Here is a 72089-nt window from a genome sequence, read left to right on the forward strand (position 1 = left end):
ATACAGAATAGTATATTGTGTAATACTGTATTTCCCTTAGCAACCAGGTGCTCCATTGAAGGAACTGTTTGGATTCCAAAAGATCTATTTAAAACCTGGAGAGTATACAAGTGTCTTCTTTGGAGCTGGACCTAAAGTCTTCTCAACTGTCGATGAAACTGTATGTAATATTGTGTTTCTTTATAATATTTAATATTGTTTACTTTTATCATAGGGTAAAAGAGATATCAGGGTTGGAAAATTCCTTATCAAAATTGGAGATCTTGATCATACTGTTGTGATTCAGTGATCAATATTTCGTCCATAAACATTAACTCTTTTCCAAGCTTTATAGCTGTTTAATGTCTATTTACTAGCTAATGCTGTCAGTAATTTTAAACTGTGGAAATAGAGTACATTTAGCATGAGAAGAATTATTGACTCCTTAACAACTCAAAATTGAAATATACTTTTTCAGTTAACCCTACTTCTCAGTCAATAGATCTGGCATTCCATGCAAATTTGTAACACAATATCTACTACATGTCCTTTTGTACTTGGCAGTGACTATTTGTTAAACAGGAAGCTCATACATAGTTATGTATGACTGTTATCTAAACTGTATGTAGTGACTACTATGGAATCAGCATGGAAGCCACACCTAGTAAATTGATTTTATTAGCCCCTCCCAAAATGACTACCTTAGCCATCCTATTCACTGTTGTAACTGCTTTTTTGCAGCTTTTCAAGTGCTGCGACCTGTCAAGACCCGCCTTACAATAATTACTTGTATTGGTGAGCACCTCAAACGCACAAATTCCATTTTTTTTCCTATTATTTTACAGTAACTTCAGTGTTCCTATTGATGTTAGAGTTCAAGGTATACTCAAGTATCTAGTCTTGAGATACTTTTTTGTGTTCAATCCACAGATCTGATAAAGCATATGAGTACAAAAGACAAGATATCCCAACTTGGTACAGGAGCAGAAAGTATCGACAATCTTGCTATCCCCAGCTATCAATGGTAGTTCATAGACTTTCTTATAGTTACACTTCTGAACACTCTGTATGTGGGCATATACATTATAGCCTTCTTTAGTACAGTTAATTAAATGATTCATTATTAATATGCTAACTAAAAATATAGGGAATGTCCTTAATTCAGAGTTTTCTATATTACTGTTTGCTTGGCATCATTTTAATATTTAGGTGGTCTGAAGCTCTCCATGGTGTGGCTGCATCTCCTGGTGTTCATTTTGGTGGAGATGTAAGAGAAACACTCAAAATCGTATTATTCATATTATATCATCTCTCTCTTATAACAGCTTCCTTATGCTACTTCTTTTCCTCAAGTTATTGGACTGGGAGCTACCTTCAACATGTATGAAAATTTATGTTGACATGTGTTTTAATTTTTACAGATCTCTCATACGAGCATTGGCTGAAGTAATTTCAACAGAAGCACGAGCATTTGCTAACAAACAACAAGCTGGCTTGACATTTTTTGCTCCTTTTATGAATATTTATAGGTAAGAGTAATTCTAGTTAGTAATCTCCTTGTATTGCTGTTTTTCATGTTTATATAGAGATCCTCGTTGGGGCAGAGGTCAAGAGGTACCAGGAGAAGGTATGCGTTAAGTGACGTGATATATAATGTTATTTGAAAATCATCAGTGTGGATGGTATCATACTATAAATGATCTAGTTTTTGTTAATGTTATGTTGCAGTACTTTTATACTAATAGATCCTTTCTTACCTCGCAATACACTGTTCAATTTGTAAAAGGAATGCAGGAAGGAGAAGACACCAGGTTCAGTTGTGAGCATATCACATACTATGTCTGCTCATTCTCAGAATTTGAAAATAAGTCTGCAATACTTTGAGGATGACAAATACCTAGTTTTCAATAGTCTTTCTTTGAATAGAAATCAACTTGCTCCTTTTCTCCCACATTATGTAGCAGCTGTAACATACACACGATGCACTTTATTATTTTAACTCTCCTCAATACATACATTTCAATTTCATGTACACTGTCCTTTGTCTTAGGTACTTGAAGACTGTTTCTACATGCAAAAAGTTATTGCTGTTTATAGTAATGAAGACTTATAATTTAAGTAATGTTGTTATTATACTCTTAGATATTGAAACTGTTAATGGTACAAATCGTCATGGTTTCAATGCTATTGTTAGTGATCAGGATCTAGTGGAGGTAGGTGGAATTATTGTCGACACATGTTTTTATCCGTTTACCAATCCATACATCTATTCAATAATATCTGTCTATCCATTTATCCAATTCATAATCCATCATTTCCTTGTAGACTTATCTCCCAGCCTTTGAAGCGTGTGTAAGAGATGGTCAAGCTAGTAGTATAATGTGTAGTTACAATGCTGTCAATGGAGTACCTAGTTGTGCTAATGATCTCATTAATAACAAGATTATTAGAAATGAATGGGGTTTTGAAGGATATATTGTATGTTATATATAAGTATGGATGAAATATAGTCTTGTTTACTAAATTTAGAACACTATTTAATGTAGCACAATTTTCCAGTTACTAAATTTAGAACACTATTAATTATAAACACATTTCCAGTTACTACCCTTTAGAACAAGTACTGTAATGGCAGTTACCAACAATTATCCTTAACAACTAAATAACTATTAAGTTTCAAATTATATTGTCTGCAAGCATGCTGTTATAAACAATGCTGTTTGTTTTTATGTGATATTTCTAGGTCAGTGATTGTGGAGCTATTGGTAATATTATGAATGATCACCAGTAAGGTGGAGATCTATACTGTATATTAAAATATTGGTTTTACCCTTTATAAATTATCTTTCAATTAAAATCTAGTGTTCTGCATTTATCTCCATTCTTTAACTCTATAATCTATAATCTATATAATAATTCTTTTATTAACATCACAGCTATACAAATACTACAGGATACTGTGAAAGTGGGTTTAAGAGGTGGTTGTGATCTTAATTGTGGATCTTTTTACCAACATTATGGAATGGTATTGATACTAACAATTATAACAATTACTAAAATAACAAATACAATAATTATTATAATTATCCTCTATATTAGGATGCCTACAATAAAGGTGTTATCACTGACAATGATTTAGATTTAGCATTGACACGATTATTTACATACAGGTAAACAATACTGTTGAGGGCATACAAGATGTGTTTGTTTAGAATGAAATTGGGTATGTTTTGATCCTCCAAGTATGCAACCATATATGTCATATCCCACAAGTGTTGTTAACACTGAATATAATCAGGTAAGTGTATTGTTTAAAGTTTGTGAGAACTCCCTCGGGGGGTCCCCCCTCTCTCTCTCGCTCTCTCTCTCTCAAAACAAAAAAAAGCTCATCTCTTCTGATCTCCCCAAAAAACAAAACCCCCCCCCCCCCTCCCTCTCCTCTCTCTCTCTCTCTCTCTCTCCTCTCTTCTCTCTCTCTCTCTCTCTCTCTCTCTCTCTCTCTCTCTCTCTCTCTCTCTCTCTCTCTCTCTCATCTCTCTTCTCTCTCTCTCTCTCTCTCTCTCTCTCTCTCTCTCTCTCTATTCATCTCTCTCTCTCTCTCTCTCTCCTCTCTAGAAATCTAGCATTACAGGCAGCAGAAGAAAGCATTGTATGCTACTACAAAATGATGGTACATATTATTATATTATATTATATTACCTACACGTTCCACTTATCATGTATATCTCACTCCACACAGGTACTCTACCACTTAGTGTAACTCAACATCATAATATAGCACTCATTGGTCCTAATGCTGATGATGCTACTACAACAATGCAAGGAAAATTATCATGTAAGAGAGAGAGAAGGGCTGATTTTATAATGTCCTAATCAATTGTTACTATGATAATTTTTCTTGTTTATTTCTAAGTATCTGTAATGTGTGATGATAGTATCATCTGTTATTATATATTAGGGTACAGCTCCTTTCTTGATTAGTCCATTAATGGGCTACAAAATCTTAACCTCTCTGTGACATATGTTCAAGGTTGTGATGTCCTTGTACTAGTACTTCTGGTTTTGTGGCTGCTACTGATGCTGCTAAAAAAGCTGATGTCATTTATTATTGTTATTGGACTTGATGGAGGACAAGAAAAGTATGAATAACTATTTATTATTTACATTTTTACTTCCAAATTAATATAATTTTGTTTTTCATAATACAGTGAGGCACATGATCGTACTGAAATCTCTTTACCAGGCAATCAAGAGATGTTATTACAAAATGTTAAAAAAGCTGCTGAAAAACAAACCATTTTATGTTGTACTGATGTCAGGTGGTCCTGTCGATATTTCAAGCGCCAAAGTAAATATGATAATATTAACCCTTTACTAACTCTAATTGTATTCTAAAGTATACAGTCTGATATAATTATTATATGATTCCTAATCTTTTTTCCTGTTGACATGATATCTATACATTGATCTTGTTATCATGTGTAATCTGTATTCAATATGTACAATATAACACAAGTACATGTAATAAAGTACAACATTACATGTCGTTTTCATGTTGTACACATGTCAGATGTCCAAATGCCATTAATAGCATATAACAATAGGACAATACAATGACTCTATTCATGAGAATAGAATGGAATCAATTTAGGTTCTACAATTAAATAGTAATTATTTGATTTCTACAGACAATGGCTAATGGTATCCTGTGGACTGGCTATCCTGGTCAAGCTGGTGGACTGCTTTAGCAAAAATTCTTTATGGACAAGTAATCCTTCAGGAAAAACTTCCAATGACCTTTGTAAGTCACAGTTCATGGAGACGGTAATACCAGTTGAAAGTGGTAAAATCAGTAGTCCATAAATTCACTAGACCTAACTAAAAAGGCTTCTTTTAAGATTTCATGCATTGTATTATTACTTCTATAGTATCCAGCTAATTATGTCAATGAGATATCATATGGAATATGGGTATGCGTACATCACCAGGACGTACTTATAAATTCTATACTGGAACACCAGTGTTTGCATTTGGAGATGGTCTCAGTTACACACAATTTAAAACGGAATGGCTAAATGATACAGTGATTACACACATGATTGTTTTATATAACATTAAAAAATGTTGAAACTAACTTAATTTCTATGATTAATTACAAAGTTAATCTCATCCTATTTTACTACACACATATGTACAGGACTACTGATAAGAAGGACTTGTATATTTCTCATCATCAGTTAACTGATGATACTCCTATCAACTATGAAGTTAAGGTCACTAATACTGGTAATATGGGAGGTGGTCTTGCTTTATTAGCTTTTGTTACTTCTGATGTAAGTATTAATCAGTTAGTATATTATAGTAACTATAATCATTCATGATAATTAGATAATTAACAACACAATCCCAATGATACATTGAATATACAGCACAGGTGCTTAATTGGTAATGTAATCTTAGTTTAACAATCTCTACTTGTGTAATATTAGTAATATAAGGATTATACAGAATAGTATATTGTGTAATACTGTATTTCCCTTAGCAACCAGGTGCTCCATTGAAGGAACTGTTTGGATTCCAAAAGATCTATTTAAAACCTGGAGAGTCTACAAGTGTTTTCTTGGAGCTGGACCTAAAGTATTCTCAACTGTCGATGAAACTGTATGTAATATTGTGTTTCTTTATAATATTAATATTGTTACTTTTATTATAGGGTACAAGAGAAATATCAGGATTGGAAAATTTCATATCAAAATTGGAGATCTTGATCATATCGTTGTGATTCAGTGATTGTATGATAACTTACACTCTACAAAATAAAATGATCACTTGTTAAACTAATCTGCTGTCAACTTTAAAATTAATAGTTTATAGCAAAGTTTATTATCATTTGCTATTAATAACTAGTTTTTCTTACAGAAAAATTAATAAAATAAATAATGGAATGAATAACAATGAGAGAAAATGAGAGTCACACACCATGAAGAATTATAATTGACTTAATCATAAGTCAAATTTTGTAGATGTTCTTAATTTAGGACCCGTTTTTTGATTTGGGTTTCTTCTTAGTCTTTTTTAGACTTGTGAATCTTCCTAAGAGAGAGAGAGAGAGTTATGAACTCACAAATAATATGATATGATGATCACCTGCTTCATTTGTTTTTTACGGAATGGATTAACATAATCTGGGTCCTTCAGGAATGAACCCAATTTCTTGACGAATCTATAGTTAGTAATGTAAAGAAAACATTTTAAGACACTCAATTCTACATATACTTACTAAATGAAGTTGTGTAGCATGATGACCATTAATACAGCTGTAGTGTTTCTGTAGTGTTGCTGAAAAATTCCATGCTCCATTTCAAAAATGGGTTTCCATGATCTTCTGTGTCGCTTATAAACCTAATAGAACAAGACATGTACAGTACATGTATTTGTGTATTCATAACATTCTTTTTGTTTAATGTTTTTTCATGTTTCATGTTTATTATCATGTTTTCATGTTTTTATTGTCATGTTTTCATGTAGCCTGTACATGTATTAATGGTATAACAATTATTGTCTGTAGTCACTTTGAAAACTTGAAATTAAATAGGTGTTAATCAAGGACAATGGTAATAACTGACACATTTTTCTATCATTTCTTACTTCTTTTGTAATGTTTGGAAGTCTCAACAAAACATCCCCAAATAATGGTATCCCTTCTAATATAACACCAATAACTATTGTAATCAATGATAACTGTAAGAGAGAGAACCATAGATAAAGGGGAGATACCTTGACGTAGATCATTGTCTTCTGGGAAAGGTGACAGTCCTGCTACAAATCCTGCAGCAAGTATCTTAGTCATGGATTTGTTCATTTCCTTGAGGAAAAGAGGTGATATATTAAAGGATCAGGAAAATACTTACAGGAAAGAGTGTGTCACACAATATTTCAATCATTTGTGTACTGTTTTGCATAGTCTGGTAAACCTAAGATTTTGTCAGCTGTTTCAATCTGCTCGCGCCTTTTAGCAGCAAATAGGACTTCGATCTGTAAACCAAACATTACCATGTATTAACAACTGATGAACGATATGGCTTCGAAATGCACACATGTAGTTGAAGAATGGACAAACTTACAGGCTTGAAGATCTCTTAAACTGGGATCTATCTTTCCTTTCGTTTTCCCATCAGATGTAGTGATTACATCATCAGGTTCTGCTAGTACTGGGATAGTAGCGATAATAGAACAAATTAACAAAGCTTTCAACGATAGCATGTCTGCAACGTCTCCAATCTACAATATTACTTTGTGTTCGAATTATTTAATCATAATGGACAATTACGGTGTAATGTATAAAAAAAAAGTGGGCGTTGATAGCTGTTGCCTGCAAAAAACAACAAAATGAAAGTGAGTTACTATTAACTACTAACAATTAACTATATATATGTAGTTAATAACTATTACTATATGCATTAAAGAACCTGCAAGTAATTATAGTGTATTGCACGTAACTTTGTTTTAAAAGTGGATCATTTAGTGAACTCTTTTCTGCCACAGTATCCAAGTTTATATCCAGCAAGTCAATGTGGACTAAGGCAAAGGAGAAACAAGCAGCAACTAGACGACACACAACAAACTTCAATTCAGGACATATAGAAATAGACGAGTATCACTTGTCAAGAACTGGACTACGAGGTCGTAAGAGGTGTTCCTTTGGTGTGGAATGATTGGACTATTGGTCGTTGCAATTATTAACCTCATAGTATGTTAAAATACATGTGATAGTCTTATGAGACATGATAAGCCATTGGTAATATCCATAAATATGTTGAAAATCATATTGAAAAGTTATGTCCTAATACTATTATATACTAGTAGTGCTGTGCTATCAGTTATAGCAGAAGAATTTGATATATATAAGGTTTTGATCTGATAATAGTGCTATTTGTTCTATATTCTGATTGTAGCTGAACTGTTGGCTAATAGCAACGCTAGGTTTAATGCCAAATGGACTTCCATATATGTTGTTCTTGCCAAACCAGACGTCCTGTTTACTCAACCCAGTTAATTTATCACAGATTAGAATAAAGGAAGCACTCTCCAGGTACTGGAACAAGTCGTTACACTTTGAAAACAAATGATTCGGTAAGCTCACAAGTATGATAATTAATTTAATTTACTCATTGTGAATCACAACTATTAACACATGCTGTTTATTGATTGTGTATCAAACTTCTGTGAAGAAAAGTTTATAAGAACTGTATATCAAATAAGCCATATAGAGTCTTAATTTTCATACTGTAGTTTTGTAAACAAAGAGATTATCAGCTTTAATAAAATTCATGACAACAACTTAATGAGTTAATGATTTTCATGAGGTGTTAAATGAGCCACCATATCTCAACCTGCAAGTACTACTTGGTGGTTTTGCAATAAAATTGTCAGTAAATACAATAGAGCAGATAACCAAGTCCAGGTCGGGCACTGTTATGGTTGTACACTAAGTAAGAGGCCCCACATGATGAGGTGAGTTGGGGCAGTTGGCTCAACACAACTAAGCCATTTTTTTTTCTATTAATTTTTAAAGCCTATAGAGCTATTAAAATTTTCTAAACAGTAATATCCAATATAATGCAGACTTTAGCAATAATTTATACTGACAAATAACTCAGTACCTACAATATTGAGGTGTACATCAGTAACTACAATATTGAGGTATACATCAGTACCTACAATATTGAGGTATATATCAGTAACTACAATATTGAGGTATATATCAGTAACTACAATATTGAGGTGTACATCAGTAACTACAATATTGAGGTATATATCAGTAACTACAATATTGAGGTATACATCAGTACTACAATATTGAGGTATATATCAGTAACTACAATATTGAGGTATACATCAGTAAACTACAATATTGAGGTATACATCAGTACCTACAATATTGAGGTGTATATCAGTAACTACAATATGAGGTGTACATCAATACCTACAATATTGAGGTATACATCAGTACCTATAATATTGAGGTGTACATCAATACCTACAATATTGAGGTATACATCAGTACCTATAATATTGAGGTGTACATCAATACCTACAATATTGAGGTATACATCAGTACCTATAATATTGAGGTGTACATCAGTACCTACAATATTGAGGTATACATTAGTACCTACAATATTGAGGTGTATATCAGTAACTACAATATTGAGGTGTACATCAATACCTACAATATTGAGGTATACATCAGTACCTATAATATTGAGGGTGTAATCAATACCTACAATATTGAGGCGTACATCAATACCTACAATATTGAGGTGTACATCAATACCTACAATATTGAGGTATACATCATAACTACAATATTGAGGTATACATCAGTAACTACAATATTGAGGTATACATCAGTAACTACAATATTGAGGTATACATCAGTACCTACAATATTGAGGTATACATCAGTACCTACAATATTGAGGTATACATCAGTAACTACAATATTGAGGTATACATCAGTACCTACAATATTGAGGTATACATTCAGTACATCTACCTACAATATTGAGGTATATATCAGTAACTACAATATGAGTATTATCAGTATATTGAGGTCATCAGTACCTACAATATTGAGGTATACATCAGTAACTACAATATATATAATCAGTACCTACATATTGAGGTATATATCAGTACCTACAATATTGAGGTATATATCAGTACCTAATATTGAGGTATATATCATGGAGAACAAAATCATAATACAGACAATTACTACTGTTTATTTTGTTGGTAGATTTTCTCTTCATGCTGGTCCATTACGTTCTACAGAGACAAGAACCTTAAATTCGTCACAGATTTTAATAGATTCGTCAGGAGTTCAGTTCAAACCATTGAGTCGTTTTTAGTTTTACAGTACAGATGGTGAACCAGTGTTCTTACTCAATGAATCAATAGCCATTTTTGTATAACGTGTCCACCTTGAAACAGTCTTCGCACTCCAAGACTGTTTGCATCAAAGGTTATTATTATTTTAAACTTTATATTCACTAATTATTGCTTTATTTAAATTTGTAGATTGTATCTACTGGAAATTTGACTGTATCAGGTCACAGCAAATCAATGTATTGTCAGGTGGTGGGGATATACAACGTGTAGAGGGTAAGAAGCAACTCAATATTGAAAGTAAAGAAAATATTAGATTCACTTCAGAGATCTAAGAATGTGAGATATGTGCAATTTATTAATAGTTATGAAGATATCTAGTAAATAAATAATAATCCTTTTCTTTCTTAAAGGGTCATTTCATTTTAAATCTGATAGTTTTCAAAATCCCTAATCTTCCAATAAATTCTGGCAATCCCCATAGTATTGGGCATGATTTGGGCATATGTGGAAATGGTAAAGTCTTTCAAGCACGTCAAGGTTGTGCTCAAGCGCTGGGAACATCTTTGTACATTATAAAAACTATATTTTTAGTGACAAATAGACTTTCCATAATATAATTATAAACCAACACTATATTTTATTGTATTAGTAATGACAAATTAAATGTCACATAATTTAGTTAATGATTATGGGATATAAAAAGCACTGTTGTACATAACAATTAAGTGTTGAGATCAAAGGCTCTGCACTGAGTCAGAGCTAAGAGGGAAGCTGAATAAGTGAATGAGTCTGAAGACCAGAAAGGAAATCCTTCAATGACACTTTGTCCTGTGTTGTAACCATGGAAATCAAGTGGAGTGGAATAGCCAAAGTGCTTCTTTCTTCAACATTTCATTATACTGGTCAGGAGGAATTATTCCACTCACTCCACAACACATATCTGAATCTTTCGAAGTAATATTGTAACTAGGAGGAATTAATGTTCCATTAGCATGTTCAATTAAGTTCAATGGATAAAAAAAATGGAAGATCCTACAAAGGAATATTAGGAAAATTAATTATAGACTCAATATATTATTTTTAAAATGGTTGTATTAACAAATTGAAGGTCATTTAGGTTGTATATTAACATATGAAATACATTAAATATAAAATACATTGAAAAGTATCAATAACATATGCTGCTTTGATTACTAATTACTATGGAGTTGAAAGTTTCATAAAGGAAATGTGTGGTATGAAGGTCAATCTTAATATTATTACATTGTTATGACAGACCTTACACACAGAAGCTTAGCATCCATAAAAACTCTTTGATCTAACTAATGGAGTGATAACAGAATCTTTAGAACTTTGAACAATATGAATGTTAATTAATATAAGAATGAAAACAATTTACTATTTCTTAGTATCCTATAAAATGCAATGTAAACAAACATTTATAAAATATATTTATATTTTATTATTATTATTTAATGCTTTATCTGCTCTTTTTCAATGATATACAATGATATATCAATATATATCATTATATATATATATTAGTATATATATATATATACTATTAATAAAATATATATATTAGTATTAGATGATATATTAGTACTTAATGGAAGTAATGAACATAGCTTATATACTGGTATACAACAAATTTAACTAGAGGTACTTAATTTTTCATTGACACTTTCAATACAATTTAATGCTCTAATAAAAATTTCATTTATTTCTTAATAAAAACTTCAAAAGAGCATTTGAAACAAACTGACAACTATGGTACTGAACCCGATATTAAATTTCACTTACAGATGGAGCATTCTTGACTGACCCCGAAAAGATGGCGTTCATATGTTGGTATCGATCACTAAGCACGTTCTCTGATAGCCAGTGACAACTCTTTAATAATACATCTCTAGCTACAATATGAGGTATACATCAGTACCTACAAATTGAGGTATACATCAGTATTGATACATCAGTACTACAATATGAGGTGTACATCAGTACCTACAATATTGACGTATACATCAGTATCTACAATATTGAGGTATACATCAGTAACTACAATATTGAGGTGTACATCAGTAACTACAATATTGAGGTGTACATCAGTAACTACAATATTGAGGTGTACATCGTACCTACAATATTGAAGTATATATCAGTACCTACAATATTGAGGTATACATCAGTAACTACAATATTGAGGTGTACATCAGTACCTACAATATTGAGGTATACATCAGTAACTACAATATTGAGGTATATATCAGTAACTACAATATTGAGGTATACATCAGTAACTACAATATTGAGGTATACATCAGTAACTACAATATTGAGGTATATATCAGTACCTACAATATTGAGGTGTACATCAGTACCTACTATAATGAGGTATATATCAGTACCTACAATATTGAGGTATACATCAGTACCTACAATATTGAGGTTGACATCAGTAACTACAATATTGAGGTATACATCAGTACCTACAATATTGAGGTGTACATCAGTAACTACAATATTGAGGTATACATCAGTACCTACAATATTGAGGTGTACATCAGTAACTACAATATTGAGGTATACATCAGTACCTACAATATTGAGGTGTACATCAGTACCTACTATAATGAGGATATATCAGTACCTACAATATTGAGGTGTACATCAGTACCTACAATATTGAGGTGTACATCAGTACCTACAATATTGAGGTGTACATCAGTACCTACAATATTGAGGTGTACATCAGTACCTATTATAATGAGGTATATATCAGTACCTACAATATTGAGGTGTACATCAGTACCTACAATATTGAGGTGTACATCAGTACCTACAATATTGAGGTGTACATCAGTACCTACAATATTGAGTGTGTACATCAGTACCTATTATAATGAGGTATATATCAGTACCTACAATATTGAGGTGTACATCAGTACCTACAATATTGAGGTGTACATCAGTACCTACAATATTGAGGTGTACATCAGTACCTACAATATTGAGGTGTACATCAGTACCTATTATAATGAGGTATATATCAGTACCTACAATATTGAGGTATACATCAGTACCTACAATATTGAGGTATACATCAGTACCTACAATATTAAGGTATATATCAGTAACTACAATATTGAGGTATACATCAGTACCTACAACATTGAGGTATACATCAGTACCTACAATATTGAGGTATACATCAGTAACTACAATATTGAGGTGTACATCAGTACTTAAAATATTGAGGTATATATCAATACCTACAATATTGAGGTATACATCAGTACCTACAATATTGAGGTATACATCAGTATTGATACATCAGTACCTACAATATTGAGGTATACATCAGTAACTACAATATTGAGGTGTACATCAGTACTTAAAATATTGAGGTATATATCAATACCTACAATATTGAGGTATACATCAGTACCTACAATATTGAGGTATACATCAGTATTGATACATCAGTAACTACAATATGAGGTGTACATCAGTACCTACAATATGAGGTATACATCAGTAACTACAATATTGAGTGTACATCAGTACCTACAATATTGAGGTGTACATCAGTACCTACAATATTGAGGTGTACATCAGTAACTACAATATTGAGGTATACATCAGTACCTACTATAATGAGGTATATATGTGTACATCAGTACCTACAATATTGAGGTGTACATCAGTAACTACAATATTGAGGTGTACATCAGTACCTACAATATTGAGGTGTACATCAGTACCTACAATATTGAGGTGTACATCAGTACCTATTATAATGAGGTATATATCAGTACCTACAATATTGAGGTGTACATCAGTACCTACAATATTGAGGTGTACATCAGTACCTACAATATTGAGGTGTACATCAGTACCTACAATATTGAGGTGTACATCAGTACCTATTATAATGAGGTATATATCAGTACCTACAATATTGAGGTATACATCAGTACCTACAATATTGAGGTATAACATCAGTACCTACAATATTAAGGTATATATCAGTAACTACAATATTGAGGTATACATCAGTACCTACAACATTGAGGTATACATCAGTACCTACAATATTGAGGTATACATCAGTAACTACAATATTGAGGTGTACATCAGTACTTAAAATATTGAGGTATATATCAATACCTACAATATTGAGGTATACATCAGTACCTACAATATTGAGGTATACATCAGTATTGATACATCAGTAAACTACAATATTGAGGTGTACATCAGTAACTACAATTTGAGGTGTACATCAGTACCTACAATATTGAGGTGTACATCAGTACCTACAATATTGAGGTGTACATCAGTAACTACAATATTGAGGTATACATCAGTACCTACTATAATGAGGTATATATGTGTACATCAGTACCTACAATATTGAGATGTACATCAGTACCTACAATCATAGGGGTAGGAAGATAGTAGGGATTAGGGGGCTAAAATATTATCAGTAGTAATAACTCTTCTATGAGCAGGGGGTTGCATTCCCAGATGTTTTTAGTTTGAAAACCTTGTAAAAATGTTAAATGATAACAGGTGATTATGACTTAATTAAAGATATGACATATATGTACATGACCTAATAAAATATGTTAATAATGTCCAAAATAGTTTGCACGTCTCTTGTTGCTGGTTACAAAATCCTTAGCGATACGTAATAAATTTACCTTATCAATATGCTCTGTGTGTGTGTGCATTTATACTACATTATTAAGTCTCTCTTTTGAGTCATTGTGGACCTTAAATAATTTTTCAGTCTTCGAAGTGATGAGAACGTTTGTTCTGTTGTAGCGGATGTCATTGGCACAGTCAAATAAATGGTTAAAAGCTTGTGTACCTCAGTGAATATTGATTTTCCTAAGTCGCTACTGTACATTACTTCACACATTGTGTTGACCTTGGTATTTTTTTATCCCTTGGCTTGCCGTACTTACTCAGACAAAAATTGAAGTATTGAAAGCTGGTTCACCAGCTTGTCAAAGTTGATAACAGATGAACAATATATTTCCATGTAACTTTACTTTGTTAACAATATTAGGGGGGCTAAGCCCCCTTTAATCAACATTAAGGGGGCTAAAGCCCCCCTAGCCCCCCTGGTTCCTACCCCTATGCCTACAATATTGAGGTGTACATCAGTACCTACAACATTGAGGTATATATCAGTACCTACAATATTGAGGTATATATCAGTACCTACAACATTGAGGTATACATCAGTACCTACAACATTGAGGTATACATCAGTACCTACAACATTGAGGTATACATCAGTACCTACAACATTGAGGTATACATCAGTACCTACAACATTGAGGTATACATCAGTACCTACAACATTGAGGTATATCAGTACCTACAACATCAGTACCTACAATATTGAGGTATACATCAGTACCTACAACATTGAGGTATATATCAGTACCTACAATATTGAGGTATACATCAGTACCTACAATCATAATACAGACAATTACTACTTTTTTTTGTTGGTAGATTTCTCTTCATGCTGGTCCATTACGTTCTACAGAAACAAGAACCTTAAATTCGTCACAGATTTTAATAAATTCGTCAGGAGTTCAGTTCAAACCATTTGAGTCGTTTAGTTTTTACAGTACAGATGGTGAACCAGTGTTTCTTACTCAATGAATCAATAGCCATTTTGTATAATGTGTCCACCTTGAACAGTCTTCGCACTCCAAGACTGTTTGCATCAAAGGTTATTATTATTTTAAATTAAATTCACTAAATTATTGCTTAATTTAAATTTGTAGATTGTATCTACTGGAAATTTGACTGTATCAGGTCATCAAATCAATGTATTGTCAGGTGGTGGGGGTATATGTGTAGAGGGTAAGAAGCAACTCAATATTGAAAGTAAAGAAAATATTAGATTCACTTTCAGAGATCTAAATAATGTGAGATATGTGCATTTATAAATAGTTATAAGATATCTAGTAACTAAATAATAATCCTTTTCTTTCTTAAAGGGTCATTTCATTGTTAAATCTGATAGTTTTCAAATCCCTAATCTTCCAATAAATTCTGGCAATCCCCATAGTATTGGGCATGAATTGTGCATATGTGGAAATGGTAAAGTCTTTCAAGCACGTCAAGGTTGTGCTCAAGCGGCTGGGGAACATCTTTGTACATTATAAAACTATATTTTTAGTGACAAATAGACTTTCCATAATATAATTATAAAACCAACACTATATTTTATTGTATTAGTAATGACAAATTAAATGTCACATAATTTAGTTAATGATTATGGGATAAAAAAGCACTGTTGTACATAACAATTAAGTGTTGAGATCAAAGGCTCTGCACTGAGTCAGAGCTAAGAGGGAAGCTGAATAAGTGAATGAGTCTGAAGACCAGAAAGGAAATCCTTCAATGACACTTTGTCCTGTGTTGTAACCATGGAAATCAAGTGGAGTGGAATAGCCAAAGTGTTTCTTCTTCAACATTTCATTATACTGGTCAGGAGGAATTATTCCACTCACTCCACAACACATATCTGAATCTTTCGAAGTAATATTGTAACTAGGAGGAATTAATGTTCCATTAGCATGTTCAATTAAGTTCAATGGATAAAAAATGGAAGATCCTACAAAGGAATATTAGGAAAATTAATTATAGACTCAATATATTATTTTTAAAATGGTTGTATTAACAAATTGAAGGTCATTTAGGTTGTATATTAACATATGAAATACATTAAATATAAAATACATTGAAAAGTATCAATAACATATGCTGCTTTGATTACTAATTACTATGGAGTTGAAAGTTTCATAAAGGAAATGTGTGGTATGAAGGTCAATCTTACATATTATTACATTTGTTATGACAGACCTTACACACACAAGCTTAGCATCCATAAAAACTCTTTGATCTAACTAATGGAGTGATAACAGAATCTTTAGAACTTTGAACAATATGAATGTTAATTAATATAAGAATGAAAACAATTTACTATTTCTTAGTATCCTATAAATGCAATGTAACAAACATTTATAAAATATATTTATATTTTTATTATTATTATTTAATGCTTTATCTGTTCTTTTTCAATGATATACAATGATATATCAATATATATCATTATATATATATATTAGTATATATATATAATATATACTATTAATAAAATATATATATTAGTATTAGATGATATATTAGTACTTAATGGAAGTAATGAACATAGCTTATATACTGGTATACAACAAATTTAACTAGAGGTACTTAATTTTCATTGACACTTTCAATACAATTTAATGCTCTAATAAAAATTTCATTTATTTCTTAATACAAACTTCAAAAGAGCATTTGAAACAAAATGACAAACTATGGTACTGAACCCGATATTAAAATTTCACTTACAGATGGAGCATTCTTGACTGACCCAGAAAAGATGGCGTTCATATGTTGGTATCGATCACTAAGCACGTTCTCTGATAGCCAGTGACAACTCTTTAATAATACATCTCTTACATTAGCGGGCAAAGTGGGAAGAAGTTTTGCCGTGTTGACTCCAGCTATAAAAGAGTGCATTGATAGCCATTGATGTAGAAGAAATACGATCATCTCCATGTTTAACTGGTTTACCTAAATATAGTATGAATCATAAACAAAAAAGCTAAAGCATTCCTTACCAAAAATATCAGTGTCCCCATCTCCTAGGAAGTCATCAAAATAAACGCTGTCTTCAACGTATGTTGCTCTGTTTAGAATATCTTTAGTCGCTGAATTTCTTAATGCTGTTGATAGACGATCTTTTGATACTCTAAAACAGGATAGGGTAACTTGTCAAACGAGTCTAACAGGTTTAAAATACGAGATGTAAACCAGTAAAAATTGAAAAGAGATGGATAGTAGGTGAGAGCTAAATCAGGACGCGAGGAGAAATTGTGTGCTATCTGCCATGATAGAAGTGCAGTGGTACTATCATAAAGTGTCTGTATTTCTTCATCAAACCATGTTAGTATGGTCTTCCATATTGATAATAGTGCAGCAGTCAAACCATATATTACATTAGCTGAAACAGTCAAATCAACATTGTTAATATTGAATGGCATACTGTAATGAACAGAATATTTAGCACGAGATTCGGATGAACTTTGAACCCAAGTAGGAACAAGAGATAGTTTCTTTAGTACCATTTGCTGTGAAAATCTAATAAAAATTTTCTAGCATAAAAGTAAGTTCTTGGATCAATGGAGTTAGAGTCTTGATTTTTATTAAAAGGTTTATAAGCATATTTCTTTAATATTGCTATAGCAGCAGAAATGTTTGCATTATTTTTTGACCAGGTAAGGTAAGGTTGCTTGGATACAAACTGGTAGTTTTTCAAGAGAGATCCAAAACCAAGATTAACAAATGTGTCATCAAAATCAGCTGGTATGACAAAAGCTTTTGTCATTTGAAGGCTAAATAAAAAAATTTAAAACATCTTTATATTTAATTTGATAACTCACTATGTATCGAGAATTGGCTCAATTATATCCATAGTTTTTCAAGTCCCAAATCTTTTAGAATCTTCTTTATATAGTCCTCCATTATTCTACCTTCTTTAGCATATCCGTCAAATTTACAGGACCACATGACCAGATACCAGTTGTACTGTTATACGTTTGTGTCCAAAATACAAGAATAGAGTCATTCTCCAAACGGTTCTTGTCATGGTAAGTTGCAATAGCTTCTACAGCATTATGAGCTGTTCATCGGATGGGAGTGGTCCCTCACGAAACTTTGTGACCTCTAGTAAAATAGAACTGATCCATAATGTTACAAATGCATTGTCATCAAAGAACTTGATAGCACGTCGAAGGATTTCATATTCGGGGTGGACCGTGTATATTTAGATGAATGTATGAAGGATATATCCCTTTTTGTTTGTATTCAGAAAATGGAGGATCGAAAACTTGGTAGTTTTTCTTTAATCTGTTTAAACAAGAAACATCTATGATTAGATATAGTCAGTTAAATATATATAATTATTATTAATTTGGCGTCGTCGACCCTTTCGCTAAGAGAGGCACGCCAAATTAGTTATATATAATTGTTACAATATATATACAGTATCTTTCAAGTCTTACTTGAGAATCCGTAACTTTCTTCTTTATTTCCTCAATAACATCTCCTTTTGTTACTGATAGTGAAAATATTAATGCGAAAACAAACAAGAAGAAGAAGAAGGCGTTAATAACGGTAGTTCTGAACATTCTCTCTACGGTAATAGTGAGAGCATTTTCTGGGAAATCCCTTATAGTTGGACTGGTGGAGCTAGTTACACAGGTATGGGCGTGGTCACTGGTTTATACCAAAATGGCTGCTGACAAGGAAGTTATTGCTGAAGAATACATCTCCTCTCTACAAAATAGAATAGCAATACTTGAACAGAGATTGATAGGAGACGAAAAAATCCGAGAAGGACCAACCGCCATTACTTCACCTCCTCAAAAACAATTGACAGAAAGCTGAAAGCACTAGCTGAACCTGAGATTGTCCGCACTGTATGGATTCAGGTACCAGAACTAGAAAAAGTTCTAGACCCTAACTACAGGAATACGTTTAAACTAAATGATTCATCAAAGCAAGAATTGCTCTACTGTGTTATGCTGACCAGTTACAAAAGTATCAACAAGACATCGAAGATCTTCTGCTTCTAAAGGATTCATTGAACTCATCATCATTCCAAGGTCTTGATGCTGAAGAGAAAGACATTGTCCAAGATTGCATCAAGGCATATTCAACAGGAGGAAGAAGTAGCAGAACTGACAAGTCGTGTTCATAAGTTTATAGATTCATATACCAAGTTTCTTCTCCAACTGTCTGCCCAATGTGTTAAATGGGACGAGATTGTGACACAATTAGAAACAGCAAAGTAATTATGACAGCTTTTTAAAACTGACTATTCACAAACTTGTTGTAGAAATAAATTATTTCATTCTCATAACTTTTAATTTGAAAGATGTTATGATTTTCAATATTACTATTAACAATTACCATTAGTTTGCTATGGTTACTACATGGGACAAGATCCCAGATAACGAGGGTAAGGTATGACATCACGTATGTTCTCTAGGCCCAATATAACTTGGAGGAGTCGTTCAAACCCTAACCCAAACCCTCCGTGAGGTACAGTACCAAAACGTCTAAGATCTAAATACCTGCAAAGCATATGAAAACAAAATATCTTTTTAATTTATTTACCATTGGTAACTGTTTATAATACCCAGCCTTTAGTGAAAGAAATAACAATAAATAAATTTTGCTATTAAAATACAATGCAACCTTTTTTAATCTCTCCTCTAAAACATTTTGTCTCTCTTCTCTGATTGTCCCACCTACCACCTCTCCAACATTTGGCATTAACAGGTCCATTGCAAGTGCCTAATGTCAACTCAAACAATAAGTAACTATATCATCTTCTTTACTGTTTTGTCATCCTCATCTTTAGCTCTTGTATAAAATGGTTTGAGATTTGATGGAAATGAGTCACAAACACTGGAATGTTCTGGAAGTGGTCAACAAGATACTGTTCGTGTTCGCTGGCTAAATCATGACCAATCTATGTCCCGGCAAATGAAAGAGATTGTTATCTTTTGGAACTATCTTCGGTTATACCAGGGTGGCCGAGTGGTTAAGGCGTTGGACTTAAGTTCCAATGTGCGAATGCACACATGGGTTCGAACCCCATTCCTGGTATGGGAACCTGGTCCTTTTTTTTTCTTTTTTATGCACTTATTTATTGCATGGATTTCTTTTTTATTTCTTCTCTAGATAATTTTACTTACTTGAGGTTCAAATTTAAAGAGATGTCTTCTATTAGCATTGATCAACATGTCAATTGCTTCTGTGTATGTAATTCTACATTTGAAATAAATTGACATATTAATAATCAATTATAATCAAACAATTATAATAAATAGAAACACTTACTTTTTATATGATTGATCCAAAAGACCATGAAGATAATCCTATTATTGTATATGTTGTTATTATTTATTGTTAAAGTATGGATTGTTATTATGATATTATCATTAATGTATACATTGTTATTATGTTATTATTATCATTATTATGTATACATTGTTATTGTTATGTTATTGTTAATTACATTGTTATTATATTATCATTAATGTGTACATATTATTATTATGGATTGGTTTGTAAGTATAAGAAACAACTAATAATTTATAACTAATAGTTTTAGTACAATAATATCTATGTAAATATAACAATAAAACTATTGTTATCATATTAAGTTTTGTTTAGTAGAACAAGCGAGTATTCAACAATTTCTATGGGACTATTCTTATAGACATAACTCTGACATAGCATGAATTTATTAATTATTAAATATTAAGTTAATAAACCGTAGACACTCGTGGAAAGTTTTCCAGTTTATCTAATTAATGTAATATAATGTCAGCCAGCAACAATAAACTGTTGCAAAAAAACTATATATAAACATTGTAATAAAGGTGTTCTAAAAAAACTGGTTCATAGCAAGTATTTTAATAGCATAAGGTTCCAGAACCTATATCAAATTCTAGACCCTATATTAACACACTACATTAATCAACAACTAGTATAGTCTAATATACTAAACGTACCTTAGATCCATTATTTAGAAAGTTAACTTCATCAGAATTTCTCTGAAGTACTCTCTCAATAACAGTCTTACACAACTCCTCAGCAAAACTAGAATAAGTAATGTGTATTTATGTTACTATGACAACCAGTACTAAAACCTTCATTAAGTAGTCTAAATTTTCTCTGATGATTGATCCTGAGTTACCATCTCTGCCTCAGCCATGTAAAACTCAGAGAGATGACGACGGGTATGAGACTTCTCAGCTCGAAATGTAGGACCAAATGTATAAACTTTAGACATACCACTATAACAAGAAAGTCATATTCTATATAATTGTAGCTGCTAACCAGGGCAACTGTTTCAGCATGAAGTTGTCCTGATACAGTGAGGTAAGCTGGTATGTCAAAAAAATGTCCTCTATTTTGTACAGTAGTTGTATCAATGCTTGGCTTTAAACAAGAAAATAAAATATATTATTAAATACATATTAAATATTAATTACATTATTATTCAATAAAATACATTAAATATATCAATATTTGACTTCATACATTATATATATTGTAACAAAATTAATTATGATGTCATTAAAACAACCATTTCTACATGATTTCTACATGATTTTAACATGATTTAACATGATTTTAACATGATTTTAACATGAATACATTATGTACTTACAAGTACTTGAAACATGTCACCAGCTCTTCACAATCACAGGATGTAATGATAGGAGTGTGGAGATAAATGAAATCATTTTGCTAAACAAAAAATAAAATAAATACATAAATAGATAAACAGAATGAGATGGATGAATGGATGGACAGATGGACACACAAATTGACCGATAAGAAGTTAACAAAAAATGAACAGATTAATAGATAACAAGAGGAACATTGACAAAATATACTTGAAAGTAATCATGAAGTGCCATTGTAGCTGTGTTTCTAACTCTTAGAACAGAAGAAAATGCATTTGTTCGAGACCTCATATGAGGATATTGTCTTGTATAGTCTAGACTGTGTTTAGTGTGGGCTTTAAATGGATACAACTGTATATAAAGAGATGATGTTAGAATAATTATTGTATTATTTACTTGAGGATCACAATCTCCAAGAACATTGATAGCTGATAATAATAATTCTACTGGTTGTTTAGGATGAGTACTAGGTACTAGTGTTCCTTCAAGTTGTACTGACATCCCAACTGATGGGGTTTATCTCTATATAAAAAATATGTACATGTAATAATGGGTGTGGTTATACTATAGTACATGCAATCATCTGAGTTTATTAATGTGATATTGTACAATAGTCTTATTCTCGTGTCTAGGGCACCTGGGAATGAGACTATACACGATGCTAAATTACCACTAATGGTCTCATTCCTTTGTCAAAGGGGCCTGGGAATGAGACTATCATCTGTGAATGTACATACAAATTAATGGAGTTTGATGACAAGATAGCTTGTAGATTTTTTAAAGACGATCCATCATTTATGTCCATAAAGAGGACTTCCTTTGTCGACGAACTGATCTTATCCATCCCTACATCAATTAAATTAGAGGGTGTGGTTAAAATTCTATTATGCTATGAAACAAACTTGAGTTTTTATATTTTCATGAAGTGCTTTTTTTTGATGTGAGTGCCTCTTTAATGGAGAACCAGCCAGCATTAGCTGATGAACAGGACCGAATAAAAACAGTTCATGTTGCAATGGTGAAGGGTCTGGACAAGCTGAATTTTGTATTATTCTAGACCCCTTTAAAATACGTTGTCAGCTAAAGAGCATGTAAACAACACTGACTGGCTAGTTTAGCAGTGTTTGAGGTCAAAAATGGCAGCTAGGCCTAGTTTTTTATGTAAAGAAGATGAGGAGCCTGCTATTTCATTTAGTAGTGTGAGCGGCGGAGATCAATGATAGAACATGACCTCCATCAAGACCATCACACTCATCATGAGACTGAGGAGCGTACAAGTAAGACCAGTACAGCAGGTAGAGGATCATTCTCACGAGGTGATGGATTAAACAGCTTCACTTTTTAAAGTCAGTTTGCTAAAGAGGGAGTAATCAATTGAACTATTCTATAGGTACTATTTCTGGGAGATTCTTCTGTGGGTAAGACCTGCTTAACTAAATTCTATTTAAAAATCAAAAGTTCAAGATACAACTCAAGCTACAATTGCATTTGATTGTCAGTCAAAGGATATTATTATTGATGGTGTGCCTAGTACAGTAAGTTGATATTTATGTATGTGTTTTAAGATTGTTATTACAGTATGTTTATATAGTGAAGTGATAAACATATATCTAATGGTATTATGTAGATTATTGTAGACTTGAATAATCGTAAAAAACAAATAATAGTATCCCAGTATTCTAGCAATCCTCTAGTTATTAACTGGTATAATTTTAATTACAATTGACATGGATATTCCATTAGGCATTATTTAGAATATGTAATTCAATACTCACTAAATAACCAGTATTGTTTTCTTCCTGTTAGTTTGTGGTTAGTTTGTTACACAAGACCATTCTCTTTGCTGGACAATAATAGAATAGAAAAGTTCACATCATCACTTTAAGTAATTACACAATAATCAATAAGAGGTAGCCATGCCTACAACCAATGATCTTGTCTCTTTGAGTATTTTAGCTATTGTGAATACTTTAAAACTAAGTAAAGATGCATAGGTTTTAAATTTTAAATTTAAATTTAAGACCACCTTGTTTTATGTTAATGAAAACAAATCTTCAATATTGATACTTATTGAGAACACATCAGTACTAAGTGTGACTCTCATGTCCAATACTGTCTGCTTATAGAGGAGTATTACCATAGTTACTGTGTTATGACAGCCAAAGTGTGACTGTTTAATGTTTACTTATAAAATCAAGGAAAATTCCAAATTATATTAAGATTGAATGTATTCATGTAATCTATTAAATATAATGATTAATTCCTTTGACCCTAGGTAGACATTCTTTTTACATATGGTCATTATAATTATTACAATGAGTAAACATTAAACAGTCACACTTTGGCTGTCATAACAGTAACTATGGTAATACTATTGGAATATAAGAGTCACATTTAGTACTGATGTGTTCTATTGTTCTGTGAATTTTATTATTTTATTATTTTTTATTTTATTTAATTAATTTATTTTATATTTTTTTATTTTAATTTTTTTTTTCTTTCTTTTTCTTTCTAAGTTACAAATTTGGGACACTGCTGGTAGGGAACAGTTTCGTAAAGGATTAATAACTCAATATTATAAAATGTTGATGGTGCTGTTTTTGTTTACGATATTACACGTCGTGAAACATTTGTTAGTATTGATGAATGGCTTAAGGAGATGAAAACATACAGTCGTTACAGTGAACGGATAAAAATGGTCCTCAATTGGTAATCAGAATGACCAAAGCGATAAGAGAGATGGTCACCACTGATGAAGGACGATTGTATGCTAATGAGCATGGAATGATTTTCATTGAAATTTCAGCAAAACATCAAGAAAGTCTCAGTAACTAGACAGTGTGATTCTTCGACTTTGAAACAAATGTTTAGCTGCCAGAGAAGAAAATTCATTAACACGTTCAATGCATGAAGTTATTAGATTAAATGATGTTACTGTTGAAGATGGTTGGATTTTGTTAACGAAATCCCTAAAGGTCCGTTTCCAGATTATGTCAATAACCCTAGACAACGGCGGCGGTTTCCAAGGAAACAAGAACTCACTGAAAGTATTCGTAATGTTTTTTAAGAAACGATCTACTTCTCTACGATCTAGACGTGATAACAATGTTCAGTGTTAAATAATATTATATTTGTCATCATAATAATATAATAATTTTATATGTCTTCTTATTGTATGTTGATCCCACATAACTGGTTATTGAATAGTGAGTGATGAAGGGTCTGGATATTTTGAATATTCATTATTCTGGTTATTAAATTATCCATCAAATGTAGAAATCCAAAACAAAGCATTCAAAGTTGCAGGTTAAAAATGGTTATTCATGAAACTTTGGACAACTGTTTAGTCGTATCCAAATATTAACCTCTTCTTTTTCAAGTTTCTATGGCATTCTGTCATGATACAAGAAGTTGCATGTTGTGAATTGATTAGACATACCACTATAACAAGAAAATCATATATTATAATTGTAGCTACTAACCAGGCAATTGTTTCAGCATGAAGTTGTGAAGGGTCTGGACAAGCTGAATTTCGTATTATTCTAGACCCCTTTAAAAACGTAAAGAGCATGTAAACGTCACTGACTGACTGGCTAGCTTAGCAGTGGTTTGAGGTCAAAATGGCAGCTATGCCTAGTTTTTTATGCAAAGAAGATGAGGAGCCTGCTATTTCCTTTAGTGGTGTGAGCGGCGGAGATCAATGGATAGAACATGACCTCCATCAAGACCATCACATCATTCATGAGACTGAGGAGAGCGTACAAGTAAGACCAGTACAGCTGGTAGAGGATCATTCTCACGAGGTGATGGATTAAACAGCTTCACTTTTAAAGTCAGTTTTGCTAAAGAGGGAGTAATCAATTGAACATTTTCTATAGGTAATATTTCTGGCGAGTCTTCTGTGGGTAAGACCTGCTTAGCTAAATATATTTAAATCGAAAAGTTCAAGATACAACTCAAGCTACAATTGCATTTGATTGTCAGTCAAAGGATTATTATTGATGGTGTGCCTAGTACAGTAAGTTTGATATGTATCTATATGTTTTAAGATTGTTATTACAGTATGTTTATATAGTGAAGTGATAAACGTATATCTAATGGTATTATGTAGATTATTGTAGACTTGAATAATCATAAAAAACAAACAATAGTATCCCAGTATTAATTCTAGCAATCCTCTAGTTATTAACTGGTATAATTTTTTAATTACAATGACATTGATATTCCATTAGGCATTATTTAGAATATGTAATTCAATACTCACTAAATAACATTTATTTCATTTAATTAATTTTTTTTATATTTTTTTAGTTTAATTTTTTGTTCTTTTTCTTTCTAAGTTACAAATCTGGGACACTGCTGGTATGGAACAGTTTCGTAAAGGATTAATAAATCAATATTATAGAATTTGATGTGCTGTTTTTGTTTACGATATTACACGTCGTGAAACATTTGTTAAAATTGATGAATGGCTTTAAGGAGATGAAAACATACAGTCGTTACAGTGACGGATAAAAATGGTCCTCGTTGGTAATCAGAATGACCGAAGCAATGAGAGAGATGTCACCACTGATGAAGGACGATTGTATGCTAATGAGCATGGAATGATTTTCATTGAAATTTCAGCAAAACATCAAGAAAGTCTCAGTAAACTAGACAGTGTGATTCTCGACTTTCTGAACAAATGTTAGCTGCCAGAGAAGAAATTCATTAACAACGTTCATGCATAAAGTTATTAGATTAAATGATGTTACTGTTGAAGATGACTGGATTGTTGTTAACGAAATCCCTGAAGGTCCGTTTCCAGATTATGTCAATAACCCTAGACAACGGCGGTTTCCAGGCAACAAGAACTTACTGAAAGTATTCGTAATGCTTTTAAGAAACGATCTACTTCTCGACAATCTAGAGTGATAACAATTGTCAGTGTGTAATATTTGTCATAATAATATAATAATTTTATATGTCTTCTTATTGTATGTTGATCCTACATAACTGGTTGTTGAATAGAAAATAAGAGAGTGGATGAAGGTCTGGATATTTTGAATATTCATATTCTGGTTAGTAAATTATCCATCAAATGTAGAACTCCAAACAAAAGCATTCAAGTTGCAGGTTAAAAATGGCTATTCATGAAACTTTGGACAACTGTTAGTCATATCCAAATATTAACCCCTTTTTTCAAGTTTCTATGGCATTCTGTTTACGAGACAAGAATAACTTAGAAAAAAATAGAAACTTTGTCTACACAGAAGTATGACCAATGACCATATTTATTTATATCTATTTACATATTCATTTGTATATCATAGTGTTAAATATATAAATTTTTCTTACCATCTTTTTCAAACTTGATCAACAAGAAATGAGCAATAGATATACACCTGTTCTACTTCACAGTAGTAATACAAATATATTTAAGATTTATAAAAAAAAACTTGTGTGTTGCCCAAACGATCCCTCCTCACTTCACCCACTCAGGCTTCCACTTAGACTCCAGGATTCCCTGCTATTGCTAGCTGGGACCGCCACCGTATACTTGGTAACCCTCGTCGGAAGACGATGTAACCTAGCTGGAACTTCGCCCTTTTTTATATGTAGACAGATTTTTTTTCTTCATGCTCTTGTGGGGCACGCTGTGTACGCTTATGACTCTTATTAACGCCAACTGTGCATCGGATGTAAAATAATTAAACTAAAACTATACTTCTAAAGCCAAGAATAAAACTAGTCTTACTTAATTAGCAACTAGAACAACACTACTAATTATAATAATTTTTATCATATTTTAATTTTATAGGGACTTGAAAAAAAATCGCTACTAAAACACTCTTTTCTTCATTATCTTTGTTCCTTCTATCTAAATTTTTAACAGTTTCTTAGTTCCTCGAGACAGTATATGTGGATAACTTTCTTCGGCTAATGGCTGTGATGGTTGACTTACCTTGTTGTAGCTATGATTAGCTAATTATAGAGGGTCAGCCTATATAGACAGTCTTAGCTAAGACTGTTAACAGCTAATGCAAAAAATGGACATTCATATTTGTGTATCAGTTTTTATAAGAAGTGATGCCATAACTTTGAGCTTTTAAAAAAGTGCACTGTAAAAGTATAGTACACATCAAGAAAACAGGTACAATACAAAAAATTATACAGCACAAAGTTAAAAATACCAGTTAAACAGTTTTTGATTTATACTATTAGTCACAATGAGAGACGAGGATCAACTCCCTTCTGGAGGGGAGATGATGAGAAGAGGTGGAGCTTCACCTTCGTTCTCTTCATATATATAGGTTTTCTGGTACTTGTAATATTAACTCGTTAAATTGTATGCTGATCTAATGAAGGAATGACCTCATTTTTGGGAGTTTGTGACACAATGTACTGTCTGTTATATTTTGTGCCTTCTCTTGGTCTTCTTCCTCTTTCCCTCCTTTTATATCTCTTACTTTTTCACTTCTTCATATTCTCGTCTCCATTTTTCTACTTTTTTGTCTTCTTAAGAAGCCCACTTTTGTTAGTAGTTCACTTAATGCATTATAGCTCTCATCTTGTAACTATTAGACAACACTTCTACAGGATACCTTTAAGTTCAATATGCTGTACCTTACAATATGGTATCAGACTGGTACATATGTTAGTGACAACTTGAGACTCGGATCTTTTAATGATAAGTTGTGGCCTCTGATTTATAATGCTTCAACTCGAGCTCTTGGACACCATTCAATGTACTCTTCAATGTTAACAAACTAGTTCCAATCATCAAGATGAGCTTTCCTGATTTTATTAATCCCAAATCCTTTATTTTATTTGTGTAGTTTAATTTAACTGAAAAGATGATAATGATAGTTCTGAAATTGTTGAATATGGATACAATGTGATATCAGACTGTTATGGATGGACCTTACGTATACTATTCCAAAAATAAATCCAGTATCTGATAATATATGTTTCAATTCTGTAATAAACATGACACTTAAGCTTGTCTACTTGTGTCAAAATAATTTGTTAATTATTACGTAATATCATTATGTCTCTTTTTTATATTACAAAAAATAAAAACCCATTACCTAAACACTCTTCTTCATTATCTTTCTTGCCTTCTATCTAACTTTATAACAGTTCCTTTAGCTCTTCAGACACAACACAAGGCGCAACTTTTTTGTAACGTGCGCATGCTCACTAAATCCCACGTGACGTAAGGAAAAGAAAAGGGTTACAAATTTGAACACCTCCCAGAACTAACGGATTAATGGCTGTCGCAAATTTGATATGTAATAAAAGGGGCGAGGAGCTTACTGTTTAAAGACGACTATTGAAGTAATTCGGGAGATATATCATATTCAGTCACTTTTAAAGTAAGTTTTGCTGTGCAAAATAAAATGATAAATTTATGTAATCCTCACTTTTTTATAGGTGGTATTTTTAGGCGATCCATCAGTGGTAAGACCTGTTTAGCCAAATTATACATAAATAGAAATGTTCAAGAAGAAGCGGTGCCTACTATCGTTTTGACATTCAAACAAAGATGTGACTGTCAATGGAGTCTTATGTAGAGTAAGCAACTGTTTATGATCTTGAAGGACAGTACAATATAGCAATGAATCCATACTTCTGTACTATAATGGGGCTTATTATATGATGGGTAGTATAGAAAACTATAATTTAGTTTGTAATGGACACCAGACCATCCCTGGTTCCTAAACTCAGAATTTCTTATATCTTCAAGCTTACATTTCTAAATACATTGATATAGTACCTATATCCAGTAGTGTGTGTAGTAATTTGTCATTATACTATATGACAACAAGACTTTAAAATTATTTTGCATATTCTATTGAAATAAAACTTTAAGGCAAAAAGTCATAATATTGACCCTCCTCACATCATACATAACACTTCATGGGCTACATTTTTACAAAATGAATGTAATTTTGAAATCATTAAAATTGTTTTGACAAAAATATCACCACATATGGTACATCAAAAAGGTTGCAGCATGTACACTGCTCTGTGATCATTTTAACACACCTTTACTAATGTTTGGTAACACACACTCTCACACTCTCTTTCAGTTACAATTTGGGACACTGCTGGAATGGAAAAATTTCGCAATGGTTTTGTAAGTCATTATTATAAAAAATATTGACAGTGCTATTTTTGTATATGATATTACTTGTCGGGAATCGTTTTGCCAATGTTGCTCAGTGGCTAAAGGATGAGGACAATATGAGACAACCCAACAATGAAACCAATTATAACATTCCTTATTGGCAACCAAAATGATCGAAAAGACGAGAGACGGGTCAGTCTCCACTGATGATGGGAAATTATATGCTGATCAACATGGAATGATATTTACTGAACTATCAGCAAAGACAAGAAAAATCTTAAAAATTGACAATATATTCGTTTCAACTTTCAGAGCATATGTTTGGCAGCAAGGATCAGCCATTGTAGATGACTGGGTTATTATCAATGAGGGTACCTGCTGGTCCTATTCCCAAAATATGCCGATAATGCTATGACAACTTGTAAATGTTAGAATGCAAATATTATATTTTTATTCAATCATTTGATCAGATAATAAGACTCTTTCTTATGCTAGTTATGTATGTTTAATTAAATATGATTACATTTAATAAATAGGCTAACTTAAAATAACTTGTTTATTTATATGAAATTCATAGCAACATGTTGAATATTAGATTTATGTCTTTAGTTAATCGTGTTTGGCTAAATAGCTAGGTGGTAATTAGTTTTTGATAAACATTAGGGAGGGGTGTTGTCAGTGTTGTACACCAACAGCATCACTGTCTCTAATTTGAGGAATGTGTTGAAATTTGACATTGACATAATTTCAAGGTGAATTATAGTATTATCATTAATGGTAAATTTTTTGATTGAATAATTTATTTTTATAGTCTTAAACTTGGATGTAACTTTTCGCAGACTATATGTGGGTACCAGACTTTCTTTTGAATAGGGAAAGAATACACACTGACATAGTGCATGTCACAAAAAGTAAGTAAACCACTCAACATTTGTTAAGGTATATAAACAAGAAGCAAGCTTGGATCATGAAAAGATGTGGGTATTATCCCTTAAGATATCTCAGTAAAAACATACAAATTCATAACCTCACATGCTGCAGTCAGCTAAATCAAACAAAAGCTTACATTATTATATAAAGATGTAGTTGTATTAGCTTCATAGATCAAAGATGGCTTAGTCACACTATTTTTTTTATTGAAAGAAAGTCCTGAACTCAGTGTTGAAAATAAGTAGTAGTAATGCACTGGATCAAAGGAAGTAGAGATCAGGTCAAGATCAGGAAGTTGATTTGAAAACTTAAAACTTTAAAGTCAGTCTGTAGTGTTTGCATGATTCGTATTTTTTCTTCTGTAGGTGATATTTTGGGGGATTCTTTGAACTAGTATATATACTACAATTAAATGGCATATATCCAATACAAATGTTGAATGATTGATTGGGTGGGTTTGAACCAGTCGAACCACCTTGAATTTCTGTAAAATATGAGTGGTGGTTGCTACTAAAAGCAGACTATCTGTTTTCAATGGAATATGATAGTTTACACAAAAGGTATACATTAATCAATCATGTGACACTGTTTGCTACTAAACTGAACACATCACAATCCTGTTGTCTAGATAGGCAATACACATCAACATTCATTGTCATCATGTCTACCAGAAAAGCCTATCTGCAGCTATCCTGCTTCATTATCAAAGCTGGAAAAAGAGTTAGCTATGGTAAAAATAACTGATATCTAACCTCAATTTTCTAGCAAGTAAAATTACAAATTTGTAAATTTTAAAATGCCAAATTGCGGGTCCTTCCATCATTTGAAGTAATATACACCACAATGCCAATAACACAACATAATATTTCTATGTTGCATATTAATGGTTTTTAAGTAAATATATTAAGCATCAAGGGTGTGCGGATATCGAATGACATATTTTTTCAGAATTTTTAGTGTTTTACCGTTCGCACTTAAGGCACATTGAAAGGTAGGTAAGTTGATGGTATCTGTTAGGGGCAGAGTATAGTGTGGCTAGTTATTCTTTGAATTCAATTGTAGTAAATAAAAGTATAGATGAACATCTCCATCACATCACTAACATTGACAAGTTAAGATTTTACGACACTTGCTTTAATTTAAAACACAAAATAAGGGTATTGTGTTCTGCTGGTTATAATTAGTAATCTCTGCTCTTAATATGGGTGGCTACTTTCAATAAACACAACGTTTATCTCTGAATGGTAATTGTGACTATATATTCACATACCTGTTACCCCCTTCTAAAGATTTGACATCAATATTCATTGCATCTTAACCATACAATGATATTTGTATCAATAAATCTGATGACTATCAAGTAATTTCATGATTCAGATAAGCTAAATTAGTCGGTTGTTCACTAAACAAAGTTTTAAAATACAACGTTAAAATACATGCTGAAACCTCCAGCAAACTTACCAATTCAGCATTGAAATAATTGGTAACGCCATACAACTGAACATCAATTAGATCTTCTTTAAAACTTGTAATTCGTCTTATTGTGCACCGAAGAAGGTTTGATGGCAAAACTTTTTATATTTTGCAAAAGGCAAGTTGTTCCTAGTAAAATAGACTATTACGAATTTCAAAATACCTCCAACAAGGTTTGATTTTAATACTCTAGGGTCCAAGTTGTATGATCCGTTGTGGTTTGAATTAAGAACATCACTAAAAACTTGTTCACTGTTGAGTACAGAAACATGATTTGAACCATCAAACAACCTCCTCAAACTGTTATATACATTAATATATATACATTTTGTATTGAGTATACATGATAAAATCCTATATAATAGAGAGGTTGACTGTTAATAGTTTCAACGAAGTAATGCAAGTTTATATTGTGTTTATATGACAGTAAAAACTGGACTTAAATGCAAAATCACCACTTAATTTCAAAGGATTGTTTCCCCAAATTCATTTCGCGCTTCTTGTTTCATTTCATTGTTAAATTTTCATTCATTGTTCATCAAATTATTGTTCAAGTTTCTTTAAAAAAATAATCTAGTGCATAATCGACATAACAAGCCTGATGTTTGAGGACGTAAAGCCAGTTTTGACTTTAGTTTACAACTCCATCGGATGAAAAAATTTCATTGCGCAATTAATAAAATCCAATATGTCCTCGACCAGTATATGCTATACCCTCATGCGGATAATTGGTCCAATCTTCCGAATAAAAGATTCACAGCACTTCTTCTCTCAAGTTGTCCGTCTATAAAACTTGTTACACATATCCAGATATTATTCGCAAACAGCTGATTCCGTATAGCTTCACTATTGCAATCCATCTTTTTTTTCTTCAATTACCATATTTGATCTATTTCTAACTCATTTTTAGGAGAGAGTGAAGGATCCTGTTCCCCTTCCTTACCTGGTTGACTCAAAATCACTGACAGTATTGTACTTTGAATGTAAATGTCACCACCACCACTAAACTGGCAGTAATGATGCTTAAAACCTGGATTTTCAATTTTGGTGATCTCAGCCACTGAATCATTTTTGGTTCAAGTTATAATAATTCTGTATTGCCTTTTAAAACATGACCATGTCACACGAAATGACTCCTCTTTGGTTCAGGGTAAACATATTGACTGTTTGCAATAACCTTTCTGGCAATTCAAAATCTTCTTTCAGATCAATGTTTGGGTCAGTGCGAAGAGAAAAATGACCTCCTACATTTCTTTGATAAACTGTAGAGATTCGAAAAAGAAGCTGTTCTGTAATATCCACTCCATTGACATCAGCAGAAAGGTTGAGGAGATCTCCATTTACGATTGGCAAATTTATACATCAAAAATACGAAGAGATCCTATACACCTTTGTCATCAATGATTTCCATCTTCGGCAGCACTACCATACCTTCTTTATGAAGAAGGGCCACCATAGACCTCAGTACTGACACTTTTACATGAACCGCAACATAAAAAAAAAAAAAAAAAAAAACATTAGCAAGGGTGATGAAATTTTTAATAGCAGTTTTTTTGTGGATATACTGTTTTCAAATATAAACAGTACAGCATTGCAATTCTGAAAAATAATCAAACAGAAATAAATAGCTGAAATAATATATGAGATGAGAAACAATCAAAAATCTTGACATTGTTATATTCAAATTCACCATTTACCTCAGCAAACCAAACACAGTCATTTTATCAAAAAAAATTTCAACCCTAAGTAGAAAAAAAATTCTAATTCTTGAAGGTTTTGGGAACACTTTGGGGCCATGAATTTTTATATGGGCATGCAGATGGGTGCAAACTAGAAATTTGATTCAAAGGGATCTTTGATTCACACAGCCTTTTGAATGCACTTATAAGTGTATTCTGTTTGTACAGGATGCCTCTTTTTTGCATTACGTGATTGGCATGGCTCACCGTAAGTACGTACACTTTTTTGTCTGCTTAGTGGTGTTAGGTCTTGAACAAAAAAAAAAAACCCTAGCTAGATATGACAAAGGAATGCCCACATGTGTGTAAAGACATTCACGGTAATAAATACGATAAACACACATATACAGCAATGTTGGTAGCTTATCATAAGTTCTGCATATATACATTCAACATACCTCAGAATCTGAGAGTTCCAAAGTATAAACTGCTGGCTATAAATGAATTTAATTTTTAGGTTTGAATAAAGTATACCCTAATAATAAAATACCTCAGTGGATGGTTTGTTGCCATTCAAAAACTATAACATTTTGTCCCTCTTGTTCAACGCTAAAAAAAAAAAAAAAAAAAAAAATCCCACTTACTCTGAAAGATGCGTTATAATCCTAAAAAAAAAAAGAAAAAAAACTAACATACCTCCAAGTGAAACAACTCCGAAAGCTATTACATAAAATAGTCAGCCTTAAATAAAATTCCATGTAGTATCAACACATCAGGTATACCACCCATCATCAACCTGAACAATTTAATCTAAATAACAAAAACACCAAAAAGTTTTACTTGAGAAGCTTGGCTATTGCAGACTTCACTTTTATTAGTGTTCTCTCTGTCAAGACTCCATACTAATCCTCTTTATCGTTATCCAAATCATTTACAAGTTATCGCTTAAAAAGAGTAGAAATCCTGTCAGATATAGGAATTAAAATCCAAAACATACCTGGCATATCATTGAAAACATACACCTTTTCTTTTTATTAACAGACATTAAATTTCTGTTTGTGAGGAGTACTCACCTTAACAAGTAATTCTACAAGTCACCTAAATTAATAATACAAAAAATCAAGTCAAGCAACAATGAATGTTCATAGGAGTAACACACAAACACACACACAAACGCCATAAACCCTCCCATGCTCTGACATTAACAAACAAGAACAAACGAAAAATAACAAAAGAACAAACAGTATCAAATAACTCACAACAAGTCGCACCAAGTCATGTGACCTTAATTAAGGTAGGCGGGGTGACCTTCGTTCGTAATTTTCTGCACAATACGACGCAAAACCAACTGTTCTGGAATCTGAATCAAATTTTGGTACACAAGTACGTTGACTGTCACTACTCTGCTACATAAGGTTTGACAATTGCATGATGTCTAGTACTTTCGTTTACCAGGCTATTGCTACATTAGTGAGTATTCACGGTTATTACAACATTTCGAAGTAGTTGATCCCTTGATTTCGAACTAGTTAAATTAATTATATATGTTGATAAATTGCTGGAGTCATTTTTGTTACTATGTTTTTTCTGTATAGGTCTGTATACTCCATGTAACCAGTTTGACCTGATATTTTGTATAACTATCATTGACATAACAATAGTTCTCAGTCAACTCAAAAAAAAACAGACTTGTACCATTTCGTAATAAAACACTAATATACAATAACCTTTGATATTACAGAACAATTGGGGTGGGGCTCATACACGCTTAGCATGTTAATTAAGGTGGAACTCATGATAACTCGGGGTGTGGTAATGGGCGTGGCGTTGGTTTGCAAGATGAATCATGATCTTAGCAATAGGTAAGAGATGTTTGTAATGATTATTTGCCTATATTATATGTAATATCACAGATAACGCTTCACTACTATGTCATTCAGTAACTCTCCTAATAGTTTTAATAACGGATTAGATTATCAGTTGAAGAAGACCTGCCACCATCATATGACACACTCAATGAAGACCAACCTCCTCCATACTCTCCATCATTTAGGGCATCAAATAGAATATTTGGTTAGTGCAATATATAGTCCAATATAAGGCACTATAAACAGCTGGTCTTTGATGTAATACAATGACCTATAACATTATAACAATTGTTAGAGTGTTGGTATAGACACTGTACTTTAATGAGGATTTAATACTATCTTCTGGATACTACACCTTATAACATTGGAACTTAAATATAATAATTTCACATAACAGTGTGGCTAGTACTCTATACTTAAGTTATCTCGAGAACATTTACTTATTTGGAAGTGTCTATAGTAACCTTTATAGTGTTACTCTTTATTATCATTGTCCCTATAGATATTCCTGAGGCTCCTCCTGATTATTTTTCAGTTGTCAGTACTCGTATTCAAGATGCTCGGGAGAGTCCGATGGAGTTTGTAGTTTTTTAATGAAAGTAATGCAAACATTACTTTGTATGAGTAAGTTAATTAATAGTTATTAATAATATTAGTTATTATAATATTATTAGTTATTGATAGAGTGTTTGTTATGTCTAGTACATGTACTTTGACTGGAGATCGTATTACTGAAATTAATATAATTATATATTTTATTGACACAATTAATTTGTTTTTATTCTAGTTGGTTTAATTGTCCTCTTTATCATATTAATATCAGTACCAATGGCGATGTTAGGTGTTGGTAAGTAACATCTGTTTTGTCTGTGGTCCATACATTTCCATTCATCTACATCCTACACCATTCATCTATCCATCCATTCAATCTATCCATCCATCCATTATGTGTTTCCCATCTTTTAAAACAATTCATTTATTTAGGTGCCGGTTACTATGTCAATGTCCCATTGAGCCATATATTCCCATTTATCTCATTGTGGCCGGTCTGTGTGGTATCATAAAAAGTCTGGAAACATTAATGAAACAGTTCATTGTTTGTTTTAAATGTTCTTGTCTCAAGACATGGCAACGTCATCCAAAATTGAAGTATCTGTTTTGTAGTTTGGAGAATTTGTGATCTCATCTTTAATCTGTCATTATTTGGATGGATTATTGCCGGCAGTTACTGGATCTTCCATGTTTACAGAGAATTGTATGATAAAGACTTTAGTCGGACACTCTGTCATCCTGTCTTGTACAAGTTTGCATTTGGTATGAATGGTGTCTAGTTTATATTGTTGTCGGATTGACCTGTTTTTGTGTGTGTGGTGTAGTCTGTGTCGAAATCCTCCAGCTTCTGAAGAGGAGACGAGAAGAGAGAGGAGGAGAGAACAAGGAAGAGAAACTCACGAAAATGAAGTCAATGAGAATCATGAAAATGATGGGAATATTGAAATGGAATCTTTTAATTTATCGAGTATTCATGCAACCAATCACATTTCTAAGAACTGAGACACCTCCTTCATTACATCTATCTTATGAAACATCACAATAACTAAAGTCATTGTCAGAACAAACAAAATTTATAAACTATAATGTTATACATGATCATTTCTTTCAACCGACATTCAATCTTATTTCTACTTCTATTCTTTGCATTTGTTTTTATATATATATCATCCCAGCACGTGCTAACGATATTCATTATTATTGATATTACATTATTTAACTTTAATAGTATTCATGATCTAGTGTGTCCATGTGTCATTGATTACTATGGATGGTGAAGAGGAGATGAAACTTACGAAGATGAGGCATTAGAAGTTATATCGCTAAGTGATGGAGAAGGACCTAGAGTAGAAGGTCTGTATAAGATATATGAGTCTTTTGTATCGCTCTCTCTCTCTCTCCAATAGAAGTAGAAGGTGATTTAGATGATTTGGAACTTGTCGAAGTAGATGAAGATTCAGGAAATGAAGAAGATGACCAACTTGAGAGGCTTGGGGGAGTGGTCACATTTCAAACCATTACGTGATGACTCATTTGCATGTTTTAGAGGACACCAAGGTACATGACAACACTATGTAATTCTAAAGTTATCAGTCAACACTTGTATAGCAAGATATAAACCATATTTAAATATTTCATTCCCATCAGTTTGGGTCTGAGTCTATATTAATATGCATGTGATATCCTATTATTCATACAATATTATTTAATAGGCCCCAGTATTTGCTGTTGATGTCAGTATTACATCATCACTTTGTTGTTACTGGAGGACAAGATGATAAAGCATTTGTATGGAATTTATCAAACCAAGAAATTTTGTTTGAATGTGTTGGTTAGTCATTGTATTATTACATTAATCCATTCTTTCATTCATTCATCCATTTATCCATCTATACATCCATTTATCCATCATACCATATATCTATTTATTAATCCATCTGTCCATTCATTCATCTATCCATCCTTTCATACATCCATTTACACATCTATTCGTCCATTTTTTAGGTCATCAGGATTCAGTTACATGTGTCAAATTCAGTCATGATGATAAATATGTAGCCTCGTCAGATCTTGGGGGTGTGGTCAAAGCACGATTATGTAGTAATGGAAAATGTGTCTGGAATTTTGAAACGTCTCCCTAGAGGTACATACGAGGGAAACCTCTTGAAGTCCAATTTGTGTTTGTTTGTTTTAGTGGTTACTGTGGCATAACCACACCCACATACTTTTTGCTGGTACAAGTGATGGGAGGCGTGGTTATGGAATATTCGTACTGGAGAATACAAGATATTGCCTTCTCATGGATGTGGTAATATGGCAGCTGTTTTGTTACCTGATGGTAAGATGTTATGACTCAAATACACTCTATCTCTCTCCTCCCTTTCCTCTTTCTCTCTCTCTCTCTCTCTAGGTAAAACCCTCTGTTGTGGTTACTATGATGGCTCACTGAAGACATGGGATTTAAAATCTGCTACTTTAATCTCCTCATACAGTAAGTACAAGCTAATATTTAACCCTGTACTCATTGCATCATTAGTTCCTTCAACCAATCAGATGTCTCCAGTCACATGTCTTAAAGTCCTCTACACAGACAGTACTCTATTATTAACAGGACATGAAGATGGTAACTGCAAAACTGTTTGCTATAACTGATACAAAGGTTAGAAAATTATCATCATGTCTTTCTAACTTGTTCTACCATTACTACCATTTACTAGCTACACTTTGTATTAACCAAGAGACTGGTAATAAGGAAGGGGCAACCCCTAATGCTAAGAGAGAGTGTTGTGTTGAAGCTGTGGGTTTTGTTGCTAGGTAACTTAATCACCATGGTAACTCATAGGTTTGTGTACTTTTTGTAGTCATAATTTAGTTTTGGTTGGTTTATTGTCTGGACAGTTATCAGTTTGGGATCTACCAACAAAGAAGTTGAGACATGTTTGTCAGCCACCAAAAAAAGAGGTGAGTTCTTATAAACATAAACTGACTAATTGATCTGCTCTCTCTCTCTCTCACACACACAGGCTGGTTTAGTTAGAATGTATATATCACAGTTAGGTCCTATAGTATATACATGTCATTTAGATGGAGTAATAAGACAATGGGATATATTAAGAGGACATTGTCTTAAAGAATGGCATGGACATAGTGCTAATATATTGGACATGACATTAACTAAGTATGTAATAAATGAACTGTTTGATGGATAGATAAATGGAATTAATGGACAACTATTTAGATTAATGGATATATAAATAAAAGTTTTGTTAATATTGTAGGAATAAATTAATATGGCCATTGTTAAAATACATGTATTAAAATATTGATGTCATTTTTAATGTATTTTATTTATTGATGTTTTTATTAATTTTAGAGACGAGAGTATTTTATTGACTTCATCTGATGACACAACTGTACGATTATATCATACTGCTTTATTACAACATGCTCCACCCCCCTTAATTAAAGTAAATGATCATGTGAAAATTTTTTATGTTCCCTATAATAATTTGTTTGACTGATAAAAGGGTGTGGTTGTGGGTGTGGCTGTACAATAAAATGATTGACTCCTCCTCCTCTTTGACATAGAGGGGCAGTACAATCTCCTGTGAATTTTGTATATAAATTACAATCTGTCAATTATTATAGTCTCAGACCTATGTTGAGGAATTGAGTATGGGTCTGAGACCTGCTATTAAGGATCTAAGTCTTGTTCTGTGACCTTTTTTTTTGCGTTCACGTATTCGAGAATCTTGTGACTCACCCGTTGTTGACGAGGAGGATGAGGACGTTCTATCAGGGGAGACATCATGTTCTTGTAATATAGTTGTATGATAATTTTGTTTCAGTCAAATATTCACTATGTCTTGAATTGGTAGTTCTCATTTTAACATCTTTAACACTCAACTGTACCAGACTGTCTTCCCCACCTCCTAGTCTGCGTATCTTTCCTTCATCTTCTCCACTCTCGTTACCTCTTAACAATGGAATATCCTCTAAATTTATTTCTACAACATTGTTCAACTTCTTGCGGCTATATCGGACTGGTAGTCCTGGTAGGCGAGGTACTCTGGGTACTGGGATAGGATCAACAAAGTTTTTCTTTGACATCTCCATAAATATCTCTGACATCCATCATTCTGAGACAAGATGCAAAACAAGGGACTTGAGCAGCTGCTGGTCAATGTATGGCTTGTGAGAAAATATGAAATAAAATGCAACAGCTGCAACTAGCATCTCCAGACATATAATGAAATCCTATAGTATGAAAATGAGCAGTCATGTGACTATAAGAAAAAATCATGTGACACACATGACTATATGATGTGTTATTTATGACATAGTGCAGACTCACATGACAATCACGTGATCATATATTATTCACTAGTACAAGATTATAGTGATATGATAATTTACTATCATACCAACATGTATTATCTGATTGTCATGTAACAAAATTTAAGATCACATGACTTAGAATCACATGTAATACACTATAGTCATGTGACTGTCATAAGATATTTATTAAGTCACATGACACTATTAATTACCTGGATGCTAGTGCCTACATCTTGAAAACCATAATCTTCCCAAGCTTTACTCTGTTTAATAACATTGGCTTTCACTAGAATAGCAATGATGACTGCCTGCCTATAATTGTATAGTAAACTTTTATCATCTAATGAGATATTCCTACCAGAATGTAAACAAGATGATAGATTTGATTGCTGTGATTTCATAACAGGATGTAAGGGTTTCAAAAGATCTCGAGTGCCTTTGTAAAAATACGCTAATGTATACAAAGCAATCTGTATGATAAAAACAGGTTTGGCTAGTTTTGATAACTGGTAATGCTAGACTTACTCCTTGGCTTATGGCATTGATGATAGAAATGTACAAGAATGACCTGTCAGGACGTAGGTGACCTTCATCGTAGACATGAGCTAACTGTGTTATACTAAAAAGAAATACAATTTATAAATACAATATAGTGACTATAGAACTAGGGATCTAATGGTATAATGGTTATAGGACTACAGGTCTAATGGTATAATGGTTATAGGACTACAGGTCTAATGGTATAATGGTTATAGGATACAGGTCTAATGGTATAATGGTTATAGGACTAGAGGTCTAATGGTACAATGGTTATAGGACTACAGGTCTAATGGTATAATGGCTAGACTACTTACAGCGCTATGATAGTTAGTACTGGTCTTAACACTGCATATTGTAATACAGCCACCTTACACCAACGTATAAACCGTCTATATATAGAAAAATGACATCATTATGACATCACTATTACTAGTACCTCCCACTTGGCCAAGGTTTGCAACAACAGAAAGGAAAAATGTGTACCACTGGAGGACGCTCATCCATAACATCCGCTAATCTATACTCCGCCTCCAAGAAAATTAAGAAGATAGACAAGGAAATTATAGAGAGCATACGACTCATAACATTCCCTCACTGTTGACCAGTAAATGGCTGTACTTGGAAACTTAAGACCAAGCCACTGTGGATGTGGGGAAAAGGAATAGTTATGTAAAAGTAAGTTTTAACCACAGAGCTTCTCTTATTTGGACATGATTGGGTTCAATTAAATTTTCTTAATTAATTTTAAATATAGAGATTAATTGAGCTTTATGAACGTGATAGAATTCTGAAAAAAAGTTAACAGAACGTTTCGGCCAAAGGCCTTTCATCAGCTGTTTAAGAAACATTGGCAAAAAAACAGTCACTTATATAGCAATGCATGATGTTTACAGTTATTATGTAGTTTAATTAAGGGGTATCCTTTCTTCAGAGGTTTATTTAATACTAGGGGAGACACTACAAACTATAAAGGACAGGTGTCCTGATAGAGAAGAATATTTAATATCTTAGTAGTTGTGCAAAGTATACAAGAGTCTCATTTGAAAATCTCAACTTCAAATTCACATGAGCATGAGACTTTGTATATACAAATTACAGCTGAAGAAACTTACACTATCCATAGAGTAGACAGGTACTATCCATATTATACGGACAATATATGCTTGTAAATGAGGCTGAGTGTAATTGAACAGGTGCTAGGAAAAGAAAAGCATAGATCTTTAAATTAATATTATTATTACAATACATTCTCTCCTAATTGATAGGATACAGTTTCAGTCTCTTTATTAATAGGGGCATCCTCTTTTAATAACTTGTACAAATCAAAGATTAATTTATCTAGGTAGCTAGTAACAGAACATGATACTCAATCTTTATTATATTAAAGTATGAGATCCTCTATTGTTAGATTCTATGAACTATATAAAGGGCATTCTACTGTTGCCAAGCAAGGGCCTGGCATTTTGATACTAAATACATCTTTAAGAGACTATACACACATGAATAACTAGTCTTGAGGAGACAGCCCTCTTCTCACAGTACAGGGTAAATGACTAGCTACAAACCAGACTTACACAATGAATGAATGAATGGCTAAAACAGTCATTAAGAGATTGACGTACAATACCTGTAGGAGATTAGCTAAAAAGATAGGTATACTCATCAAAACAAATATTCCTGCTATAAACCAAGCTGAGAACGTTACTCCAGCATTTAATTCATAGAGTCCATAGATCATAAGCGGTAGTATTATCAATAAAATAATACAATACGTGATTACTACAGCTACTGTTAGCCACGTCCTCCAGTTGATCCAACAACGCCATCGACTACACGAACACTGAACTAATTTACGATATAATCTCAGTCGCAGTCCTATTGGACACATGTTGAAGACAGAAAGACAACCGAGGCTGAGAGGGTAAAGATGAACCACGCCTCTTTAAACTCAGCCCACTTAATGATATAAAATTAACACTTACTGAGCACTCTTCTCAAGTTACAAGAATTTAATATAGAAACACAATAATAATTTAATAATTTTATCATTAAAAATATATATCTCATTTATCAAGTAAAAGTTTGGTCTCTGTGTTCATATCATAAGTACCATTTTGTCTTCTCTCTGAAGATGACTTGTAATAGTATTGGTCTTAACAACATGTTCAGAACTAATACTAGTTTCTTTAGTTAAGTCATCATCAAATGTTTTAATACAAGTAGTAACAAAAGGTACATGAGCTACTAAAAGGTCATCAACAAAGAATTTGTAGGAGAAAACAAAATAGAATACTATTGATGCAATGAACATTTCAATTATGACAACAAAATTCTAAAGAGAGAGAGAGAGAGATTCAAATCCTAATAGACAATATTTAATAGAAGGTCAAAGGTCAGAAGTAAAAATGTGAATAAATGATACCAAAATCCTAAATTTTAATGCTGACTATCAGAATAAAAAAAGAAGGTTCTCAGACAATATAAAGTGAATCCACAAGTATATGAAACCTAATAACTATCCTAAATCAACTTTCATTGTTGAGCTTTATGAATAGTATAGTGGTGTGTTAGATGTATATTATCTACTTAAATTACATCATTATGACAACATACCTTGTATTCATCATTGCCAAACCGCTATCCAACCAAACATTCTCGTCAGTGGGAATCCCTTCACTTCTTGAACAATACCACCAATAAAAAGTTGTTGACTAGAGAGAGAGAGAGGAGAGAGAGAGAGAGAGAGAGAGAGAGAGAGAGAGAGAGAGAGAGAGAGAGAGAGAGAGAGAGGTACTATAATTTATTAAATTCATAAAATACTCTTGTACTCCTTACACAGCTGGGAATAATAGATATAATCCCTTAAAAATTAGCTTTGACTTGGACTTCAAAGGTTTCATTAGATCACGTACTCCATAATATAGAATCTCAAGTTATAAAGACAAATCTTGAAATAGACCTTTTCATATAGAGCATGTTACATATCCATCCATCCATCTGTCTATCCATCCATCCATTCATCTATCCCTTACAGTCTGACTGATGGTATTAATGATAATATCATAAAGGAAGAAGCCATTGGATATCAGTTCTCCCTCGTGATACACACCAGTAATTTCAGTTGCACTAAAAAATACACACAACATAATTTTTACTGGGTAGCCTTATCATATTTTTTTGAACTCTTACATGTCTACAAAACAAAGTAGAAACGAACAACAATGAACTGAACAATTGCCACTTTACACCACAACAATAAATATCTATTAAAAAAAATAGTTTGAACATTCATCCATCCATCAATCCATTAATTCATATTTACTTTGATGGTATAGTATATCCGACATAATATAAAGTGTTTAAATGGTCTACATTTTGACATGATTTCATCAAGTGGATTATATTCTGCTTTTAAATAATTCTCCACTATATAAAAAAAAACAATAGAGCATATAAGCAAAATAAACTTGTCTGATTGCTTGAACATAAAACATAAGTGGTCTGGATATATCATTGAGAGCCACTAAATAAAATAAATAGAAATTTTAAAAGTACATGTATCTCCATTAGTCTAGAGTTTACTAATGGTAGCTATCTTAGGTCACTGTGGTAAGTACTGATGTTCACTAGTCTACAGTTTACTAATGGTAGCTATCCTAGGTCACTGTGGTAAGTACTGATGTTTACTAGTCTAGAGCTTATAATGGTAGCTATCCTAGGTCACTGTGGTAAGTACTGATGTTCACTAGTCTACAGTTTACTAATGGTAGCTATCCTAGGTCACTGTGGTAAGTACTGATGTTTACTAGTCAGTAGAGCTTCTTCACCTTCTAAATGGTTCAAAAGATAGAGTCATGATGAATGAGAAATATTAGACATCTTATCAATGTAGTTATGAATATGATAAATGACCAAAATATGGCAGGCTAGTTTAAATTAAATGAATTTCTTGCAGATCTGCCAGTAAAATTGATTGTCAACAACAGTATCACAACTTGTCCTCAGAGTTCATTACATATCTGCTGAGTTGATTGATCTATGAATAACGAAATATCTCATGGTGTATTTGAGCATGCGCAATCTGAGCCACTCCTACCTATTTGCTCTGCTATTTGCTATGGCAGTTGGAGGAGAGTTAACAGGTTTTGAGGCTTTTCTGAACGAAAAACCAACTCTTGATGAGTTATGTAGGCACGTCAGAGTCGAAACAAAGTGGTAAGTTTGGCGTACTCCTCAAGTTAAATACTTCTAAGCTAGAGGATATCAGATTGATGAATGAAGATAGTGGTTTTAAAGCTATTAAAAATGTTTGAATTGTGGCTTAGTTCTAATCCCACTGCTACGAGAAGAGAGATTATAGAAACACTGACGACAGAAAACCATTAGTGAGAAGACAATTGCAGAAGACTATAATAAGCATTAAAAGAAAGTGAGAACTATTGTAATTGTATTTATTAAAATTATTTTTTTTTTTTTATATACTTTACACAGTTATGATGTCACTGATCAAATATTTCAGAAACACACTCGGAAAGTTTTTCAAAGCTCGTTCTTCCTATGGATGTAGTTCAAACATTATATACAGAGGGAGTTATCTCTAAGAGACATATGATGAAATTGAACAGTCAGCGGAGGGGTGCTAGCAGATGGTCCATTGAGAGCACTACATAACACAGTATCTAACGATCCTCACCAGTTAAAAAGTTTCGCTAGTGTCTTATTACAATCAGAGGAGACAGTACGTGTAGCAAAAGACACACTTAAAGATTATGGTAAGTATAGTTAATGTACAGATTAAAATAATCATAGAAATAATGTATTTTTTCATTGTAGGTCGTGTAGCAGAGCTCTATCTATCACCTACTTATCAAGATAACTTTGTTCTTATAAGAGGAAAATTTGGAACATTAATCGATACCATATCACCTCTTATTAAATCTGCTGTCATGTCATTGCCTCCTTCAAATTCACCAGAAGTGACAACACTTGAGGTAGCTTCATTAGAAGTGCCTTTGCCAAAGCTGGAAAAGCTCAAAAAATACCTTGGACATGCTTTCGAGAGCTAAAACCTCAATTGTCTATAGCTAAATCATTTGATGATGTCATGGAGGTAGTTATAGAGAAATGTACTGTAGTTAATATTGGTTACTTGGAAACCATTATCAATCATTACAATGTTGAAGAAGCTAAAGTTTCACATTGCTACCTACAAATCTGAAGTTGATACACTCTGTGAAGAAATTAAACTCAGTGTTTGCCAAAATGAGAACTTCATGACAGGTCCATCATCTCTTCTCAAATGTGAGACGATCAAGTTTGTTTTAGAATGGGAGACAGATAAACACACTTTCAATGAAATAAAAGAGCTTTTGTGGAAGGCATTTGGAACAATGGCTAAGAGAGTGTTAGTTAAACACATTGATGAAGGGAACTCCATTATCGTGACCTGTTATGCTCCAGAAATATGTAATGAATATTCTATTGATGGAAGCACAAGAGAATCTTCACATATTAATAAAGATGGGAGTAATCAAGTTAACAATTGCCTTCCATACTATATGGGATGAACGTAACAAGGATAAGTAAGACCTGTGTATAGTACTAGATAATAATGTATGTGTGTTGATGAATGTAGGAGGTGAGAGGTTGGTGGATGAGGTGAGAGTTCTTGAAGATAAGGTCACTTCACTCAAAGAGGAGTTACTCTATTCTAGTAACCTTGTGAAGTCAAAAGATGTCATTGATGAAGGTATAATGTACACACATGTGTTAGTAATCTTTACATATTATTTTAGCTGTTCCTGAAAGACAGTTACAATCAGATAAGTTACCTCTGCTGCCTCCAAGAAAAGGAAAGTGAGTTAAGTATATTTTAATAATATTATTATTATTATAGTGTGAGTATCATTGGTAAGGGTTAAAATTAATCTAGTGATTTGTCACATAAAATTTCTAAAATTTAATTACTATTTAATAACTACTAATGCTAAATCAATTTTATTTCCCACTAATACTTTCAATTAAAAAATTACTATGACAACTTAACAATGTCTTTGTTACAATTGTTTTTACTTTTAACAACATTAATAGCAAATGATAATAGTACTGTATTATATGAGTATGTTTTTATTATTACTAGTACACAGTATGGACAGAGAGTACCCACAAGATCAATCATCAACTGACACTTTATCAGGTACATGTACATTAATTGAGATATAACTATGTACCTAATGTAACAGAGAAGATGAATCTATTAGATAGAATGAGTAAAGCAAAGACCTTAGAGATAGAGAAGTTAACTAGATATAAAGAAAGTGAGCTATAGTAATGTTAGTAGTACATACCATATATGGTTATGTTCTATAGCTACTGATAAAGTATTAGTAGAGAAACAAGAAGAGATTGAGATACTACAAGAAAAGGTAACATTGTTAAGTTTGCAGTTAATGGAGAGAGAAGAAAAGATTAGTCATTTGATGGAGAACATGAAAGGTAAACAATTACTTGATATTCTATTTATATATGTTTATATTAATTGATAAAGTTACAAGTCTCAGGTGATAAGTTCCGTGATCAGATTCAACATGATCCTCAGTTAAGTCAAAAGTTTGAGAAGGTACTAGCTAGCAAACAAGAGCTATCTCTCAGATGACAAACTAACTCAAGAAGAACCAGATGACAGAGTGGACGATACTTCTAAGTCAACGTCATCAGGTCATGAAATAGGAGACATCACTAGTCAAAGTAAGATATAGTAATTTATTTTGGTCAGTCACATTCAGTATTCTGTTAAACATCTGATATCTGAAAGACAGTACTATATTATAATGAGAAAAAGACCTGAGTGTTTGGGTAGATTAGTGTTTTTAATATTCATTTTTTTATTTCACCAAACAAAAAACATATTAACGCCAAACATTTCAATAGTCAGAGCGACTATCTTCATCAGTGACTTAAATAATGAAAGTAAAAGTAAAAAGCATTCTATTTTATACTACACACCAAGGTACAAAAGTTCAAAAATTTCAAAAACATCCTGCATTCCTGCATGCATTGTGTGGGAGGGCTGCTACATGTGCAGTGCTTTGATGTTTCAATCTTGTATCCTTCAGTGAGGGGACCAGTGGCTTCTGATAGAGATATTATGGAGGATATGATCTGATATCTGAAAGACAGTACTATTTTATAATTTATGTATTGTATTCATATGCACAGAGACAAAATTACTCTTAAACAATGTTATAGTTAGCAATAGTACCTACGTTGATGTGGCCCAAATTAAGGTATTTAATGAGATGTCAGGAAAGATAACAAAGTGGACTGTTTAGAAGAAACTTTGAATATAACACTCAGCTGAGTTAGAGATGGAATGTCAAAGAAAATATATTATTCTTTATAGTCATTATCTATACATCAATATAACATTAATTTATTGTACATGTATTGTAAATGTAAGAGATTACAATATTATTGGAGATGATTAGTTTACTAAATCTTTAATTGACAGGAGAAAATAAAGGTCATACTCAGTTAATATCAAAAGATACAAAAGAGGAGGACAACCAACAAGAATCATTAGATGATAAAGAACTACCAAGTAAGCTGTCATTTAAGTTTATTAATGTTTAAAGGACTATCATTAATGTGTACTAGCTTAGAGTTAACAGCACATTTCTATAACACCATGATAATTTTGAATTCGATGATTTCACAAGCATGTGAAATTAATTCATTGGACACATAGTCTATTACATTAGTTACTTACATCATCATACCTGTCCTTGACATATTCAAGTAATAGTATTCATCACTGATGGCTCAGTAACAATAAAATTCCATCTATCAAATATTTCTCAGTAATCTATAGTAGATCTCTATGATGATCTCTGTCATAATATACCTACACATGTACCAGTTAATGTAGTCCAGTTATTGTTTACTTCAAGATACCTTGAGAGCTTGAGTATAATGTGGAAACTAGGACATTAAATTCCAATATAACACTGTATGATTGGGTTAATATAAGTTTTAAAAGTCATTTTATAAAATACAAAATGGAGGAAAATTCCAGTACTCTCAAACTATTTAGTACTACATATATATGTATCATGGTTGGGGTCGATTACAATCGTAGTCATAATTGATTACAATCAATTATATTTTTGCTATAATTGTAATCGTAATCAACTTTCCAGAAACAATATAATCAGTAATTATAATCAGACAAAGTAATTACTGTAATCACAAGTGATTAGATCAATTACAGTATCCTTTGTAGTAAGTAGTATATGGAACAAGTACATGTTGTCTGTATAGCATTTACTGGTCTATATTTATGAAATGAGGCATGAAAGAACTGTGATTAGATTGATTACAGCTTGTATGTTTGCAGCTGAATGTCCAAAACTATTATATTGAGAGAGAGACAGGGTGCTGTTTATCTGATGAGTTGTTTGAAAAAACTGATGTTTATTCCAATGTAATACTAAGTCATTTGATGATTTAGTTTAATTGCATAATGATCACTCTGTAATCATATCATAATCATGCTTATTTTTTCCCAATAACTGTAACTCTAATCACTGTATTATCATATGGTCATGTAATTGACCCAAACCTGATATGTAGATATACTGTAGTCTATTTGTGTTCACCTTGCTACCAGTAATTAGTAGTGGTGTAAGTAGTATACATAATAACTTAAATGTTTATGGTTTAGGGTGTTATTCTTTGAGTTATCACATGTAAAGAAAAAGATACATGATGTGTGTGTGTGTGTATAGAATTGGTTTTCTTTTCTTGTGAGAACAAATTTATTGCCAAATCTGTAAGTTAGAATAATATCATTAATTTATAAAAATTAATAAATGTACAATAGTTTTATAACAATGGATCAAAAGAGCAGCTCATCTTCACTATTACTTGAGAGCCACAGGATATACATAAGATAGCTAAGAACCTGGGAAGGAGGTTAGATTGATTATGGAAAATACAATAAATCTTGTTCTTGTGGGTTATGTCATATAAAAAATGACATCAAGAGAAGTGGATGGTTGTCAGAGACGACTCGACTTTGAAAGTTTGAATTTGGTAGAATTATTAAGAAAGTTATGAATTGACATCAGTACCTAGGACTACCATTGTATTATAAAAGATGTCACAAAGATAGAAGAATGATTTATGCTTGACTGTTGCTTCTTGTAAATCATCTTGACTAGTTACATAACTGAGTCATCCTCATTGACGTCTATCTGAACAGTTCATACCTTGTTGTTCGCCTCAGTAGTACATAGTGACGTCCCCATCCTGGCTCAGATCATCTAATTCAGTAAAATTATTAGTATAACACTCAGTAAATTTAAAGTCCATTTTGTAGAATCCGTTCATCTCCGTACATCGTTGTTATAGTAACCTAACACTATATAATGGCGTCGTCTTCTTCGTTAGGCCCTTGACAATCGTAGTTGAGCATCTTAGAGTGTGTGTATAACTATGTTGTGTGTGTAAAATATTATATAGTAACTATGTTTTTATTAGGAGACACGGAAGTGTTAAGTGGACTAGTTATAGTGTTATACTTACTTCATCTACTGTGGCAGAATGTAAAGAAGTGATACATCAATTAAAGAGACAACATCATACAACATGGAGTATTACACTACAACAGATTATCTCCTCAAAGTTTACTAACAGTATAACTGATATTAATGAATGTCAAGTGAGGGACTTTATATAGGAGAACACTCATTTTGACAGTAACTGTGTCAGTCAACTATCACAAGTAGTAACTTATAACAAAACAATGGAGGACCTAATCTTCTCTTTCCTCCTCACCTCTCTTACCAAATACTTACCACTTACTAACAACAGCTCTAACTGGTAATAAATAATCAAGAGATTATACTTGTATTATGACACTAACATTACTAATAATGATATACCTCATCTCTCTCATCTCATCATTAACAATAACACATTACAATCACTATATCTCAATTACTGTCCTAAAATTACTAAATTTGGTAAACAACAATTACAAAATTTTTGTTGTTAATAATAATAGTTTGAAGACTTTGTGTGTTAATGATAATTATCTCCGTTAATTATTAGTTTATTTTGTACTATTGTTGTTGTAATTTTTTACTAAAAATAAATTATTTTAAATTCCAATAAGTCAATTATTAGTTAAATACTTTAGTTTCCAGTTCTTTGTCTTCTAACAAAAGTAACAATTTTTATAATTCACTTCTCTAGAAAACGCAACTTCTCTACTTGACATTGACCACGCCTACATTAATTAATTAATAATAAAGCTTCAATATTGATATTTACAAATACAATTATAATAAACAAACTAGACTAAATTGTACATAATAGTCCTCTAGTTAGTAGCTATATAAAATTAAATATTATCGCTACGTCTAATACCACTAATTACTACTGCTAATAAAAAAATCCATTAATTAAGCCAATTAATTTGTCAAATCACATAAAAACTTATTTCCTACACACACAGTTCACTTAACAAATTAATATTATATTTAATAACACGTTCTATTTAATAATACACTCACTTTTAACAATTCCATTAAAGTACTGATCCATACAACATCAGAAGATTTCTTGATAACATTACAACTATTAACTTACTACTAAACAAACTTAGTTTCTATTAACAGTAGTAGAACTGTATCTAGTAGTTAGCAGTTTTGCTAGTTAGTTATCTTCTATCATTAGTAGTTTCTAGTAAAGAAGACTTAAAGCAGTAAGACTTAAGCAACAAGCTTTTTCTCACCTACAGCTGCTGGCTTCTCCAGCTGCTACTTTAATGGGTGTGGTCTGTAACTATGGAAAAAATGCAAATCCGCGAGTGAACATGGCGGTAAGTTACCTAGAAGACTGTTGTATTATACTTTCTTATTTACACAGACTGGAGGAGGAGGAGATGATCTAAAATAGAAAGAAAAAGTAGATAATGTGATAGTATCTCTACAATGTTGATCAATGAACAATACAGAGATCAGAACAATAACACAGTCATTGTACATGTTGATCAAACAAAAGGATAAAAATTGAGGTATAAAATTAATATATACAATAAAAATAAATATTACTAGTTGTATTACATCTATTATTATCTGTTCACTTGCCCATCTATTCAACTTGTTGTCTGAGTGATATTTTCTGCTAAGTGAAAATAGTTGTCCCCTCTTGCTGTCTTACAGAAGTACCTACAATATATTCTCTACATTAAGTGGATGATAATACCAGATAGATTACTAAGACATATGAAAAGACTTTAATATGTCAGATCTAACCAACTAGACTACTGTCTATCCATTCACACTGATCCATCTGTCCATGTGTATATGTTTATTATTCTAATATTTCAAAATAGTGAACTTACCTAATATAAAAAGTATGAGAGAACTTACAAAACACTTTCACTTTCAATATGGTATTTGAATGAGACAACATGATCTATTGTGGACGATGAGGATATAATGGTATAATAGATGAATGGATGGATTGATAGATGGACATATGGATGTATTTATTAGATTGATAGATATAATATACATTAGTGGATAGATTAATATACAGATGATGCATGGATAAGAGATGGATACATGATCACCACGATGACTCTCTCTCATTGTAAGTAATATTTTTCTTATAATCAACAGGTATACTGGTAAGACATATACAATGACAAGAGAGAATGTACTAGAAACAATACATATTACTAGAGAGAATTACTAGAAACAATACATATCACTGGCTTAGACATAGGGGGGGGGGGGGCAGGGGGGGCTTGAGCCCCCTAATTTAAGACTGGGGGGCATAGCCCCCTTAATTTGAATGATTCAGCAATTTCAAAAACCATTATCAAAAAGAATAGTGTCAAAAATTTATCACCTGACAGTGTAAATGATGTACATGTATTTGTAGGTGATCGATCATGACCTGATTTGCAAAAAGGACCACTTCTGTCACAACATTTGTGACCTGATTTGTGAAAAAAACACTGTTAAAACATAACAATAAACAGTTTTACATATATGTAGAATAGTTTTATGAATATGTATCAACTGTATGTATACAAAACTGAGATGTTTGAGATGTTTTAACAGTAGTTTGTTCAAAAGTCAGGTCACAAATGTTTGACAGAAGTGGTCCCTTTTTGCAAATCAGTCACATATGCATAATATTGAATAATTAATACCAGCTATACACAACTTCAATCGTTTGTTCTTAACAGTGACTCAAGCCACTTAACAATCATTTACTTTTGCATATACACAACAACTACACCAATAATCTCATTTACTTTCAATAGCCAAGGAGTTTGTAAGAGAAATGATGAAAGGATGAAGCATTTTGGACAATTTTAAAAAACTGTCTACTGATTGTTATACTGTTATTGATTTAAGTTATTTGCATGTAACATACTTAATTCATTGTAATTTTTTTTGGCACGATAGTCAAAAAATATCAGGTTACATTTGAGCCCTCCCAATTTTTTTATGGTGTCTAAGCCACTGCATATTACTAGAGAGAACGTACTAGAAACAATACATATTATATTAAACTTATTGTTCATATCATTAGTTATATTGTTAAAAGTAAAGGACAATATATAGTATATAGAATGTTAAGATAATTCATTTGTTCATCCATTAATTCATTCATCTGTCCATCAATACAACATTCATTGATCCATTTATTTCTTTATCAATATTCCATTCATCTATTAATTAAACAGTAAAAACAATTCCCAGACATTATAAGTCTATTATGTCACCTGACATTAGTTTATTGTATCCAATCAAGTCTATTATGTCACATGACATTAGTTTTTATTGTATCCAATCAAGTCTATTATGTGACATGACATTAGTTTATTGTATCCATCAAGTCTATTATGTCACATGACATTAGTTTGTTATATCCTGTACTAATAATTTAATAATTTATTGTTTTAAATCACTGGTTTGTTTAATGATAAGTCTGGACCCACATCACAAGGTTTGAACAGATTTATGTTTAAATTCTTTATTTCCAGGTTTCTAGTTCCAGTCTCATATCGTAAGAACAAGTTGACTTATGAAACGAGCAAGTGATTTAGGTCTAAAGTAATTGTGGGCGGAGTCAACTGGTAAGTGTCACTTTGTCATTTTGTCTGTTACTTTACTCTCTTCTCTCTTTATATCATCTCTTGTTGTCTGTAATAATAATATATTATTGTTATATTAGAACTTTATTACTTTGAGGAAGCTTAACAAGAAGAGCTGTTTGAAAATCAAGAAATATTTAGAAAAGGGAAAGAAAGGAGTCAATATTTCAGAGAACAGCTTAAAGGAAAAGGTTTTGAACCTGATTAAATTGATGGATTGATAGATGAAGGATGGATGGATGGATGGATGAATAATGGATGGATGGAGAGACAGACACATTGTTCAACATATTATATTAAACATGAAAAGAAGATAGTCATTTACAATAATCTATTGTTGGTATCACTCACAACTCAAAGATACCTGGAGACTTACAATCACTAAAGATGAGGTCATCATTACATCATGTATATATAAACACCAGTACATGTACTTGCATATGACATCAAGAAAAACATTTATTTTACATAACATACTAATATATTATACATTAAAATTGTAGACACTCTTTGTTAGTTTTCTATCTCATTTTAGTTTATACTATATAAGAAGAGTACCAAGAGAAAAGGAAGATTTTACTTTATGATATTCATCACTTGACAGGAGATTGGTCAGAGAGTTGAAGTTATATAAGGCTGGAAGACCTTCAACTTTTAAAAGACCAGTACATCTACTGTCAGCAAACTCAAGCATTTTAGTAAGATAGTACTTACCACAGTGACCCTAGGTAGCTACCATTAGTAAGCTCTAGACTAGTCAACCATCAGTACTTACCACAGTGACCTAGGATAGCTACCATTAGTAAGGCTCTAGACTAGTAAACATCATACTTACCACAGTGACCTAGTTTTAGCTACCATCCATTAGTAAGCTTTAAACTAGTAAACATTACGTACTTACTAAAGTAACGCTACCATTAGTCCATTTATCCTTAAATGTTTATAAGTACATGTGTTCTAATCATGTAGACATAAATATTTCTGAGTACCCTAGTTTCAAGAGGACTCATATCTAGACAATAAAAACATTTTTGTTTTAAAATTGTCTCAAAATTTCAACTTTAAGTAACTACTAAACACATTATATTTTTCATTGAAATATATAATACATCAATATTTCATTATGCAATATTAAGTTGGGGTCTAGTATAATACCAGTCCCTAGAATATAAAACATTATTAAACTACCATTACTATAATTATAATACAAATTCATTCAGTTTTTTAGCTGTTAAAGGAGCATAGGTACTCTTTTTTGAGGACAAAGTTTTTTATCATCTTCTAATCTTCTAATTTGCCTGTTGAGTTTAGTAATAGTTGCATTTAACTGTGCTATCTCCTATAAAGATAAGAAGTGTTTGGTAATATTGATGATGATAATAGTGACAGTGAAGTTGATAGTGATGGTGATGATGATAAGAGTAATAACTGATGGGTGATTGAGGTTTGAAGTTATGTATCAGTGAAGGTACTAATAATGAGAGTAATGGTTAAGAAGTGTTGCTACTAGGGGAGGTGATGAGTGGCAAAAGGGAGGGTAAAGTGAAATGTGATGGTAATAAAAGTGATTATAGTGACAAAGGAATAATAGTGACGGTGAACATGAAATTGATACTAACAGTAGTTAGTGACAATAGTGATAATAGTGACGTGAAGGTGGTGTTAATATTGGTGGTGCTAATAGTGATAAAAGTGATGGTGAAGGTTACTTGTTTTAAAGACACATTTTTCTTCTTTCAACTTTTTCACATGTTGAAATCTTTTGTCTTTTGATTTGATGTCCCAACAATTTAGCGTACATCTCACTTATCTTCTCAATCTAAGACACACCCACTTATAATAAAATAATAACAATGACCCACTCTAACCTCAGATTGAGCTAATGTCGTTTGTGATTGTAACAAATGATTAATATCTTCTAATCCATCTAACGATCCTGTAATGTAATTATCAGTATATTATTAGTATATTATTAGTATTCTATCAGTATACTGTTAGTAAACTATCAGTATACTATCAGATATTATTAGTGCATACTTGGAATGGTTGCCATTTCTCTTTCAGTTCAATATAGTCTTTATAACTGATCTTTATCACTTGTTAATCTAATGGATGAATGGACAAATAGAAAGGATAGAAGGGATGGACAGATAAAAGGAACAATAGAGAGATAGACAATAGTTTATATTACCTTGTATCTCTTCTTCTAACTGTTTGATCTTTTTACTTTGACTAAATATACAATTATAAATAACTACCAGTACTCACTACAGACAGTTAAGTACAGACAATAAATGGAATGATTACTTGTTACTATCATGTGACACACTAACAGAAGATATATCATTACTAACCCACTACATCATCTCTATAAGAGACATATCATATAATTGATAAACTATATAAATTAGATCATTCTACCTAGTAACTAGTTGTGTCTCTAAGTCTGTCACTTTACCCTCTAGTTCTGTGATATGTTGTTTAGCTCTAAAAATAGAGGAATAGTTTAAAATATTTCTCTGTTATTATAAATAATAATATGACTAGTTTGTTTTATGGTTTTCTTCATTTACATACTTCTCTAACTCTTCTTGTAAATCTTGATTCAGTCCTGTGTCACATCTTTCTCTAAAGGAAAACAAATGATATCTCTCTCTCTCTCTCTCTCCTCTCTCTCTCTCTCTCTCTCTCCTCCCTCCCCTCCCCTCTCTCTTTCTCTCTCTCTCTCTCCCTCTCCCTCTCCTCTTTACTGTGAAGGGTTTAATATTTGGAGTTGATTTAATGGTTCTCTAATTGAGTATGATATTCTTCAACTTGTCCTTTCATAATGTTATCATTTGTTCTTTATCATGACTATAATGTTTGAAAACAGAAAGTAAACACCACATTTCAACATATAGAACAAAGCTGAGTTAGACTGTCTTTGTGTGTTAAAAGAATACTTACCAAGTAACAACAATGTCCTGAATACACCTTAAAAAAATTGACACATTGTTCGGTTCATCCCAACTAGATAACTGTCCATCCATCCATCTATCCATTCATGCAGTTATATCAACTAATCTGTTTATTTATCCATTATTCCTCGTACATAACTACAATAGCTGTCCATATACATTACAATCACAATACATTCCATTATTATTATATTATATTATATCATATACATACATTTGTGTGATAAGAGCTTCTCTAGTTCACTGATACGTTGAAGAGAAGACTTGAGTCTTCATGTAATTTCTTTACTTCATTTTTGTAATTCATCTCTCTCACTGTAATCTTTCTAATATTTTGTCTTTGTCTCTAAAAAATTATGCATTATTTGACATTCATAACATAAAAGACTCCCACCCATACTATCATACAAGAACATACACTTACTTCAATTGTTTTTTGTAGCAGCTGTAACTGATTTCTGTTGTGATTTGAGTTGATGGTCAAGTTCTTTCTCTTTCTGTTCTAATTCTCCTCACTCTGACAGTTTTTTGTTGACAACTCTTTATTCAATGTTTCCTTCTCTTTAGTTAATTTTTGTATCTTCTTTTGTTCAGTTCTTAAAATACAAATTGTTTATGAAATACTTAAAATTCCATTATATAAAATTATAGTAACTAAATACAATGTTGTATTGATAAACAGATAACAACCCCCCATAGAAGCTGACAAAATACATCAGTTTATATTACATATATTATATGAACATGTATTGGACACATCAAAGCATTATTAGAATATTGTAATTATTTTCTTACTCAATTACAAAATAATAATATTACAATTATTGAGAACATACAGAAATATTGTAAATAGTTACTTACTGAAGTTGTTCTTTAAGAAAATTAATTTGTTTCTTAATTCAGTAATTTCATTTTGTAATTTAACTATTTCATCATTTTAATGTCTTCTTACTTGACTTCATCTCTCTAGATCATAATGAAAGAATGGACAGAAAGAATGAGAGATGGATAATGGACAGACAGTTATACTACATACTTTAATTCTTTCTTTGTCATATCAAGATCATGTGATTATCAGTTAACATTGTCTGTAAATCTTCTAATTGTTGTGTTAAATTCTTCCTATACATATTACATTATCCTTCATTATATTATATTATATCATTTACTGTTTAGTTGTCTCATCTTGAAGTTGTTGTTGATATTGTTTAACTCTTCTTCACTTTCTCTTTACTTTTAGTTATCTCTTCAAGTCTTTATTATTTGTCTGTTTATTATATAACATATATATTATATATATTATATATATTGTTATATTAGTGACATATATATTATATATATTATATATATTGTTATATTAGTGATACTAACTTCTATCTGATTCTTTAATGTTACAACCTCTTCTTGAGTTAATTTTAATTCATTAGCATAATTTGATGACAATTCTAAATAAATTAGAAATATAAATAGTTTGTTTATTAATGTCTTAGTCTGTAGCAGACATAGGGTTAAGTACATTGGTACTTTACTAAAGTATGAATGGATCAACGTACTACAGACTCTGACATTGATCCATCTATCTATCCATTCGTCCATCTGTTTCAGTCCATCCATCCATTCAATGTACCTTGTGCTTCTTTGCAATTGAGTAGCTAAAATGAGCCATTCTCTTCTCTCATATCAGTTATATCTTTATCATTATTTTATACACCAATAACCATAATGATATTATAACTAATGATATACTTAGTTTGGTCAACTTGAGATTGTTGAGTACGATTCTTCTCCTTCAATGACGATATCTCAGTTTTAAAACTGTTATTTGAAGACTCCATTTGAGCTGACAATTTTTTTAATTCCTACACAAAATGATTTTATATGCTCCTATTGTCCATTGTTTTGTCTGTTTGTCTGTCTGTCCTCTTTCTTGTCATGTCCTCACTTTATTACTAGCTTCAAGTTGTTGTTGAGTTTGTGATAGTTCATTTTGAACTTTTCTACTATCAGCAGTACTATCAACCTATCCTCATAATACAATGAGTTATAAATACACTATATGTTATAGTAAATGTACTAGCTTAGCTGTAAAATGTCTTTAGCTTAACTAAATCACGATTCTCTCTTTCTATAGTAGCTAAAGATGCTTGTAACTCACACTTCTCTGTTTTCGATAACAACTAGAGAGAGAGAGAGAGAGAGGAGAGAGAATGAGTACAATACAAACACGATGTATTACGTACTAACCTGAACACTTCCATCTAGTTTACTGATTTCTTGTTTACCATTCAAACACATTTGTGTTATTTAATCTCATTTTTCTCAGTCAAATAGTTTCTTAATCTTTTGACAAAAAAAAATACTATAAATTTCATTCAAGGAAATGAATCATTGTAAACTGTTTTTCCAGTTCAGACCCACTTTCCAGTCAAAGGTTCCGATACAGCTCTTCGCTGTGGGTGGAAACACCAGCGCCAGTAGACGCGTGGGTAGAGTAGTTTTAGTACCTTTATGATTACGGTCTTTTAAAACACTATCTTTTTTTCCTGTAAGAATGAAAGAAAATAAACATAGGTTTATGTAATCAACAGCCACAATAATAAATATATAATACACTTATATAATATAGTATATCTGTCTAGATATTGTAGTTCAGTAAAACGATTTCGTTTTGTCAATCTACTGTCCTTAGTATAGTGGTCTCCTCAACTAAGTAGTTGAGTAAAATACAATATTGTTTAACATGAGACAGCACAGGACTTTGATTAATAAAAAAAAACAAATATGATGTCCTTACACATTGCTAATAAACCCAATTTAAATTTTTTATGATAATATTAGGAAAAACTCCCCCCCCCTTCCCACACACACACACACACATTATACATGCCACTAAAGTAATGGACTTACAGAAGTAACCTCTGGGAGTGGACCTGTATAAAACAAAAAATGGTATTAAGATAATTTAAATAAACAATACACAAATAGTTAAGTGTTCAGTATTAAACAATTACCAATATTATATACAAACTAACTTAATAATTTAACATAAATCTAAGAATTTTTCACAATCAACATAATCATATTTTTACATTAAGTTACATTCTAACCACAAAAATAGGTCATATGATGAGCGTCACCCTAATTATATAAAATTGAAGGGACAAGCTTTCATCATACCTGATTGAATGGGCTTGTTTACCCCCCCGCCCCCCCCAAAAACCGTTCAGATTCTCAAATGGAGACACCACCACTCAACTTGCCCTCATTAGGATCATAAGCCTCCCACATGAGAGGAAATCACTTCATCTGTAAATAAAATTGAACATACTAGAGCGTCTTTTAGTGTATGTTAAACGTACTGGGTTCTTTAAATCGCTCTGATTTCGAGACCTTATAGTTACAAAACAAACTTACTATACAGAAACAGGTACTGAATTACTCCACTGATTGTATACTATGGTCGAGTAGATGATTTTAAATCAAGGTGGGTGTGGTCACTATGCCTAATTAATTAAAATTATTATTATGATTGAGCGAGCAACATGGCTGCAGCTCGAGTGAGTCGTCAGTTGTGTAACTGAGTGTGTGTTTGAGAAGACGCTCCACGTCGTTAGTTTGGAGAGCGCCTCTGCCATTATTGGAGAGGACTGACAGACTCAAGCGGAGTGAAATATGACATAAAATTTTTGATAATGTAAGTAATGTGGGTGTGGTCTCTTGATTACTTTATGTTTAGATAGTCAAGGGAAAGAAGTAGTTATGGTTTATGCAAAAAAAAGAAAGGTACTCCATCATCCCAATGGTATGATATTATAAAACTGTACTCCATACCCATATCTCAGACTGATTCCTAAGTTACAATGTAGGAATGAAGTCTATAGACTTCATAGTATTGGAACAGTCTAAAACGTTCCACCTTATATGAACTGAATGACTAAGACATTCAATGGTGAGACACTTCTGCATCTTTAAAAATCCTAGAAAATATAGAGGTATTGTCAATACAGAATACACTAATATATTAGTGTGCTTTAGTAAGTAAGTGTTCTTATAAAATAAATATTATTCACTGTCCGTTATGAAGGCCCTTCATTTTACAGCGTCTTAATTTTGGAAGTGATTATGACAAAAACAAACTCATTTAATACCTAACTGCTATCTCTCTGTGTTATATTAAGTTATAAAACGATCATTATTTACTATAGTGGTGGATTCAGTCGTCTTGTTGTTCAAATATTACATATGCATGGTAAGTCCTGTAGTACTATCATTTCATATTGTATATGTATAGTTAGGACTTGATCAATATGATCATTATGATGTATTGGATAGTATTGGGGGAGTTTAAAGAAGTGTCTTAAAGGAATGGTCGTAAGTTACTACAATACATAACTTAGGATATAGAAGTCTAGACTAACAAACTGCAGTGATCTAGGATAGCTATTATTTGTGTTATCATCTGTTCTAGTCAATGGCCTACATTTCCTCAGTTATATTTAAATGGTGGAATTAGTGGGCGGAGCTGATATAATGTTGCAATTACATCAAAATGGAGAATTAATTGAAGAACTTGAGAAGATAGGGACATGCGCTAGTACTACTGGGACAAAGACAAACACCACAATAATAACTGCATTATATGTTTTTAAATCAATTTTGATTTTCAGTCAAACTACAAAATATATTATTAATTTTTATAATGTGTTAATTATGGATAATAAACACAATATCAAGCATTCATACTGGAGTTTTAAAGCTATTTCAGTCATTTAACAATATATCTTACAGAAGGACCGATCAAAAACTTCCCAGTTAATGGAATGCATTGTTGCTATAGGCAACTCCAGATTAGGCCATATTGTCAGACACAACAAGGATTCTGTTGCTCTATTTTATTGTACGTCATCAAAGGAGCTCCAAAGCTTCTGTCCTGTCTTCAAACTTAGGAAAATTGAGTCCTTTGCAGTAGAAAAACACAATATCCATTAACAGAATCTAAAGACGACAAAGTAGCAACAAAGTGCAAAGGAGTCGTTGGAGATGGCTAAGGAAACAATTCCATGTTGGAGACCATTAATGTTAGGTTCTTCTGAGTCTTCATAACAGAGGTACTGTCATGAAAATTATTATCCTACCTAAATTTTGTCCGACCGGATAAATACTGCAGAATTATTTTATCCTAGGATAAAATATTGCTGCACAATTTTGTCCTACCCGCACAAAATTTATCCTAGGGACAAAAAATTTTGACTTGCGATATTTTATCCTAGGAATAAAAATTGCTTGCAATATTTTATCCTAAGATCTATAAATAATATAACTTGTTATATTTCATTCTATACTAATGAATATAAAAGGTTAATATTAATTTTCGTTTTACTGTAATAAACTTTTGAATTGACTATATACAGCATTATACAGAAATTTTATCCCAGTTGTCGCATAACCAAATGGAAGATCTTTTTTTTAATGACCTCTTCTGAGACTTGCACACAAGCATTATATGGTACCATTCAGAACAAGTGCTGCATTGAATCATCTTTAAATCTTCGATCTCTGGCATCCGACATTTGCAATTATACTGCTACTGTACAATTATTTGTGATTTTTATGGACTTTTTGACAACACGTCTTGTAGAAAACACGCGAAAAAGTTCCTTTATTTTTTAGCAGCTGTGTAAGGGTCTCTCATCTTTCGTTGCTCAAATGTATACTTGCTTGCATGGTCACTTGTCAACAATTTAGGAAGACCCATTCTCATAAAAATCTGTGGCAAATGTGGATATTGTTCTATAATTAATGAAAATGATTCCATTACTAAGATGTTGGAGATATTGAGCTGACAAAGTCATTGCCACATGGTACCATGGAGAATGTACTGGTATTAGGATGAAGCTCATTGTTAGTAACAATTGGATTTTTGTTCATCCTCTGACATTCATCACAGGTAGCAAACCTACATGTGTGATATAAGGCAATACCAAATTTTAAACAAACTTACCACTTCTTTGACATCATTCTATATACCTTTCCACATAAATCGTTCCCTGATTCGTCCTACTGTTTTCTTAAATCCCATATGTCCCGAGTTGGATCAATGTGACATGATTCACAATTGTTAATGCTCACTCGAGGACTGTATGTATTTAACTATCTACAATAGTTCCAACAACCTGAATTGAAACTTATTTACAAACATTTGTCATTTTACTGCTTCTCTCTTCCAGGTTGTGTACAGCTCTCCATCAACTATGACAAATCTTTCTGCTTTTTTTCTAATTATTCTCTCCTAGTAGCACTGGCTCCATCTGGATATTTCTTCTCTGACACATAAAGAAAAGCTTATCAATTAGATCGTCTCCCTCGGCCATACTTCTTTTCCAGCTAAATCTCGACCAGTATGAATATCTAAACATCAAAGTGTGAATCTCTGAACAGTATATCATTGCCAAAAAGACTTTGATCAGTTATTTTGCGCGGCAAGGATTCTTTGTTCAGTTTGGAGAGATAGCGACACATGCGGATACAAAAATGCAGGGTGGGGATAAAAACAACCTAGCAATTTTGGTCCTAGGACCAAAATTGCGTAGGATAATGCGTGACAGTCAAGTTGTGTTTAAGTGGATATACTATAATCTCGTGTTGTTTTGTACTCTGTAGGTCTAGAAGGCGTGGTAGTCGAACATATGATTTGAACGGACATTGAAGAAGCTAAGTGGTTTGAAGAAGAAATTATGAATCCAGTCACTTAGATGCTGGTGTCTTTACATTGGTAATGTCAACATTTGCACAATTTGAGAAAAACTATAAAATCTGTAAGTAACTCAAGTCATATAGTACTAACATGTTCAATACTTTTCTTTTGTAGTCAGACCAGATCCAAATCAAATTAATGGAAGTCATTCATTTATTTACAAAAAATTTGACACTGTTTTTTGTAGATGAGTTTCCCTTTTTTCATAATTCTGCTCATCGTTCTGAAAATGTAAGTCTTAGATTATTATGATTATGATTGCTTTAAATTAAAATGTTTTTGTTCATGGTTCATCAGTTATATCAATGTGGATGAGTTAGATCCTTTCATTGTCAAAATGTATTGATGTTTTGAAACATACCTCCACAAAAAACTGCTAAAACTTTGCTTAATTTTATCAATCAGTAAGAATCTACCATTTAAATAATATTGATTTAATTAAACAATTTAAGTAAATAAATTATTCATTTCCTGTACATTTACAGGAAAGACGTTTGATATTATGTTTGGTTCAGAAGAGGTCAATACAAGTGTGTTCATCTGTTAGCTATTGGCCTTACAAACTTAATGAAAAGTTCCATTAGATGTAATCTCCACAGAACAATCTGACAGTTTTTAGAAATAATTTCATTTATTCTCGGATATTATGGAGTAAGTGCTGTTGTAGTCTCATGATTATTTTATCTCAATTAGTATCAGTACATTTGAAGTGTGTTAGCGAAAAGGATATGGTTACAGGATCCACTGCTGACATTTGGGAACAACATGTATTAGGAGTAAGACCCATGTTAATTTACATCCAATCATTCTTACTTATTAGCATATGGAATTGCAATCAGTAGAGTTGAAAGGAGAAGTTATAAATGATTTTAAACTTGGCTTATCACTGGCTTCTCTCCTTCAATTACCACATAAAGTTCAGTTTACAGCTCATCACATAAACTACTTTTTAGGTCATGAGAAGCTCTTGTAAGGCCACTTACACAAGCAAAGTAAGTTTTCAGTCATCGTGTGTATAGTTTGATCATAATCTCCTCAGGGAATTTATATTAGCACTCGAAAGTATCATTAAAAGTGATTGTTGAACTTTAATGCTTGTATTGGTTCATTTGAGAGCTCTATATCAATCTTTCTTGACCTCATCTGTTCCTAAAAAAAATATGCTCTGCTAGCGAAGAGGGCACTAATAGGAGTCTTAGATGAAGTGAGATTGTAATTGTATTAGTAGATACCATCACGAGTGAACCCCTCTTATATTAGGGTATCTCTTTCATGGATGGAATGACAGAATTATGGCAACATCAAGGTTGGGATAAAGGTGAATATCATTATGAATTTCATAATGAGTATCTTAAATGGTTGCAACTGTTACTAAGTGTAGTCAAAGAGAACGGTCCATTGGATTCAATTTCACTAACGAAAATCTTAAACAAAAGACGTAATAATGTCGTCTCTGATCAAGAGTTTCGTGAAGTTGCTGGTCAAATTTTGGGTGATTCATTATCAACCCTTATCATTCACTATGGATAATTTACAAGAGCTATTGGAAGAGAAACCAAAAATATGTAAAAAGAAGTTCCAATTTGATGAGTGATTTCAATGATGGAAAAGGTCATAGTTAAACAAAGAACAGAACTCTGTGGCACAACGTGAAAATGAATGGCTGACAAGCAGTTTTGAGAAAAATCTCTAGTGGATATAGAGAACTTTGGGAACAAATTGAAGAGAATGCAAAATTATTAGTCAGATAAAGGAGAGACTCACAAATGGCCGAAAATTACAGGAGGAGTGTGATCAACTAAAAGAGACTCATCAAACAAGTTACTAAGTGCTCTCGTCTTCAAGAAAACAAAAAGAGCTTCAAGACAAGATTACACAATGGAAAAACAGTTGGAAAGTAAGTCGTACAGAGGGTCACTCTCACTAAAGATGAGCTAGGAAGAGGTGGTGGGGTGTATATGGATTGGTGTCTTTAGAGAGCAGAGAGTAGCTTGTAAACAGATGTACCAAAATATAAAGAGTAAAGAAAATCTTGAGCTACTACATCGTGAGATCAACTACAATGGCTCAGTTACAGGTCATCCTAATCTCCTCCAGTTTATTGGTGCTATATAGATGATCCATCTGGTAATCCTATAATTATACTGAGATTATGGACACCTCGTTACGTAATGCTTATGAGACCAAACAACTTAACCCTGATCCAACCTTGAACCTGTCATATTGACTATAATGCGTGATGTAGCAGTATAGGTCTAAACTACTTACATTGTCTACCGATCCTATTATACATCGTGATGTGAGTAGCGCTAATGTCCTCCTAGAATCTAAAGGTCCTCAAAAATGGAAGACCAAGATCTCTGACTTGGCTCTGCTATAAAGCTTGTCAAGCAATTACTCGTGGTGCAGGTGCTCCCGTGTATAGTGCTCCTGAGTCATTACCTGCATTGTGGTTCCAGAAAGCTCTGACTACAAAGATGGATGTCTTTTAGCTATGGTGTTCTCCTCTGTGAAGCTATAACTTGTCATTTTCCAGACCCTTCTGTTTTTCGTGAAGAAATGCTTCAACAAATCCGTTCAAGATCTCCACATCTTCATGATCTAACTCTCTCTTGTATTAATGAAGGCCCCAGTAATCGTCCAACAATGAAAGAAGTAATTAAACATCTTGATAATGACATGAAACAGCTTCCACAGTAAGGCAGTTCTATAAGATTATAGATTTTTACTTTTATATTTTATTACTTTATTTTGTATATTATCCTAAATTAGTAATAGTACATTATATGAGGTCACCTCAATATATGTACTTATTTTAAAAGTATTTGAGATATTGAGATTACAACAATAGTATATAGTATGTGTCTATGTTCATTTTGTAGAGGTTGTCCTTCAAAAATAAACATTGTAAAATAGACTTTATTATGGAGACACAAGTAAAGATAGTGACTTTCTTAGGAAAGGCAATACAATTGTCATGTGATTCAATTATAAAATTAGCAAAATCAATGTATTCATTATCAGAGGGGTGTGGTTTATGACCAATGTGTTCAAACTTTGACTATAGTTGATTTTCCAAGATCTGGGGTTATATACAGTATACTCAAAAGAGGAGAACCCGTAATTAGCTCCACCTATAATGAGAGAGGATTAGCCATTAGGTCGTCTGCTTTCTGCTATTGATACATTATATTATATTCCATCCTATTATTGTACCTCTAGACCTAAGTCCATTAATCATTGTACTATTATCACTATTATTTCACCATTGTACCATTAGTCCATTATACCATTAGTCATTATACTATTATCATCCATTGTCATTACAATTAGCTCATTATACCATTAGTTATTAAACATTAGCCCTTATACAATTAGCCATTATACCATTAGTCCATTATACCATTAGTTCATTCAACTACTAGTATACTGCCATTAACCACTTACCGTATGACCCATTAACATGTACTGCAATTAAAGCACCACTATATTGAGGATAATAGGAAGAAATTTGACTGAGAGCCTCCTTTGCAGCATCTTCTGGTGACATACCAGCTCTCATACTTTGAACTACACGATATCTAAACCCGCAAGACATAACAATCACTCATAACAAACTTGTCTTACGCTGGTAAGAAACGCATCATAATATCGCCATCTCCAGTAGCTGCAGCCCCACCCACTCCTTTTTCAACATAGCAACCAGCACCTGCAATGGGAGAATCCCCAACACGTCTGATAAGGTAAGGAAAGACATGTGTTGGCATGGCAACATAATGCCATTATTACCCTGGTATCTTGTGGTTCATACCATTGGTAGTCGTACCACAAGCTATCTTACCAGCACCATCTATTACAACCATACCTAGTCAAGGGTAGAACAGATCTGTATCTTGTTTCTTTGACTATCTATCCATTTATTCATTCATCAATCTATCCACATACCTATAGTATCATGATTCTCTCTATTGACATGTGACTTCAGGACACTTCTATCACTGTTAATAGAGATGCTTATGTGATACCAGGACATATGAGATTAACATATATCATGTGATACCAGGACATATGAGAGTACATATATCATGTGATACCAGTATATATGAGAGTACATATATCATGTGATACCAGTATATATCATGCGATACCAGTATATATATCATGTGATACCAGTACATATATCATGTGATACCAGTATATATACATGTGATACCAGTACATATATCATGTGATACCAGTATATATACGAGGTACCTTTTATGTTTGGTAGTAGGCATTTTATGATAAGGTCCACAACTTGTTGTAGGATCAGGTACAACTGTCTAATGCAATGGACAGATGGATGGGTGAATAGACAGATAAGTGGACAAATGAATGGATGGATAGATTCACAAATAGTAAAAACACTAATGGGTAGACTTACAGACTATTTACTTATTGACATATGACATTAATCACATCATATGTACATGTACATGATATATACATGTACATGTACATGTATATACCTTTGGTATCCAATAGTTAGGTTGACAATGTCCATTCATCCAATTCATCCAGTCAGTCCTAATATAAATATATCCCATCAATACAGTCTGAAACCTATGCTATACACTAGACTCAAACCAGACTCGACCCACTTGGATTTATTAGTCTGTAAATTTTCCACTGTAAATCCCATATTCATGGCAAACTTAGTCGCTAATTCTCCAACCAGTAGTGTGTGTGTGGTGTGTTCCATAACACTCCTAGCAACAGAGATAGCTGATTTTACACGTCTAAGACACCCTACTGATCCCACATCGTGTGTCTCACTAAGGAAGGAGATGAGAGAGAGAGAAACAGACAGAAACAAAAAAATGAGAGAAATAGAAAGATATAAAGTAGAACAGGGAGACATACCACATCTACTAACCCATCCATTATCATGGCATCCAGTGTAGTTTCTCCATTCTCATCAGGACTACAAGTAAACAAAATAAACACACATGAATGTCAACTTTTTTACCTTCCTCCATATCCCACACTTCCATCACATTGCTCAACTTCACAGATGGTACATCCTTTCTCAACAGCATCCAGAGCTGAACCACCTTCAGTCAGGACAACAGCCGCTAAATATGTCAGCCAACTGGTAAAGAGAGAACAAAAAAAATATAAGAAAACTAACCTTCTTTATTTGCATCTACAAATGGCCACGTGTTTACAACTAATGGTAGCTTTGTTGCATGTGAGTAGTATGCTATGACCGCCAATATTTGTAGGAAAAGGACAGCCATTAGCTGATCCAAATTTTAACCCCTTTTTTAAAGTTTTTTTTATTGCATTCTTTCACGTGAGCAGAAGTTGCATATTGTGTCTAAAGGTACTGTTATAAAGTTCGATGGAAGGAATAAATAATACTGAAGAAGAGTGTTTAGATAAGATTTTATTTGTTGTAACATAAAAAGAGACAATAATATTTTACATTGGTAATATGAATTTACACAATAAAACAAATACTTTGATACAAGTAGACAATTATACTATTTAGTGTCATGCTCAGTATTAATACAGAATTGTCAAATATAGTTATCAAGTATTGCATTTAGTTTTTGGAATAGTACATTCAAAGTAGATCCATAATAGACAGGAATCATACTGTATCAACTCAAAAGTTTCAGAAATAATTATCATTATCATCTTTAAAAAACAGTCTCTCCACAAACTTTTATATTATTTTTGCAAGTGTTTTCTTAGCTATATTGATTTGCAATTGAATTGGTTTTGATGTAGTTGCTGTGGTTGTTGTTGTTTTCTTAGTTGAAAATTTTTGTTGGTCTCAAAATTTTCATTTGATGACACTTTACTATTTTAACTGTTAAAGGATTTTTAGATAAATATTGTGTGATAGCTTTTATGACTGTGGTTGCTGCTAATTGTATACAATTTATCAAATCAAATTATGGACCAGGAGTTCTACTGTTATTTCTTCCCAGTAGTTTAAAATTGGTTATGAAAATAATTAAAAAAAAACTTGCAAGAATGAGCAATAGATTTCTATCAATTCTACTTCCCAGTAGTATAAAAATAGATTTAAGATTTATAAAAAAAAAACCCTTGTGTGTTGCCCAAACGATTCCTACTCGCTCACCCACTCAGGCTTCCACTTAGGCTCCAGGATTCCCTGCTATTGCTAGCTGGGACCGCCACCTGGCTTGGTAACCCTCGTCTTCGCGAGGTAATCCTGGCTGGAGCTTAACTAAAATCGCCCTAACTTAAAACCAGCCGTACTTTAACCACAAAACACACCTTTCTTTTATTAAATGATAACAGCCTTTATTCCAGCTCTTAGGGAATGTCGCATTCTGGTTTTAATCTGCAGAACCGGAACCACAAAGTAACTTATATAGTAAATTTGTTCCTCATCTCTGGCGTTGGAGAGCTATGAAATCTCTTAACAATTAACTGACTACATTAAAGGGAGACTACCAGAACCCTATCCTAGTCAAGGCAACTTCGGATACTCCGAAGAGTATAACTACTGGTAACCATCTCAGAGGTCTGATGCATTGCAGAACGCTGGCCCACAACACACTGGCACTCATGAGATTGTTGATTCAAGTTTCCTTTTATAGCAATTGTACGTCAGATTTTTCCTTCATGCTCTTGTTGGGCGAGCTTGTGGAGCTGCTATGAATCTCATTAACGATAACTGACTATGATTACTATCAACGGTGAACTAATTATTAATATTAATTACTAGAGTTAACAGTACACAGCTCCTCTCACAAAGCCAATTGTTCCATAATGATAAGAACCTGGGTTTTCTTCACTGCTGGTGGACTTTTTACTGCTGTTTATAGTAATGCAGTTAGAAGATATAATCTTCTTAGAAGTGAGCTTCTCTCAAACCCAATATTACAGCTGCTGTACTGCATTAATAAACACGTATTGTTCTTTCTCTCTCTCTGTTAGAGCCCCAACTTCACTTAGCTTGTACAGCTTTAGGATTTTATGTCGGCTACTTAGCTCATCGATATGAAGAGAATTCAGAGGAGAGAGTTAGGCAGCTGTTAGAAAAACATCGTAATGCTCCAGTCCAATGGACTACACTTGCTAGCAGAAGTAATAATGAATGGTAAGTATATTTTAACATGTCCAACTTATCTTGTATTATTATGTCGCCATATTATATTTGAATCTTTCTTGTTTTTTGTAGATGAATAACACACCCATCAATAATAACTGTTATATAACACAAAGACCTTGTTATGTAATATTACATAATATATCATCATATAATGAGAAATTAATGTGTAGAAAATGTTCATGAATTTCATGATCATATGATTTGCGAAAGTAAATTAGAGATAGGATGCTATGAAATATTATTATTGAGAGAAATTTGTTTAAGAAATACAAATTTTACTCAAAAATTTCCCAATATATGGCAAAATAAACAGTTAATTCTTGTCTACCTCAACAACCCATAAACCAAGGACACGCCCA

At 32.4% G+C, this 72089-nt stretch overlaps 3 protein-coding genes and 1 non-coding gene across 4 annotated transcripts; 2 read left to right on the forward strand and 2 right to left on the reverse strand.

Annotated features, from left to right (window-relative positions):
• Nucleotides 1-19939: 19939 nt before the first annotated feature.
• On the reverse strand, nt 19940-23521 carry LOC121391843 (probable asparagine--tRNA ligase, mitochondrial). Its single transcript, XM_041523321.1, is given in 13 exon segments — nt 19940-20084; nt 20128-20154; nt 20201-20307; nt 20352-20413; nt 20416-20485; nt 21719-21804; nt 21855-21963; nt 22196-22221; nt 22224-22275; nt 22425-22565; nt 22885-23036; nt 23039-23060; nt 23441-23521. Coding segments are annotated over 13 exon segments (1080 nt in total).
• Nucleotides 20540-20622, forward strand: Trnal-uaa. The gene has a single exon. It is a non-coding gene; the product is annotated as a tRNA-Leu (tRNA).
• A 2313-nt stretch (nt 23522-25834) lies between the features above and the next one.
• On the forward strand, nt 25835-40232 carry LOC121391844. Its single transcript, XM_041523322.1, has 7 exons — nt 25835-25978; nt 33641-33713; nt 36780-36855; nt 38542-38660; nt 38834-38926; nt 39702-39790; nt 40203-40232. Exons 1-7 carry the CDS (start codon nt 25835-25837, stop codon nt 40230-40232), a joined length of 624 nt encoding a protein of 207 aa, XP_041379256.1.
• A 19997-nt stretch (nt 40233-60229) lies between these two features.
• Nucleotides 60230-69877, reverse strand: LOC121391845 (N(4)-(beta-N-acetylglucosaminyl)-L-asparaginase-like). Its single transcript, XM_041523324.1, has 9 exons — nt 69769-69877; nt 69607-69712; nt 69514-69561; nt 69239-69412; nt 68544-68596; nt 68388-68463; nt 68226-68333; nt 68046-68179; nt 60230-60387 (listed from the first exon to the last, which is right to left on the reverse strand). Exons 1-9 carry the CDS (start codon nt 69875-69877, stop codon nt 60230-60232), a joined length of 966 nt encoding a protein of 321 aa, XP_041379258.1.
• Nucleotides 69878-72089: the final 2212 nt, after the last annotated feature.

The sequence above is a fragment of the Gigantopelta aegis genome, unplaced genomic scaffold (genome assembly GCF_016097555.1).
Source record: "Gigantopelta aegis isolate Gae_Host unplaced genomic scaffold, Gae_host_genome ctg3011_pilon_pilon, whole genome shotgun sequence".
NCBI classification, from domain to species: Eukaryota; Metazoa; Mollusca; class Gastropoda; order Neomphalida; family Peltospiridae; genus Gigantopelta; species Gigantopelta aegis.

Bases quoted from the DNA above. Each gene is read 5' to 3' on its own strand.
- LOC121391844 (XM_041523322.1), top strand. From the start codon at position 25,835: ATGGCAGCTATGCCTAGTTTTTTATGCAAAGAAGATGAGGAGCCTGCT. The intron at 33,714-36,779 runs GTAAATGTCACC...TTGTCCCTATAG, and splicing joins GACAGTATTGTACTTTGAAT to ATATTCCTGAGGCTCCTCCT. The intron at 39,791-40,202 runs GTGAGTTCTTAT...TATTAATTTTAG, and splicing joins GTCAGCCACCAAAAAAAGAG to AGACGAGAGTATTTTATTGA.
- LOC121391845 (XM_041523324.1), bottom strand. From the start codon at position 69,877: ATGGCTGTCCTTTTCCTACAAATATTGGCGGTCATAGCATACTACTCA. The intron at 69,562-69,606 runs GTAAAAAAGTTG...GTTTACTTGTAG, and splicing joins AGTGTGGGATATGGAGGAAG to TCCTGATGAGAATGGAGAAA. The intron at 68,597-69,238 runs GTGGGTCGAGTC...CTCTATTAACAG, and splicing joins TTACAGACTAATAAATCCAA to TGATAGAAGTGTCCTGAAGT.